General features: G+C 41.9%; 2 protein-coding genes across 3 annotated transcripts; one reads left to right on the forward strand and one right to left on the reverse strand.

Annotated features, from left to right (window-relative positions):
- The first annotated feature begins 6563 nt into the window (after window positions 1-6563).
- On the forward strand, window positions 6564-34500 carry RPP30 (ribonuclease P/MRP subunit p30). 2 transcript variants are annotated; one of them, XR_005723532.1, is made up of 11 exons: window positions 6564-6668; window positions 8170-8225; window positions 8760-8816; window positions 10097-10171; window positions 12976-13047; window positions 19081-19170; window positions 27971-28087; window positions 28643-28672; window positions 29083-29120; window positions 29461-29556; window positions 33728-34500. XR_005723532.1 is itself a non-coding variant. In XM_040254733.1 (11 exons), exons 1-11 carry the CDS (start codon window positions 6587-6589, stop codon window positions 33835-33837), a joined length of 807 nt encoding a protein of 268 aa, XP_040110667.1. In that variant the 5' UTR covers window positions 6564-6586; the 3' UTR covers window positions 33838-34500. The 2 variants fall into 2 exon arrangements, 1 of the variants encoding a protein (XP_040110667.1); XM_040254733.1 differs by having other exon boundaries at window positions 29477-29556.
- Window positions 34501-45390: 10890 nt separating this feature from the next.
- On the reverse strand, window positions 45391-54991 carry ANKRD1 (ankyrin repeat domain 1). The gene is made up of 9 exons (XM_040254735.1): window positions 54660-54991; window positions 53808-53987; window positions 52777-52914; window positions 52337-52444; window positions 50771-50869; window positions 49152-49250; window positions 48946-49044; window positions 48713-48811; window positions 45391-46235 (listed from the first exon to the last, which is right to left on the reverse strand). Exons 1-9 carry the CDS (start codon window positions 54684-54686, stop codon window positions 46125-46127), a joined length of 960 nt encoding a protein of 319 aa, XP_040110669.1. The 5' UTR covers window positions 54687-54991; the 3' UTR covers window positions 45391-46124.
- Window positions 54992-71450: the final 16459 nt, after the last annotated feature.

The following is a 71450-nucleotide window of genomic DNA, read 5'->3' on the forward strand; positions in this document are numbered from 1 at the left end:
TTGAACAATAGGACTGACGCTTCTAAGGGCTTCCCTGGTGGATCAGCGGTAAAGAATCCACCCGCAATGCAGGAGACATGGAAGACACGGGTTCAATCCCTGAATTGGGAAGATCTTTGGGAGACAGGAATGGCAACCCCCTCTAGTATTCTTGCTGGGAATATCTCCTGGATGGACAGAAGAGGCTGGTGGGGTATAATCTAAGGAGTCACAAAGAGCTGGACACGACTGGAGAGAATGAACACACACACAGTATGCTTTACCAGGGTCCCTAGGAAAAGTTGGGCAGGTGGTTCACTGAGCAAACTTACCACCCATGAGGTGAATAGGGGCAAATGTGAATCTGCCTGGAGGAAGGGCATCTTTTTCTGTTCCGCACAGGAGCACCAGCAAGTACTCCATCAATGGGAACAAGAGAGGGGGTTCTATCTGAGTTACTAGTGTACCCTACCAGTCTATCATATGCATGCTGCTGCTGCTGCTAAGTCGCTTCAGTCGTGTCCAACTCTGTGTGACCCCATAGAGTGCCCCACCAGCCTCCCTGTCCCTGGGATTCTCCAGGCAAGAACACTGGAGTGGGCTGCCATTTCCTTCTCCAATACATGAAAGTGAAAAGTGAAAGTGAAGTCGCTCAGTTGTGTCCAACTCTTGGCGACGCCATGGACTGCAGCCCACCAGGCTCCTCCATCCATGGGATTTTCCAGGCAAGAGTACTGGAGAGGGGTGCCATTGCATAGTTCAGTTAATTTCTGTATTTAGGTAATTGAATACATCCAGTAGTGCTACAGGGCATCCCTGATGGCTCAGTTGGTATAGAATCCACCTGCAGTGCAGGAGACCCTGGTTCGATTCCTGGGTCAGAAAGATCCACTGCTGAAGGGACAGGCTACCCACTCCAGTATTCTTGGGCTTCCCCTGTGGCTCAGCTGGTAAAGAAGCTGCCTGCAGTGCAGGAGACCTGGGTTCGATCCCTGGGTTGAGAAGATCCCCTGGAGAAGGGAAAAGCTACCCACTCCAGTATTCTGGCCTGGAGAATTCCTTGGACTATACAGTCCATGGGGTCTCAAAGAGTCGGACACGACTGAGTGACTTTCACCTTCATCAGTACTACAGTTGGGTTGATGTGGATATGAAGATAAACACAAAGCCATGGATTGCTTTATTAAATTTGCAACTTTTGACTCAGTACCACCTGCTTTATGCCAGTTCTGGATATACCTCAGACCTCTGTGTCTTGTTCCTTAATTTCATGGGTCAAAATTTAATTTAAGCATCACCTCCTCTAGTAAACTGTATGTCCTCTTCAAATCTCTCAAACCTCCCCCTCAGTCTGGAAGAGAAGACTCTGCCAGATGTTATGGACACACCTGTGCAAGTCATGTTGTAGTATTGCTTTCTTGCCTTGCCCAACCTCACCTTAAGCTGACAGAGGACGGGGGGGTGGGGGGTGGAGGAGTGTTTCTGAGCTCAGTCAGGAAGGGTGAGCCAAGTGAGAAGAGTACAAGGGCAAAGACCAACAGGGCATGCACTGACATTGAGGGGCCAGCCCAAGAAAGAGAGGTCTGCAGGGAGACCTAGATGGGCTGGAAGGTTGCTTTGGATGCTAAAGCCAGTTCTCTCTTCCACAGCGGCCTAAGGAAGAGGAAATAACTGAAGAGTCATCCTTTTTGAGTTCAGGACTCCTCCTTGATATAACAGGAATAACAATATCTGGCTGGTTGCGAGGATTAAATCAAACTGTAGCTAGGAAAAACGTAATCATATAGTACTACTATTTTCCAGTCTGAAGTTTCCAAGGTCTTCTATCCTTTTTGCTGTAGCTACACCAACCCACCTCACCCCAGGCCAAATTCTGGCCCCTCTTCTCTGCTCCCCTCCCAATTCTTCTTCCCATTCCTCCTCCCCTCTTCCACCTCCTTCCTCCCCTACCCTCTCCCTCCCTACTTCTTTCCTGTCTCTCCAGCCCTCCACTTTCCCTTTCCTTCTTCTTCTCTCCCCCCTCCCTTCCCATCCTCCAACTCTCCTTCTGCGTGCTTTGCCCAGGAGACAGTACACCAAACTTTGCCTGGGCGATAGTACACCAAAGCCCAGGATGAAGATGCTGGGATCCATATGTAAGTCTACCATGATTAACTAGGTTTTAGATGACTCAGACATAAAATGCAGATGTTACTAAAAAGCAGGACTTAACTCATAGCTGTTTTTAAAATTAAATAAGATATACAGGTAATTACTTAGCAAATAGGCTTGCCCTCAGTAAAGTGATCAACGACTGTCATCTGCTCATTTTCCTTCTTGCCCTTTTTTTCTTCCTTGTTATCTAAGCCCAGGGTGAAGATGAAGAACGAATTCTAAAGGGTACAGTTCACAGCAACAGCACCATGACTTTCAAAAAGAGAAGTTCTCTGTTGTCTAATGCTGGCATCAAATAACGAGTCATCTTTTTCACCTTCACCACACATTGGTCATATTTCTGACCAATCTAGATTTTGTGGTCGTAGTATTTTACCAAAACGTAAGTTCATGTGCCTGACACACAGTGAGGCCAAACAATACCAAAACGTCATAGTTTGAAACAGAGAAATTTTATTACAGGGCCATGCAAGCAGATGGGCGGCTCAAGCCTTAAAAACCCCAAATTCCCTGAAACCTTTCAGCAAAGCCCTTTTCTAGGAAAGGTGAAGGAGAGGTGTAGTTAGTCATTGCAAACTTCTTGGGTCAGATCCTTTGTTTTTGAAGTCAGGTCATGGCCAGGTAACGATGTTTCTGTAAATCTCCACCAAAGGAATGTTACTCTCTGTTCTGACAAGAAAGGGCAAGGTCTCAAGGCACAACTTTTTCCCTCTGAGGTCAAAGTCCCGGCTAAGAGGAGGTAGAGCTCAGCTGGCAGCTCCCTCAGAGCCAGCTCCCTGCCCAGCTGTCACTGCTGAGGGAGCCAGATGCCCAGGACCCAACTGGCCCTCAGGTTCCTCAGGTTACCTAAATGGGAGGGAAGAGAAGGTCGCACAGACCGCAATCCAGGCAGATGGTCAGTAACTGCTATCAGGTCGCCGAGATGCACTTGGGGGAGAGGTTCACTGCTGCCTTACAGCCTGGGCAAGGCCAGTGGGTGGCCATGATAAGGGTTCTGGAGTCCTACAGGACAGAACCCCCAGTCTGTTCACTGGGCTCCCCAGCTTACTCACTGGCCCGGGACCAGGTGAGCTGGAGGAGCCTGGGGAGAAGGCAGGGAATCCACCTCTTACCTGATTTTCCACCTGAAAACCACCACTCTGCCTGACTGGAGTTGGCTGAATGAGCCCACTAAGGGTCACTCCTTGATCGTTGGTTGCTGTGGGCGGAGCCCACTGCCATGCTGACCAATGGCTGAGCGGGACCCCTAATGGTCCTGTGGTAACCTTTCCCTGGTAAAAGGGTGCAGGGATAATGCCACACAGCAATGGCGGTGTGCCAAGGGCTGTACTCGGCTGCACTCTATTACAATAGTGTGATAGAGTATGACTGAGTGCAGCCCGTAGCACTCGGGCCGTTGCTGTGTGCCATTAACCCCCTACCCTGTTACCAGGGAAAGGTTACCAGAGGACCATTAGGGGTCCTGCTCAGCCATTGGTCAGCACTGCGGTGGGCCCCGCCCACAAGCAGCCGTCAGAGTGACCCTTAGTGAGCCCCTTCAGCCAACTCCAGTCAGGCAGAGTGGTGGCTGTCAGGCAGAGAGAAAGGTAAGAGGTGGATCCCAGCCGTTTTCCCAGGGCCCCCAAACTCACTTCCTGGCCCGAGGCCCGGTGAACCGGAGGGGCCCAGGAAACAGGCATGGGGCAGTGTCCTGGAGGGCTCCAGAGCCTGTCCCAAGGCCACCCACTGGCCAGACCCAGGCCTTAAGTGGCAGTGAACCTCTCTCCCACCCCAGCTCTGTGACCTAATAGCAGCCGTCTGCATAAGATCCAGTCTGGGGGACCTGGCCCCTGCCATTTGGGTGGCCTGAGGAGCCTGAGGGTCAAGTGAGTCCTGGGCACCTGGCTCCCTCAACGATGACAGCTGGACAGGATCTGGGAACCTGGCTCTGAAGACGCCTCCGGCTGAGCTCTGCTTCCTCTTAGCCAGGACCTGAACCTCAGAGGGTGAAAGCTGGGGGTTGGGACCTTGCCCTTTCTTGTCAGGACGGAGAATAACATTCATTTTGTGGAAGTCTACAGGAACATCATTACCTCACCATGACCTGACCTCAAGAACAAAGGATCTGACCCCAAGAAGTTTGCAACAGCTAACTACGCACCTCCCCTACCTTTCCTAGCAAAGGGCTTTGCTGAAAACTTTTGGGTTGCTGGTGGTTTTTAAGCATGAGGCACCCATCTCAGATGGCCCTTGATAAAGCCTCCTCTGTTCTAAACTCCAACATTTTGGTATTGTTTAGCCTCACTGTGTATCAGGCTCAGGGACTTGAGTTTCTGTAACAACTGGTGAAGATCCTGTAAAATTAACACCAGATATTCTGATGAAAAGCAAAGGGTTTGCTTTAGATGACTTCATTCTCTTTGCAGAAGTAAATTTTTATTCTTACTTGGGATATATCAGGAAAAGGCAATGGCACCCCACTCCAGTACTCTTGCCTGGAAAATCCCATGGACGGAGGAGCCTGGTAGGCTGCAGTCCATGGCGTTGCTAAGAATCCGACACGACTGAGCGACTCCATTTTCACTTTTCTCTTTCATGCATTGGAGAAGGAAATGGCAACCCACTCCAGTATTCTTACCTGGAGAATCCCAGGGATGGGGGAGCCTGGTGGGCTGCAGTCTATGGGGTCGCACAGAGTCGGACATGACTGAAGCGACTTAGCAGCAGCAGCAGGATATATCAAGTGTTGGGAAAGCAAAAGATTTCTTCTTCACCAAACTTAGCCGAAAGGAGAATTGCTTGCTGCTACATGCAATTCTAGGGACAGGATTGAAGGCAAAAGGAAAAGAGGGCAGCAGAGGATGAGATGGTTAGATAGCATCAGTCACTCAATGAACATGAATTTGAGTCTGCCTGCAGTGCAGGAGACTTGGGTTCCATCCTTGAGTCGGGAAGATCCCCTGGAGGAGGAAATGGCAACCCACTCCAGTATTCTTGCCTGGAGAATTCCATGGACAGAGGAGCCTGGTGGGCTACAGTCCATGGGGTCGCAAAGAGTCAGACAGGATTGAGCAATTTACACTTTCACTTTCAAGAGATAGTAAAGGACAGGGGATCCTGGTGTGCTGCAGTCCATGGTGTGGCAAAGAATCAGACATGACTTAGCGACTGAACAACGATAACATGGGGCAGATCCCTCTTAAAATTCCCTTCTGAGACCAAGGAAAAAAATCATGAGAGGAATACAAGTCAAGACGTGGCCTCAGGCTAGAGATTGTCTGTGTACTCTCTGTGATAAATTAGCACAGAAATTGATACTCTTTAGAAACTTTCACACCCATTAGGATACCCAAGTCCCTAGTTATTGGACTCTTCTTATTCAGTCGAGTACAGAGCAATTCATTTGTTAGATCAAACTTCTGAGGCCAGATTTGTCTATTGGTCATGCAGGAGGAAACAGGAATGGGTCCTAGAACAAATGGGTGGGTGGGTGGGGAGGGCAGTAACCAGGCCCTTCATCACAGATCCTTTTGAAAAAGCACTGATGTTAACTATTGTTGTTGTTGAGTTGTTAAGCCATGTCCAACTCTTTGTGACCCCATGGACTACAGCACGCCAGGCTTCTCTGTCCTCCAGTGTCTTCCAGCATTTGCTCAGATTCATGCCCATTGAATCGGTGATGCCATCCAACCACATGATGTCATCTGATGTCAACTACAGTTTCACAGTTTTATGTTCTCGGATCATTGATCAATATTTAAGAAGAGTTCACTTACACGAAGTTCAAAAATGTAGAAATATCAATTGTGTGGAATCTGATTGTACATTTCTTATTTCAATTACGCCCCTCTCTTGTCTAACCAGTTTTTGGCTAAACCAGTGATGAAGCTAACCTCTCATCCTAGAGAGAACCCTGCCATCTGTTGGCTGAGGATATTGAGTGTAAGGAAGTAGCGCTCTGTGAACCCCCAATTCAGACAGAGGAAAAAGACCTTTCCCCCTGGCAATCCGCTTTTAGGTCAGTTTCCCCATTTTCCGTTAAGTCCATTTTAAACAACGGAATGATCTTTAACGGGGAAAAAAAAGAACAAGTTCCCTACTACTTTTAAAGCATTTCCAGCCCTTAGCAAAAGGATTTGGTTCAAGTAGGCGCTCAATTAATGGTGTATGTGTCCATTTTAAAAGAATCGTTTTCTACATTATTTCCAAGGATGAAGAGTGGGAGGTGTGAACCGCCACCCCCCAACCCCAGGAGAAACCAGACATTCCCATTTGGAAGGAGACGAAGGACTGAAGCGAGGCTGCTAATCTCCACATGCTAACTTCTGCTGGTACTTGAAGGCGAGAAAGGAGCCGGAGACCCGCAGGCTACGGGAGGGCGGGGCGGACCGAGCCGGTGAACTGCAGTTCCCGGCATGCCCGAGGGGGCGGGGCCCAGAGGCCGCGCCGGCGCCGGGGCTCACGTGGCTCCAGCATGGCGGCGTTTGCCGACTTGGACCTGCGGGCGGGTTCCGACCTGAAGGCGCTGCGCGGGCTCGTGGAGAACGCTGCTCACCGTGAGTCTCCTGGGCTTCGCGGGCCGCCGTGCCTGCGCTGTCTCGCTGTCCCCAGGCTGTCGAGCCATGCTCTGGAGGGACCCGGCGGGCCTAGTTCTGGTGTCCTGGGGCCTCCGGCGTGTCCTTAGAAACTGATGCCCCTGCGGTGTTGCTCTGACCCGAGGCGCGGGAAACTCGAAAGCACTGGGGGGATGTTACCCAGTCCAGCTCCTTCTGTCTTGCGAATTGAGGAAACTGAGGCCCTGACATGGCGGGGGACCTGCATGGGCCCCACAGCTGATGGATAGAAGAAAACGGGGCTCCCAAGTGTACGCCTACACCAGTGCTTTTCACATCTCCCGTTCCTGCGTCTCTTGACGTTGTCCTGATGCTGTCAAATGCGGGAAACTGATGCAGAGAGGGGGAGTCCTGTGGGGGCCCTGAGAATGGGGAGGGGGACATGTGGTTCCGAGTGTTGGAATGTTATTTACATGGAGAGTAAGTGGGGGCGGAGGACTTACTAGGAGGGTGGGAGGAGAGCAGAATGGCTAGAATGTTACCCCTGTTTGAATCCAGGGGAAACAAAAGCCGTGAGAGGTTAAGACCTCATCTTAATTATTGAAGTCAATCACAACTGCTGTCTAAGTGGGCGTAGAAGGGTTTCAAAATAAAAGAGGTTTCTTCGGGGTCTGTTAAGTAATGGATGCTCCGTAAATATTTGAGAGGGGAAGAAAAGGACCTTGGACAAACTGATGAGGGGGGAGACCACTATTTTGGCCTTTATATGCGTTATCTTTTAATATTAATGTCCTGTCGTCACCGTTGGTGTTTAAATAGCTTAAAGATTGGAGTCATGATTTAAACATATTTTTGGAGTCCACATGTCCAGAGCAGTGCTGTGTTGAGGCTGATAAAGCCAGGCCCTGGCTTCAGAGAGTTCTCAGTCTCTTGGTGGGTAGCTCAAAGAAGAACGTGGACATTGGTGTGAATTAGTGGTCATCCTGTTTCACCTTAGCAAAAGAGTCTCTGAAGAAGTAGAAAGGGTAAAAAGCAAAAGAAAAAAACAACAGAAAAGTAAGAATGAAGTTGATAGTGAAAAAAGTATAAATTTGATGAGATGAAAATGAACATAGGGACACGAAAAAGAATAATGGTTGAAAGAAGATAGGCAAAGATAAAGGTCTTTGTTATCATGCTGATAATACATCACCAAAGTCAAACAAAGCCCTTTGTCTGTGCTAGGCACTGTTCTAAACCATCCAGCATGTGTTATCTCATTTAATTCTCATGACAGCTGTGAGATGAATCCTGATGTTATCACCATTTGGCAAATGAAGAACCTGAAACTTAAGGTTAAGTAACCTTCAAGTGGTAATGTTTAGGTTTGAGAACAGGCAAATCTGACTCCAGAATCTATACTCATAACCATTCTTCTGCCTTGTAGTCTTGACATGAATTGGTATGAGCTTATGTGTAAAAGAGGTTGTTGTATTTGACAAGAATGTTCAATTTTTCTTTTCAGTGGGCTATTCAGTTGTTGCCATCAATCATGTTGTTGAATTTAAGGAAAAGAAACAGGTAAAATAGGATTTCTGACATTAATAATAACCAGCATTTATAATTATTATGTATTGGTAATGTGGAAGCTACAGATGAGCACTCTTTGTGCATTATTTTATATGTTAATAGTTGAGCTGATACATATCTGTGTAAATGATAACTTTTTTGTGAAGTGCTGGGGTATGGTGTAAAGATTCTTAAAGTCTATCTGATGTTAAGTAACTTTTTAAAAAGTGCATTGTTGTTGTTTAAACTTTAATCACAATAGTTCATCTTTTTTATTTTACTGTCATGGACTCATTACTGATTGATTTCCCTTCCGAACATACTAGTAAATATGTGTATCTCTCCTTAGGCCAACAATTGTTCCTTACAGATTGTTTCATTCTAAAAAACTGTTGTTCATCCTTCCTTTCCATTGATGTTCTCAGCTCCTACTCGGCTTCAACTTTCTTTATTAAAAAACACACACATTGACATACATACAGCTTATTTAGTGTTTCTGCATGCTAGAAATTAGCTTTCTGAAAAATTATTCTTCATTTGTCGTAGGAAATTGAAAAACCGGTAGCTGTTTCTGAACTCTTTACAACTTTGCCAATTGTACAGGTAAGTGCTTTGTTTAAGAAACATAATACGTACTCATCCAGTTAGGCATTCCTAGTCATATGTATGGTTCTCTAACCTGCACTGCCGCTTCCTTTGTCTACCAGTCCTACCTTTCCATGAAGACTTAGTTTTTCCATGAAACATTATGTACGTCTCTTTTTCTCTAGCTATTCAGGTATACCTCAGAGATCCTGTGGGTCTGGTTCCAGACTACCACATTAAAGCAAGTCATGAATGTTTTGGTTTCCTGATTCATGTTAAGTTTATGCTTACCCTGTTCATTAAGTGTGCAGCAGCCTGGAGAATCCCAGGGATGGGGGAGCCTGGTGGGCTGCCGTCTATGGGATCGCACAGAGTCGGACAGGACTGAAGCGACTTAGGAGCAGCAGCAGCAGCATTATATCTAAAAAAAACACAATGTTTATCTGAATTTTAAAATATTTTACTGCTTAAAAATGCTCACCATTATCTGAGTCTTCAGTAAGTTATAATCTTTTTGCCAGTGGAGGGTCTTACATTGATGCTGAAGGCTGCTGACTGATCAGGGTGGTGGTTGCTAAAGGCTGGGGTGGCTGTGGCAATTTCTTAAAATAAGACGACGATGAATTTGCTGCATGAATTTGCTTCCTTTCAGTACAATTTCTCTGTAGCATGCAATGCTGTTTGATAGTATTTTACCCACAGTAAATCTTCTTTCAAAATTGGAGTGAGTCCTCTCATACCCTGCAATTGCTTTATTCACTAAAAGTTTGTGTAATATTCTCAATCCGTTGTTGTTATTTCAAGAGCTGATTAAGTTCAATGTCTTACATGTGTGTGGTTTTTGACACTGAAAACAATGATAATAGTATCATCAGAGATCAGGGAATTCCCTGGCAGGCTAATGATTAGGACTTAGGCAAAATCAGTAATCACAGATCCCCATAACAAATATGATAATAATGAAAAAATGTGAAATGTTGGGAGAATAACGAAAATGTGACACAGAGATGTGAGTGAGCAAATGCTGTTGGAAAATGACGCATTATAATAGACTCGCTCAGTACAAGGTTGTCACCAATCTTTAGTCTGTAAAAAAAAAAAAAAAAAGCAATATCAGTGAAGCACAGCAAAGCAAAACACAATAAAACAAAGTATACCTCTATTATAAATTCCTTGAGAGTTAAGGCTAGGGCTTTACTGATCTTCACTATTCCTTATTGTTAGTACCTTTTAGTGAGCACTTTCCGCTGGTAAGGAGGAAAATCAGTCATCTGTATTTTGTGCCTTTTTTATTACAGGGAAAATCAAAACCAATTAAAATTTTAACTAGACTAACAATTATCGTTTCGGATCCATCTCACTGTAATGTTTTGGTAAGTTACTTTTCTTGTCTCTTGGTCTTGTAAGTTGTATTGATTAATGTTCAACACTTGCTTTTCAACTCACCTCATTCTTACATCTTCCCCAGCCCCCAGTGTATGACACTTGACTGCTCTCCTTAGCTCAGAATTCACATGGTATAATAGAGTCTCTTCTATTCATGACACATGTATAAGGATTAAAGATTTAAAGAGTCTTCCAGCAACTGGTATTTATTGAATTTACACGACCCAGACATAGAGTACTGGTGATGTTGCTATGAATAATACAGATATAGTCCCTTGGAAAATGGGAAGAACATTTAAAAAGTGGGAGATAGAAAATAAGGAATATTCTGGGAGTGTGTAACAGGAGGCCAAGCTGAGGAAGCTGATGTTCAAACTGTGGCCAGTGAATGTTATTGGTGCCAGATAGGGAGAGGATATTCCCACAGACAGGATAAATTATGCAAGGTTCTGAATCCCCAAAAAACATGGTGCATGGTGGGAAATGAAATGCCAGTTGAGTTGAGCCTGATGAGCTGTCTAACCTAGGATGATGTTAGAAAGGTAGGTCTGGGTAAGCAATTAGAAGAAGCCTTTGAAGGTTTTAACTAAGGGAGTACAGTTATGAGATTTGCATTATAGAGACTAGATCAAAGGGGATAAAGGTAGGGGAGGGGAGGATTGACAGGATTTGATGTTGATTGGATCGAAGGTGGTGACTCCCTGCTTTGACCTGAGCAGCCAGATAGGTAGATGGTACCGTTTCCTGAGATGAAACATACAAAGAGAAATAGGTGTCAGATCGTCATGTTTGAGACACAGTAGGTTATCGTAAGAGTTCCAGTGAAAAGACAGTCACAGTCATGGCCAGCTCTTTGTCACCCCATGGACTGTAGCCCACCAGGTTCCTCTGTCCATGGAATTCTCCACGCAAGAATACTGGAGTGGATTGCTGTTTCCTTCTCCAGGGAATCTTTCCAACCCAGGGATCAAACCCAGGTCTCCTGCACTGCACGCAGACAGTTGACCAACTGAGCCAGCAGGGAAGCCACAGGAGTTCAAGTGGAGCTCGTCAGATGAGTAGTTGGAGAAAAGGACGTGGCCCTCGGAAGAGGGGCCCTGGTTCAAGATACTCACTTGGAAGTGGTCACCTTGTAGAGAGTATTGTACTCATGAGAATGGATGAGACTCCCCGGTCAAAGTATAATGTGGGAGGAGAAGGTCTGGGACAGCATCCTAAGGAACAGCTGTACTCGGTGGTGGAGGAGAGGGTGAGCCCGGATGGGAGACTGAGACGGGCCGTCTGAGGAGTCGGTGGACACTGAGGAACATGAGAAGGGTGAGCAACATCAGTGCCTGAGCACTCAGTCAAGCAGGGGAAGGGCTAAATCATGTCTTGGCCAGGCAGGTTCCCTAATGACATGGTGGTCGTTGGTTGCCTTACGAAAAGCCATTCCCATGGAAATGATTGGGCTATGAGAAAATATAGCCAGTGTCTGCTGCTAACTTTGCTTAAGAAACTTGACTCCATGGAGGAACAGAAGGCTTGGGAGGCTGGTGAGAACCTGCTGTCTAGATTTTGTTTGTTAAGTGGAGGCTTGGAAATAGCTGGTGCTGATGTGAAGAATCAGTGAGGGAGAGAGAAAGTGAGATCTCTGAGAACCTGAGCTGTTTCATCATTAGCTGGAATGGCCTCCTCTCTCATAGAAAAGGAGTGATCAGGGAAAGGCTGGACTCCTTTCTAACAATTAGCATTGCTAAAGAAATTGTGAAAAACCAAATTTGGGGTTTTTTTATAGCTGCAGGCTGCATTCTGGTTCTCTCAGCCTGGGGACACATAGAGTTGACTTTTTATGGTCACAGACTTTGATTTTTCTCTTGTTACCATGAACATCCTGGTGGCCCCTTTCAGTCCCTGTCCCAAGTGGGAGTGCCAAGCAGAGGAAGAGAGGACTGGATCCTGACTTTTCCTGAGACCTGGAACCTGCCCTATCTTGGCATGCATCTGCCCAGTGGGTTCACTTAGCTGCTCAAGCAGAGTACCTGCTGCATCTCTTCAACCATTCTGTTTCCTCCTTTAATTTTTATCATGCTTTTTCTTTTTACAGAATAAGGTAAAAAATTTTAAAGGTGCCAAAGGGAAAGAAGAAATAGCACATATTATCTCATCATTCAGTGATTGTATACTTGAATATGTATTTTTTCAGCCTTTTCACATGCATACCGATACAGTATCAGTTTGAGACTTTCTTTTATAAACAGTCTTTAACTGATAAATCTCTCTCCTTCTGTCGGAGGACTCTTGGTTATTTTCTTACACATCTAGCAGTTTAATTTGTATTTAACAGTATTCTCATTGTGAACCTAATCACATCATAGTCAGTCATGTATATTTCTCATCTCACCAAAAAATGATAAGCTCCACTGAAAGCAGATATATGCCTTAAGTGATTTTGTATCCCTAGTGCCCTATACATAGCAGGTGCTCAGTAAATTTCTGGCAAGCTCCTCCGCTAGCTTATAAGAGCAGGAGCTGTCTAATTTGATTTTTGTGTCTCAAACAAAATGTTTGATATACAGGTAAAGCATGACAATGTGGGAAGGAAGGAGAGATGATTGGTGAGATGGATGTTGATAACTAGGGTCTTAGGTGCTGAGAAGGTCTTTTCTGGCAACATACAAAGCAAAACAAAAATGTCAGTGGCGTAAGTATTACAAGATTGAAATATAAGTGCAGCCAGGACACTAGTCAGAATCCCATATGCGTTTGTTGTTGTTGTTACTGTACGGTAACATTCTTTTCATTTTACTAGAGAGCAACTTCTTCAAGAGTCCGGCTGTATGACATTGTTGCAGTTTTTCCAAAGACAGAAAAACTTTTTCATGTAAGTAACAGTAAAAGAAAATAGTACTCGTTATTTTACATAAGAAGTCTGATGTTGTACCTTTGTAGATGACCTGTTTCATCTCATCTGGAAACACTGAGGATTTTTCATTTATACGTGGAGTCCTGGAACTGCCCAAGAGTGTATTTGGGTGGCATATTTTGTTTTGTTCGTTCTGCTAGATATTTGATGGGCTGATATTAAGAGAGTCCATCAGGTTTTCCTCTTTTTGTTTGTTTTTATACTTATGGCTGTGCTGGGTCTTCTTTGCTGTGCAGACTTTTCTCTAATTGTGGGCGGGGGGCTGCTTTTCATTGTATTGCATGGGCTGCTCTTTTAGGTGGCTTCTCTTGTCGTGGAGCTCTAGGGCAAGAAAGCTTCAGTACTTGTGGCCCTCAGGTTTCGTTGCCCTGTAGCACGTGGGATCTTCCCATGTCAGGGATCAAACCTGTGTCTCCTGCGTTAGCAAGTGGATTCCTTACCACTTCCGTTTCTGTTCTTGCTAATTGCTGCTGCCTGTTACAGAAGAAAGGCACAAGATTCTACTGTGGCATAAAGATCCTTCTCTGCTTAGCTTCTCCTTTGTGTGCTCTGAGGTGTGGTCCATATGCTAGCATGATCATGGCCTTCTAGATAGCCTTCAGAATCAACTGTCTGCTGGTACTATTCCTTTTTGTTTAAGAGAACCTTTATGAATTTCTTTTGTCCTTTTCAAATGGCCATTTCTGTGACTTTTTAGGAGGCAAAGTTGTTTAATGTATATGCTCATTTTGTCAGCTTGAGACGGAACACACTGGGAGTTGTTAGTGATCACAGGAAGAAAGAAATCAACTGTAATAATAGTTTTTCAGGAATATGTTTTACTGTGTGAAGTGAGATATAGCTGCTTTTAGAAATTTTGAGATGTTGACTTTGTCTCAGTTCAAGAAAATAACCATCTACCAAAAGTGTATCCACCAAAGGGATATTATGCAGCTGGTCTTTGATGTTTTAATTTTACAGTATAATCGATTTTTAAGTAGTCTGTTCTAAAATTATAAGATTTCCCCTAAGTTTATTCCAGTAGATGGAGCTGTTGACTAAGGAGACTCATGTGTGATTAAATTTTTTTGAGGTATACTCACAATTTTCATTGTTTATATTAATGCAGGGAAACAGCACAAGTTAGCAATGAATTCCCCTTTTTTGGTGACTCCTTTCCTAAAATGCTCAGTTATAGTAATTCTCTAGAATTTCATTTCAGAAAAAAGGAAGTAGGATCGAATGGATCTTAGATATCAGAGACCCCTGTGAAACCTTTTAAAATCAGGCAGGCTCAGATCTCCACCATGGGAGATTCTGATTAGGTAGGGTTGAGCTTGGTATCTGTTTTTTTTTAAGTTCCACATGGGATTCTGATTCAGTGTGGAAACCCTTAAGAGAAACATGAATATGTCCAGATTTGTTAAGCAGCAACCCAGTTTTTTATTAAATATTTACAATTTGGTTAAAATGTAGACTAAAAGTTGGTAGTATACCTAATTTTTTTATTGTACTCTTATGTTTTGAATTGATTATGAAGAGCATACATTTCCATAGCCATTTACGTGATTAGAGAAAACAAGATCCCAGGGGGTAACTGGGATGGGTGCTTATTATTGTCCCCATTTTGTAGAAGAGAAAATTGAAACTCAGGCTAAATGATTTGCTCTAAACCTCAGGTAGCGTGTTATAGAACTAGGACTATGGTGTTACAATGCATTATAATTTGATACAGTGAATTTATCTTACTGTTTTCCTCAGATTATTCTCAAATTTTAGGTCAGAAGTATGAACACATAATTCATGATAGTGGGTGGAAGAGTCAGAAATATTCTGGAAGACGGATAAAAGCTATAAATAATTGGCAGAGCATTTATTTGGAATTGACTGTAGAAAAAAGTTTTTAAAATCAGAACATTTTTCCATATCTTACCCATTCTTTAAGATTCAGTTGAAGTTGGCACTCCTTGTTTTCTATAGAAAATCTATTTAAAAAGAGATTTTTCTTTCAATAGTAAAGCTTGAAATTGGGTCAAATGCAAGCAATTTGTTGCTTAACAGGTTATGTTTTATTAAGTGATTTTGTTTAGTAAGTTGATTATTTAGAATGTAGGCAAGTGTCTCTGTAGATAGGATATTCTAAAACTAAAGTCTCAGAAATAAATCATAAAAGTATTCCTAAACACATGTTAACAGTTAGTAGTATGAAATCTAACCACCTTAAATAGGGTTGTTTCCATGGGAATTAACATACTAGTTCCACTCAGAGTATCTGAAACATATCTCGTCGATAAACCCTTTTTCTCCATAGTTACCCCAGGAGATAAGGCAAAGATGAAAGGTTGTAAGCTGAGTCCATTGGCCAGGGCTTCTTGGAATGGGGGTGGCTATGGAATGTGGCAGAGAGAGTTACATAGAAGTTTCAGGAGCTTCTGAGTTAGTTATTCCCATTTAGGATTTTTTAAAAAATTTTATTGAAGTATAGTTGATTGTTGTGTTAATTTCTGCTGTGAAGCATAATTATTCAGTCACACATATTTGTTTTTCTTCATATTCTTTCCCATTGTTATTCTCATTTAGGACTGGACAGAATGTGGAGAATTCAGCCTGTTTAGTCAGTGGCCTCCAGTCTACTTTGAGTGTGTACTATATCAATTTGAAAAAATACTGGTCCTACATCCCCAATATGTGTGTGTTTATTTTCTTTTAAATTATTTGATGTGTATATTTATTTTCTTTTAAATTATTTGCATGCTCCATTATATCAGTGTGCTTTATGAAATAATATACACACACTGAACAAAATATTTTAGGAGAAGGAATTAAAAATAAGTGAAAATTGAAGTTCTCTTTTCTTCCTGCTTCCAAAATCCATCCCTTGCCCTTTGCAGAGCATCATTGTACTGACACCTGCGGCCACTGAAACGGCAGATCTTCCCAGGCTCCTTTGAAGGTGTGGTCTGGCTGCACTGGTGTCAGGTTTGGCAAGAAAATTTGTTAAAGCAGGTGATTAGATCCTGCTTACTGAACTGATTGCTGGATGTAGGGCCCGGCAATCTCCACTTGAAACAAATTCTTCAGGAGAGAGTTGTTTTTTTTAAACACGGGTTAGGTTGGGAGGATCCATTTATGGGCATCTCTTTGCACTGGCAAGCCTGGCTCTTCCTTGCATAAAACACCAAGATGTACCAATCTGACATCCATGAAGGATTTGGGGGAGACTGAACCTTCTCCCCCTTATTCTCTTTGTTCCATAAAATCTAAGATAAGTGTATGTGTGTATGTACCATTGGGGGAATACCTTCCCTAAATCCTCATAGGAGTCTTTGGCCAGAGGAAGATTAAGAACAGTTGATATGAATTCATATACAACCTGCCAAAACCACTATAATCAAATTCTTAATCACAAGTCTTTGGACATAATGTAATCATTTTTAATGATTTAGAAAGTATTTCATTATACTGTGAACATTAGCTCTTAGTTTATAGTTACCTAAGTGTATCAGTTGAACATTTGGATTAATAGCTAAATAACAAAAGAATTCGGTTTGAGACATTTTAAGTCTAAGGTGCCAAGTAGAGCTGTCCTTTGTAACTGAAACTTTATTATAATGCATATATTTAAACCAACATAAGGGATTTTTTTTTAATTAACCCTGGGGAAAAAAGAGCAATACATAATCAAGTAACCTAATTTAGCTTTACACTGGGGAAGAATGTTTTACAGGCTTTTAAGAAATGAATCAGCTTTTTTGAAATGAAAAATAATTTGTGCTTGTAATAATAAATTCAAAGAGTGCAAAGAGGTATACACTGAAAAGTACACCATCCTCCTACTTAAAACGCCTTGTCCCTTTTCTTTAGAGGCAACCACAGCCAGAAGTTCTTGGGTTTCTTTTCAGAAGTATTTTTACCCAGTCCTTCTTCATTCCCCTCTCCCTCTTTCCTGCCTTCCTTCCTGACACCTTGCTTTGTTCACCAGACAGTGTGTCTTGGCAGTGGTTCCATAATATCATTTGAGCGGCGCCTCACTGCATAGGAGTCAGCGTGTTTTATTGTGTAAAGCGACCCTGTTTGTTTAAGTAAAATTGAGGAATGTTTACTTGTGTCTAACCTTTTGTGATTGGTACTGCAGCAGATGGTCTTTCACTAATAATCCTGAAGCATTTGTAGGGTATAAAGCTATAGAATACACTTCTGGTCTCTATAGGATACCTTCCTGTAGGTGAAATGTGCTGATGTGTGCATGTAAAATCTTGATACCTATTGCTAAAATGCTTTTCAAGACTGGTTTTGAAAACCCTGTGAGTCCCTGTTTGTTTGTTCTTGTGTCACCTATATATTACTAAACTTGATGATCTTTGCCAATCTGATAGTGTAAAAATGGCAAGCTGAATTTGTGTTAGTTTTACCTGCTATTCAGAGCTTTTCTCATCCATTCTTAGCAAATTTTCAATGACTTTTATGAGTTAGACATCTGTAGCAGTTGGGATGGGACAGGTCCTTTATGAGCCGAGTGTCTGCCAGAGCAGCGTTACTTCCCAGGCTTACTAAGTTACTGTGACTATCTTAAAGCCAGGCAGCCTCCGATCACTCCCTGCTTCCTGGAACCCTGGAGTGGGGGTAGCAATGAGTGGAGCAGGGATTCTGAAGAAAAAGTATAAGATGTGACGTATCCTGTGATTGCCGAAGGTCGAGCCTACCCTACAGGGCATTGTCACCCCCTCTCGACCCATTTCTCTTGATCGTTGCCACTGATGTTAGATTGCCAGCACAGCCACCCTGGCAGCTTGAATTTGTTCATCAAGCCTGACTGTACCGGCATTGATAGTGAGGCTTATTTTTGGTCACAGTAGGGAAGAGCCAATTCTTTTTGCCTCTGTAACTCAAATAATGGCAAAATGAGAGCCGAATGTGCAGCTTCTGGCCTGCACTTTTAAGCTAGTAACCACTCCTCAGCTTTATTGTCCTTCCCTGTTCTTCCTTTTATCCTCATTTCCTTATACATTTATTTTGTCTTGCATGTGTTTTTTTATAAGCAGTTTCAGATCTCTTTTGGAAGTAAATGCAGAGTGTCAACAGTAATAGCCAAAATGAGAAGAAAGGAAAGAGAAATTAACAGTTGAAAAAAAATGCATTCAGGATCATTTGATTTGCAACAGTTCTCCTTTGACCATTTGTGGAGATGCTTTGTTTCTATTAGCATTCGAACAAAATGCTGTTGGTAGTGCCATGTAAGTGTTTCTTTGACCACTCAGTAGATTGATCGGACCCATAGGCCTTGGGACAGTTGCTGGCACAAAAATAAATAATTTCTGGAGAAAGTGGACTATGCATACATTCCTTTTAGCTTTGTTTTTTTTTTTTTTTTTGATATCAGAACAGTTTCCTTTTTCTGGAACAGTCTGAAGTTACCTTCCAGAAATTGAGCCTCTCTTAGCAACCTCTCCTTGTGTAGCTGACCACGGATTAGAGGGTCTCTGGACCATGTCTGTTGAGATGTTCTGTAGACATACCACCCTACCTCAGCTGGATTACAGCTAAACCATTCAAACCAAATGTGAATGGCTAACCATTGGTTTTGCAGAAGGATGGATGCACTTGAACAGAGAACCCTACAATGTCTATTGAGTGAGCCGTATCTATTTACATTTCTTTATATCATGTTTGACCCTGCTGCTGCTGCTGCTAAGTCGCTTCAGTCGTGTCCGACTCTGTGTGACCCCATAGACAGCAGCCCGCTGGGCTCCTCCATCCCTGGGATTCTCCAGGCAAGAACACTGGAGTGGGTTGCCATTTCCTTCTCCAGTGCATGAAAGTGAAGTCGCTCAGTTGTGTCCAACCCTTAGCAACCCCATGGACTGCAGCCCACCAGACTCCTCCGTCCATGGGACTTTCCAGGCAAGAGCACTGGAGCGGGGTGCCGGTGCCCTTCTCCAGTGTTTGGCCCTGCCGCATTCTCAACATGTGCCAGATTTGCTTTTGGTTTTACGTGTGTCTTCTTCTTGACAGGTCGCTTGTACACATTTAGATGTGGATTTAGTCTGCATAACTGTAACAGAGAAGCTACCATTTTACTTCAAGAGACCCCCTATCAATGTGGTAAGTGTCACACTTTGTTCTCTCTGTGAATCTCTAGGTGGGCGCTAACATGCTGGGAAAGGGGCAGAGGAAACTGCTGTTTTTAGAGGGGAAAAATCAAAGGCTAGTAATAAATAGACAACTTAAAGGATTTTATTGTGCAAGCTGACTAAAGGCAGAAAGAAAGCTTAATATAAAAAGTATAACTAGTAAATTACCAAAGTGTGTTTGAAAGGCCTTAGAAACTCAACTGTATGAAGGAAATTTCCTAAGCGGATAGCTAATAATAATGGACACTTAACAGTCTTCATGTTGCCTATTAAGGAGACAGAGAAGCCAAGAAAGGAGGAGGGAAAAAATAGGGTTCTCATGGCAGCAGCAGGCTGGAAAGGGGAGTGGGAGTGGCAGGGACAGGAGAGGGCGGGGAGTGGAAAGCACAGCAGGCACGGTCTGTGCCCAGGTAAAATCTGCACTGCGCTGGGCTGGCTCACACAGAAACCCAGCGTTACTTTTGTAATAACCAAAGAAGGTGACCCCGCCTTGTCCTCCTTCCTCTGCTGTAGAACCTTTCTCATTACCTTTCTACATAATTTCTCATTTTCTTCTACTCGTTATCTACCATCTGTCACACCTTTTTATAAGTCTTATTCTATCATGACAGTGAGATTGCTTCTCATCGGGAGCTATAAGGTTGGCACAGCTGTCAACTGTTTGCATTGGCGACCGGATCCTGGGAGGAGTCAGGATGCTATTTTAGAACAGAGTCTTCTGAAGCTGTTTCCCATTCTCAAAAAGTGCTGTTGAAGGAGAAAAAAAGGTTTAACAGTCTAGATTACATACCCAACCCTGTCAGAATTGGAAAATTAAAAATTTATGGATTTTTTTTCAGGGTAGGTAACTCCCCTATTCATTTGTCTCTGGAGAATCTTTTGTTTCCCTCTCTGCTGCTAAGGAGTTGGCTTGATGCTGAGAATAGGCAGAGACTGTAAAGAGGAGAAAATTGATCTGTATGATATGGAAAAATTGAATCTGGTGTAGAAAAAGTTTAAGATGGCTTATATTCTACCCCTGAATGTATGCTACTATAAAGCATTCAGGAGTAATATTTTGAAAAGTATTCAAAATTTTAAAGTTATATATTTAAAGAGAAAACTATTAAACAGCTCTTTGCTGATTAATAATGAGAATACTACTGAACATATATATAACAACATGCTCAAATCATTGTTTCCCCACGTTCTTGCCAGTACTTATAAATAAATGAGTAAATACTTTTAAAAAAAGACCCTAAATCCTCACATTTTAGAATTGGAGATCTGTGTTGTTTTAACAGCTCACTTGTCAAACATGGTCAAAGGAGAAGCTGTACAGCTCTTCAGACCCAGGGTTGGGACAGACCAGATTGATTTCCATTACATGAGACCTCCAATGTGCCCCAGCTACCATGTTGAAAGCTCAAACTAACAGAGTACCTGAGGTGAGGACAGTCTTACTGGCCTCACATGTTGTTCCTCCCCTGCGGGAGCAGGCTTTGTCTCCAGAAGTTTGCCAAGGCTTTTTACCAGCTTCAGTTTGCCCTTCCAGTTTACATGTAAATGGCACCCCCCATAAGTTGCTCTTAAACTTTCAACTTCTTTACTTTTCTCTTCACCCTGATGAACAAGGAAGGCCATTTTTTAGATGACTTTGCCTGAGTAAACCCACATACAATACTGTGTTCTTGGTTGGGAGGAGACAGTGACATGTGATGCTAAGGCCAAGTCCATGGAATGGACAGCAGTTCACGGCACTTTATTCTTCTCATCCCACAACAATGCTATGCTACCCAGTGGCAGTTTTGGGGATGTCTTTCTGTTGGTTTGTTATGAACATGCCCTACTGTTCAACCCAGATTGTAAGCTTCTAGGAAGCACCAACCGTGTCATGGTCTTTTCTTAGTTACCCCAATACCTTCTCTTTAATGAGTCCTCCCTAAAATTTTCAGCTGAATGAGTATACATCTAATTTCATATTGTCAAGGTGCAACTTAGGGAACACAGTCAAATCCTGCAAGCCATTAATCCTTAGCTGGTTGTCAGGGCTCGGCAGGCAGCCTCCACAGTGAGAGGAGTGGGGCACTGGGGCGTGAGGAGGAGACGCATCAGGACAGCCCACCTTCCAGTTCCATCTGTAAGTTCGGGAAGGTACTATTTTTTGATGGATATTTTTGGCCACATTCCCACATTTTTTAATGTAAGAATTCTGAAAAGTAAAAATTTGACAAGTGAGACGGATATGCAGTATTTAACACAGTGTCTGCTTTTTTTAAAATCCGGTGTGAACATTTTACATATGTTGTTTAATAAAAACTAGATGATGGAGTGGAGGGAAGGCTGTGCAGCCTTATTTTTAGTCTTTGTCTAGTGTATAAGTAGGCTGCGGTGTGAATTGGTCAGGAAGCAGAAGAGTCCCTGTTAATTTCATTCACCTCTTTCATTTAAGAGAAACTGGAATTAAAAGTTAAATTAACTAAAATTAAAAGCTAGAAGCATATTGATACAATAAAAGTTATCGAGTTTGTTGTACAGGGTAAATAGAGTAGTTGTATAGATGTGTGTATATTATTTATACCTGATAGTTATACCTATTATGGGTTTGGAACTGTATCCTTAAAGTATGGAAATATATTCCCCATGAAAATACAGAAGATGTAGTGAATGTGGGGAACTAGTCTTAAGTCCTGGTCCTTGCATGCTCTTTTGGCCCTTAGAATGAATTTGTCTTTGACCATGATTAGTTGTTGGCTTGGTTTATAAGGATCACAGTATTGGGTACAGATCTTAGTTTGAATGGAATAGTGAGGAAAAAAAAAGGAGCAGTAAGATACTTAATTCATTAGTCTTGACCTCTTGGCCATAAGGCATGTGAGAATTATCAGCTCAGAAAGCTGGGATTTTAGGTCAAAGGGTACAGATTTTCACTTAGAAAAAGAACTAATTCCTAGGCTCTAGTACACAGAATGGGCGGCCGTAGGTAATAGTCCAGTATTGCAACTTAAAAGTAGTTGAGAGAAGATCCTAAGCAGTCTCACCACAGGGGAAAAAAAAAAAAGTTAACTGCATCAGGTGATGGTTGTGTTAATTATCTTGATGTTGGTAATCATTCTACACTGTAGAGCAATGGTCCCCAGCCTTTTTGGCACCAAGAACTCTTTTCTTGGAAGACAATTTTTCCATGGACTCAGGGCTTGGGGGAAGAGATAGATGTTTTCACTTTCGCCCGCCGCTCATCTCCTGCTGTGTGACCGGGTTCCTAACAGGCCATGTACTGCTGCTGGTCCATGGCCTGGGGACCCCTGATGTAGAGTATATGTATATCAAATGATCACATTATATACTTTAAATATATGCATTATATTTTTCGATCATCCCTCAATACAGCTTTAAAAGAAGAAGTAAAAGAAGGTTGCAAATATGAAGCAGGGCCCAGGAGCTAAGACATACCAAAGCATTCCTTATATGTAATTTTTAGCAGCTTTCATCCTTCTTGGTATCTTCACCACATGCTTAGGGCACCATAATTTCAGTTATGTTAATTCCCTCTAGAATCTCCTACAAACCTCCTCTGAAGTCTAAGTAACTTATAATAGAATCATTTTATCTTGTTATAGTTGGGTTTCAAGAAAGTTGAATTCAGCTCCTTTTCTTGGATAACCAAATGACCTCTAATAGCATTTTAAGGTTTAAACTCTCTCACACTTGCTCTCAGCCCACAGCTTTAAGGTGGGGTAGATGTGAATTCTCTCCATTATGCAGGTGATGTAATTGAGACTCAGGTAGCTTGCATCTCACAACAGGTACACATCTCTCTCAAAGGTTAACTTGGGATTTGTACTCAAGCTTTGATTCTAAATCTGCTGTCATTTTCCTCTTGGGAAATGTTATTTAAAATTACAGCAGAGCTCTTTGTTAAGCACAGAGTAATTTCATATTTTAAAACATCTTTATGAATTCAGGTTTTGAGAAGAATTTTCTTTAAGCAACACCTATCTTCACCTTCATTTTGATTTTTTTTTTTTAAACAGTGTTTTGCTATTCAACAACAACCAAAAGTTTTTGAGCTGTTTTCAATGATTGTATGTTTTATGCTCTCTTTGTGAAGTTTTTCCTTCAGCATTTTCTCTAACCCTAATCCATTTATCTTCTTGGTCCAATTAGTCCCCACTGGAAGAAATCCAATAAGTAGTACCTGAAGCAACGAGGTTGTTCCAGGAATCTTTCCATATATCCTTGAGTTGGGTGTGACTGCTCTATAAACTTTATTCTTCATCACACATACTGTGAACCTAAACGTGTTAAGTACTTTATGGATCTAGTGCTTGGAGCAGTGCCAGCAAACTTGGCAGTATCAAAAAATGTCTGTGTGGCAAAAAGCAACACCACCCATCAGAGACAGAGTGGGAAGACTAATGACACACTGTGGAGATAGCTTCACTTACGTCATAGACAAATGCTAGTCTCTTTAACATATAAAGAGCTCCGAGAAGTTGATAGGGCTTCCCCGGTGGCTCAGACGGTAAAGAATCCGCCTGCAATGCAGGAGACCTGGGTTTGATCCCTGGGTTGGAAAGATCCCCTGGAGAAGGGCATGGCAACCCACTCCAGTATTCTTGCCTGGAGAAATCCCCATGAACAGAGCCTGGCGGACAACAGTCCATGGGGTTGCAAAGAGTCAGACATGACTGAGCGACTAAGCATGCGTGCTGAAGTTGATAAGCTTAAAACAGAGATGTTCAATCCAAAAAAATGGATTAAGAACATGAAAAGGACATTTCACAGGAAAGGAAATACAAATAGGCTGTTAACACATGAAAAGATGCTTAAATTCATCATGCTAAGAGAAATTCACATCAAAAATCACCTATCTGTTTGGCACAAACCCAGAAGTTTGATGATACACGGTTGTAAGGCTGTGGGAAAGCAAGAGTTCTTATACTTTGATTTTAACTTGTAAATGGAGCAGTCCATATGAGGGAGGGGATAATTTGGCAACAGCTATCAAAATTATACATGCTTTACCCTCTGACCTAGTGTATTAGTTGCTTGAGGTTATCATAACAAAGTACCACAAATGGGGTGGCTTAAACTAACAGAAATGCATCAACTCACAGTTCTGGAGACTGGAAGTCTGAGATCAAGACATTATGGGGTTATGCTCCCTCTGAGACCAGTAGGGGGATCTTGCTTTGTCTTTTCCTAGTTTTTGTGATTTGCTGGCAATCTTTGGTGGTTGCTGGCCTGCAGCTGCATACTCTGATTTCTGCCTCTGTCTTTATAGCATGTCTCTATGTCTTCACGTGGGCATCATCTTGAAGGACACTAGTCATACTGGAATAGGAGTCTGCCCTAGTCCAGTAAGACTTCATTTTAATTTACATCTGTAGTGACCCTGTTTCCAAATAAGGTTGCATCCTAAATACTGAGTATTAGGACCTCAACATAACCTTCATAAGAGACACAATTCAACCTGTAATACTCAGCAATCCCACCTTAGCATTTATTCTACAGATATATTGGAACAACACAAAACTATCAGAGGCTTGGTTAAGCATGCCATACCTCTGCAGTGGAGGACTGCAGCTCTAAAGCAGTGCTGAAGTGAGGAACTGACATGGAAAACCCTTCAAGTTAGAACCACAGTGTAGTAGGCTATCTTTGGGGTGAAAAAGAGGAAAACAGATGGTGTTCATATTTGCTTATATTTGTATAAAGAAACTCTGAGAAAAGACGTAAGAAATTAATAAGTGTGATTATGGGAGATGGGGGTGGGGCAGACAGGAGCAGAGATACAATTAAGACTTTTTGTTGCTTTCTTGTGTTACTTGATATGTGAATCATCTGAACAAATTACCTATCTCAAAGCATGATACACCGAGTATCCTCCTTTGCAATTCAGTAAAGAACTAATTTTTACGAAATAAACAGGGAATCTGTATATTGTCCCAGTAATCAACCCCCTATTTTCTTTCTCTCTTCTTTCTCTTAAGCTTTGCTTTAGTTTTTGGAATTTTACCACCACTATCTCTTTTCACACGTCACACACCTGCTCTTGGTTTGTAGCATCGTTATGACTTATTTCTCATTAGTAAAGAAATATCTGCTTATTTCAGAACCTTTGGTCAGAGATGCAAACAAAAGCTAATCAAGCAGGCACTGGCATTCTTTATGAAAAGGCTATTATGAACAATCAGTTGATGAGCTTAAGGCAATTTACATTAAAATGGTCTTGGAAGCAGGAACACAGGTAATGAGTCTATATTTCATCTATCTAAAATTTTTAAATAAAGTGTTATGAAAGAAGTGTTCACAGCCTTCAGTAGCACATTATCTTCAGTTTCTGAGTTTTCTTTCCATTTTAAAAGTGAATTTGATTAATGTACTAAGATCAGAATCAGAACTATTTTCTTAAAAAAATAATTAAGTGGATAATTGTGTCCATTTACCCTCTCCACGCCCAAAAAAGTTTTTATTTTGCTCTGGTCCCAAGGGGGTGGGAGACGGGGGAAGTAGCAAAAATACTTCGGGGCCTGGTCACCTAGTTCTGTGTGTCACCTGCATCTTTTATTTCTCCTCTTCTCCATCTTACTGACCTGTGTTTTAGTTCAGCAGCTAGAGGGATGAGGAAGTACATGTAAGTAAGCCTCTTTGGCTAATTAGTAGTTTTGGTTAGAGAAATAGCCAGGGGGGTAGCTGAGAATATGGTTGAAAGACATGATTTGGTTTATCTGTGAATTTCAATTTGCCAAGTTAACCCTGGTTTCTTTCATGATGGATAATCCATAGTGAACAGCATTATCATATGACCTTTTTCCCATAAGCTACTGTTTATTCCCTCAGAATATTAATGTATTAAATGCTTTTTATATAAAAGAACAGCTCTGTGTTACTGAGAAGTATCATGATACCAACTTCCAAATGTCCAAGCTAGACAGGGCGAATGGGGTATATCTTTGTGCCACAAAGAATAGCATAACAGAAATCATTCCCAGATATAATCAACACAAGACAAAGAATTGGGGGCAGGAAGAAGCTGTCTGAAAAAGAGAGAGGGGGAGGTTGCAGTGTGGAAAACAGTGTGTAAATGTAATTAAACTAGGATCAGATATATAGGGAAGCTAAAATAAAATCTGGGCACCTCAAAGGCAGCAAGAAAAGGAAAGGGAAGATTAGGGGATGGAAGAAAAGAAGTCTGTATTCAGAAGACAGATTTTTTGCATTACTTTTTGCACTCAGGAGTAGACCTCCAGCCGTCCTCGCTGGACAGGTCCCAACCCATCTGCCTCCTGGTCTTTGCCTGCCTTACTTACTTTGTTCCTTCAAAAGCCCACTGCAGCCATTGCGGCTCCAATCATCACCTCCATGAGAAAGTCCTTAGATGCTCTGTGTGGCTACTAAGATGATTCTGTCTCTGTTCTAAAGACCTGCATTGCTGGCCCTTCCCATCCTCTTCTAGCCTCCACTCCCACCACAGGGCTCTCCTCATTCTCTCCTCCCCAGCCTTTGACCTTCTCCACACGCCCCACCACTCCCTCCAACCCTAGAGCCTCTTCATATACCCCGCCCCCTCCACCCTGCCTTGTGCAAGTGCTTCACTCTTCTGCTGTTTCACTGATTAAGTCCTTCCTCACCTACACCTAGACTTCTCCTTGACATTTCTTAGCACAGTGGAAGTTTTTAATTTTTGTGTAATTATTTGATGGTCTCCCCCATTAAACTGGAAGTTTTTAGAAGAGAAGAACCATGTAAGCTTTTGCTCACCATTCCCTTGCACACCTGGCTTGAAACCCCTCTCTTGTAAATGGGTGAAGATGCAAATCACCCTTCAGGGAAGCAGAATAGTGTAGTGGTGGATTGTCCTGTTGCCACCTCTTCCAGGCTGAACTGTCAGTTGATGAGCTTAAGGCAGTTCGCATTAAAATCGTCTTGGAAGCAGGAGCTCAGGTAATCAGTCTGTATTTCATCTATCTAAAATTTTAAATAAGGCATTACCTGTGGATACCTGTGCATTCCACCCTATTAAGAACACCTTAAACAAGGAAGTTTCTTTTTCTCATGTAGAAGGCCAAGCTTGCAAGCTTGGCGATATTGTCAGGGATGCAGGCTGCTTTCACTGTTTTTGCTGGGCATTCATGAGCCCCACTTAAGATACTGACTCTGTTAATAAAGAAGATGGGGAGATCAGAGCGGGACAGTAGCTGTCTCTGCCATATTGCTTTCTAGGCATTGGGGGTGCTGAATAAATGCATAAGACTCTCTCAGCACGGTGCCTGGCACATAGCACTTCGTGGCTGTCTGTGTGTCTTCCTTCAGCATATGCGTACTAAATCACTTACCCTGGATGCCTTCTACTCCTGCTCTTAGGATGTTTTTGAGTTCTTCATTTTTTGTTTCTTCATTCTTGGATCAAATTACGTGGTTTACTACATTTGCAAACAGTCTACCCTGCATGTAGGGGACACATCTCCGATTTCCTTTTGAGAGTTCATGGGGTAGTAGCCCTTCTGCCACACCGCTGGGACGTTGCTCTCCTCGGCCTCTTGATGGCTCCTGTTTATATACAGTCAGCTTCCCCACAGCTCACATAAACTCTGTTGATCAAGTAGAGCCAGAGATCTTTTTTTCTCCCATGGATGGATGCCTTTTTTCAAAGCTGTACCTGGACATGCAGGAGTTAGGCAAGGAGGGACGGGGTGAGGAAGGAGGTGAGAGGGAAGTTAAGTGAAAATAAAGTAAGGCAGTGTGTGTTAGCCTTGACAGTTTTCTTTTCTTTTTTTCCTATGAAGGCAATTGACCGAGGACTGGGCTTTGAACTTCTCTATAGCCCTGCTATCAAAGACTCCACGATGAGAAGGTACACAATTTCCAACGCCCTCAATTTGATGCAGGTCTGCAAAGGAAAGGTATGGTTCCATAATTTTAGGATGTTTTTCAAATCTGATGTTTATTATTAATATACTGGGGTTATCCAGCTGATCCTTAGAGCAAAAAGTTCTCAAGGCCCAAGAACAAATTCTCCCATTTCAACAGGCTCTGCAGGTTTTAAGAGAAAGAAAAGTACCCTAGGGAAAAATAACACGAAGTGGGAAAGATGTGTTGAAAGTCTTTATCTTTCAGTAAAGAATTGGCCATTTACCTACTGTGAAAGAATAGTCTGGAGAGCAATTATTTGTCATCATTGAGTTGAATTAAGGTTACATGCCCTTTTCAGCTAGTTTTTTAAACTGATTCATCTTTCCTAAGATCTGTTACAGGGAAGGCCTGTTCTGTTTCTTATTTTAGGCTGCTTTTAGTTTGACATGAGGTCTTTCATCCATCACCTTAATTATGTACCTTATCTTAAGAAGAAGTTGGTGTTTATGTTAAAATTTGATTGCTGGTTATTTGTATTGTAAGACTCTTTTCAGTTTTTTCCCACATTTATCTAAGATTAATGTTGATTACTTTCTGTTTTGTAGAATGTAATTATATCTAGTGCTGCAGAAAGGGTAAGTCTGGCATTAAGTACTTTGTTTTCACTTTTCAAGTTTTAAAACTAAAAGATTTCTAGGGTAGAAATTAAAATAGTAACGTAATAAAAGGTTGTGTTTTCATTTTTAACTTCATTTGCTCATTGTAATTGCTGAAGAGCAATTTTATCCCTATTTATCCCCATTCTTTTGGGGCTTCAAATTTTGTTTATATAAATAGTCTTTCCTTTATATTGTTGTAAAATGCTTTTCAAAGATCTTTTATATTTTCAAAAATGTAAGAAATCCATCAAAATTATAACAACTTAAATTTATGCAGTTGACTTCCTTATTTTTAGACACTTAAGCATCCTATTTACTGCAGATGAAGTCACTGAGATGTTATGAATAACTTCTCTCATATCTATTTTTTGTTCATTTTATTTTAGCCTTTAGAAATAAGAGGCCCATACGATGTGGCAAACTTGTATCCTTTTCTGAATAAGAAGTCATTGCAATTTTCTTTTAGGGAATTTGGTATATTAAACTTTAACAAGAGTTTTAAAACTATAAGTTTATCAACTAAGAGCTTCAAAAACAAATTACATCAGGCTTAAAGTGCTTTATCCTTTTGTTTTCTGGATGAAGGATAAAGTAGAAAAGAAGGGGAAGAGTAAAAGTTTAGAGTTAAATGAGTCTTTTCTCAAATGCTTTTTCCATTTGGGCTAAGAACTGTAGAATTAGTGTCTCTCTTGGTGCCGGGGCAGCTGGCATTGTTGGTTATGTTTCTGTTGTTCTGGCGTCCTCGGCTGACTCTCGGCTGGAAGCTTTAACGACCCCCAGAGGGTTGCTGTTTGGGCTGTCTGAAAGCGATGCCAAGGCCGCAGTGTCCACCAGCTGCCGAGCGGTGCTTCTGCATGGAGGTGAGCACGTTTTTCCAACAGAATCACTGGGGTCGTGCTAAGAGCCAGTCACTTCTGTCCAACAGTTGAGCCATATCAACTTTTATTATCCTACCCCTCAAAGTTCCTTTAAAGTCATCTTTTCTGAACCCACTAGCCATGTGCATCAATGCTTTTCTTGCCCTTCACTTCAGGCTTTATGTTCTGTAGTTTGTGGAATGAATATACTTTGCCTTGAGTGTTGAATGCGTTCTTCAAGCTCTATATATGTATCCCTGCCTACGTTTTGATAGGCCTCTAGTTGCCCTTTCTTCTCCAGAGGGGTAAGCTTTCCCTGCTGAAAATCACTGATTGAGAGAAGTGAAAATTGAAAAATACATGTTAAGCCATTGATGAGGAACACAAAAGCATCAAATACATTTTTAAAGATCCAGCTAGCAAACTCAGATCACACCTTTGCACATTTATTACATCTTGTGGTTCTTTTCTCATTTTTTGTTTCCATGTTCAAGTATGCATAGACTCCATGTTTTTTTACTCACATTTCATTTACATATATCTACCTCCTTACCTTAATTCCACTACTTGAAGGCACTGAATTTTTTATTCATCAGATGATAAAAATTGAACTAGAAGTGTTTGATATGCCAGGACTTTGGAGAATGAAAAAGAGGCTTTTTAAAAGAAAAAAAAAATTTGTACTTTTGATCTGCTGCTTTTATCTTCATTCTCTTTGTAATTTTTAGTACTAGTGGTAATAGGAAGCAGTTTACTTGATTCCATCTACATGAGTGTTAAGCTTCAGAATTGGTTGCTACATAAAGACTAGGTTATTTAACAAAAGAATAGTTAAGTTATTGAGGGCTTGTATATTATGTCTGGATTTTAATGATCTGATTTCTGCTTGGGAGAACTGGTTGCTGTATTGACTTACCATGAATTAGATGATTTTGCTTTTGTTTTCAACAGTTTTGGTTTGAGATTCTTTTATTACATACATAACCTAATCCCACCATATAAGCTCTGGGAATGACCAAATTAGAACTTTTATCAAGATTTTCTGAAATTAGGAAATGGTTCAAACTGGTGGTTCTGCCATTATTTTTGTCTAAAGTGAATGTAAGGTACCATCAAGATTTTGGGTAACAATTAGTGGTCTAAAACAGACTAAGACAAAGAAGGGAAACTAATTTTAAAAATTTAATAGGGAAAATATGAAGATCTACTCTTGCCTTCAAGAACCTCAGCTATTCAACATAAGTTATATCTAAAGCTAGGCTTTTATGGAAGCTAAACTAAAAGAAGTCTTGTGGACTTTAATAGCATTCCCATTCATTCTAGTTGTGCCCCAGACAGTCCTAGTTTATGCTCATTTTCCCTGTAGAATTAATAGCACATCTACAGGATAAATTGTAATTACCATGGTTTTAGTTGACATTGCGGTCAATGAGACAGTAGCGTGGTGGGATACTAGGATTATTAATAGCCTAAGGTTCAGTTCAGTTCAGTCGCTCAGTTGTGTCCAACTCTTTGTGACCCCATGGACAGCAGCATGCCAGGCTTCCCTGTCCATCACCAACTCCCAGAGTTTACTCAAACTCATGTCATTGAGTCAGTGATGCCATCCAACCATCTCATCCTCTGTCATCCCCTTCTCCTCCTGCCTTCAATCTTTCCTGGCATCAGGGTCTTTTCCAGAGTCAGTTCTTTGCATCAGGTGGTCAGAGTATTAGAGCTTCAGCTTCAGCATCAGTCCTTCCAATGAGTATTGAGGACTAATTTCCTTGAGGATTGACTGGTTTGATCTCCTTGCTGTCCAAAGGACTCTCAAGAGTCCTCTCCAACACCACAGTTCCAAAGCATCAATTCTCCGGGACTCAGCACTCTTTATGATCCAACTCTCACATCCATACATGACTACTGAAAAACCATAGCTTTGACTAGACAGATCTTTGTTGGCAAAGTAATGTCTCTGCTTTTTAATATGCTGTCTAGGTTTGTCATAGCTTTTCTTCCAAGCATCTTTTTAATTTCATGACTGCAGTCACCATCTGCAGTGATTTTGGAGCCCAAGAAAATAAAATCTCTGACTGTTTCCATTATTTCCTGATGAAAGTAAAAGAAGAGAGTGAAAAAGCTGGCTTAAACTCAACATTCAAAAAAATGAAGATCATGGCATCCGGTCCCATCACTTCATGGCAAATAGATGGGGAAGCAGTGGAGACAGTGAGAGCCTAAGCTTACATGAAAAGAATTCCTCGACTCTGAGGCGAGAGGGTTCAGAGCCTCACTGTTATCCTCTGTACTCGTAAGACCCAGCTGGCACCTGCATCATCCTGAGTCCCCACTTAAGGACACCACGGCACAGTAGCACTACCAAAAGATGGTTAATTCTTGGAGGGTGTGAAAACCCTATCATGAGAGCAATTGTTGAAAACTGCAGGAGCAGACACCTAGGAAACAGGAGAGCTGAGACACACAGTAGTAGCTGGCCGTCCACACTGGAAGGCGTGCTATAAGGAATCAAAGTTAGATGAGTCCTGTGGGGTTCTAGCAACCAGTGAATGGCAATTTTAAGGTCAAGACAGAGAAAAGAGGTTCAGGGTCTACTTTAGTAACTATATAAAAATCATGTTTTTCAGTGGTTTATAATCTTGTTGGCTTAGATTAAGAAGTAAATGTTCATGTGATTAAAGGAATATTTCTGACATGGAACTAAAATAATTATGAAACTAATCCTTTTTGTTTTGTTACAAACATTTTTGTTAATTGCTTTTCACAGTTTAACTTTTATATTTTTTATTTGTTCTGCTGATTTTTAGACTTTTAACTCATAATCATAATGATAAAATAGACATCTGTAAGTGTAACATTTTTCTTGGTGAAATGCAGATTTTGGTCAATTTCTGTTTGTTTTGAGGTCCTCTGATTATGTTGGCATGGTAATGACCTTGAGAGAAGTTTTGTCCCTGTTTTTATAAATTAAAATGCTTTTAAATAACTAACAGAAATTTAGTAGACTTGGTAAATTAATCTTGATAAATTAGAAGGTAATATTTAACTTTTTAGAAATGACTTGACTTCTAGTACGTGAAATAAGTCTTAATTAAATATCTCTCTTGTCACCAGAGGGTCTCGCTTCCTCCCTCATCTTCCCCGTTACCTAAGGACTAAGTTTGAATCTCTCCATGGCACTGTGACCTTTCACAAACTGCCCCTCCAGCCTTGTTCCTCGCTGGCTTTTTCACACTCCTCCTTTACTCCAGTCATCTTGTCTCCTAAGTATTATTTTCTTATCTCTCTCTCCAAATCTTTGCAAAGGAAAACTTTCCTTTTTCTTTTCCTTCTTTTGTGATAGTGTTACTTTTATGATACCTTCCTGATGCATCCAGGCAGGGTTACTTCTTGTGGGATCTCCATTCCTATTATACTATTATATTTGCCCCTGATATGCTTTCAGTATGGGTAGATAGAACACTGTTTAGGCATCTCAGAATCCTCTGTAGATGACACAGTGCCTGGCCCTTTAGCAGAAGTTAGCTAGACTGAAGTTGAGCTCTGCTGCCAGCCTGACCTAAACATCTAATAATTTCCATTCTTCTTTGTCCATTGTCACCAACATAATAGAGGTCAGTAACCATGTGTATTATTCTTTATTCACTCAACAAGTATTTCTTAAACATTTGTTAAATAGCCAGGCATTGCTGTATGTTGGCCATACAATATGGTTGATTCTTCAGACAGACACTCATGATCTAGTAAGGGACACAGATAGTGAATGGTCTGGCCAGAAAATGAAGTGAGCACACACACCGCCGTGGATCAGGACGGCTGGCTGTTGTACCTGCTATCCTCACTCATCCGTCTCTACCACGCTTTACGCGTGTGCTGCCCCAACCTCTGAAACTTGGTTTCTGGCTACATGAGATGCCATTAGAGATGACTTGCCCTGTAATTTTACCCTTGAGGGTAGTCCCTTTGGAATGAACTAGATGTTAATAATATACTGATATTTGTATAAGCTAGGAGCAGGTAAAGGTGATAGCAATAAATGGCATCAGCACTCAGCAGTTCATATAGGTTTATCATTCACTCATGCTGTAAGTCACAGTAACATGGGGATGCTTGTTACACCACCTCTTTAAATCATATCTTAACTTTAAGTACCTCGGTTTCCTTGTTTGATTTATAGAAACTAGAAAAACTGCTTTTGGAATTATTTCCACGGTGAAGAAACCTCGGACATCAGAAGCAGATGATGATTCTCTTCCAGCCTGCAAAAAACCCAAGTGTGAGAGCTGAAAAGAACCCTCCACCTCAGTCAACACTCTGCCCTTTCAGAGTCCATCAGCCACTCTGAACAGAAACGGAACCCCCATATGATTCACTGTTTTCACTTGGAGCCAGATGTCACTAGGCTATAAAAACAATCTTATATTCAAGCCATTAAAATAACAAAACCTAGTAAAACTTAAAAAAAAAAAAAAAAGGCTGTCCCCTTAATGAATTTAGATATATTTTAGGAGAAAAAGACTAGTTTGTTTATCCTTTGCATTAAGTGATAATTGGCAGGTATACTTGAGTAAGATCTTTCAATATAAGAGACTCTTTAAAAATGTTTTTTGTTCATTTTGAAGTTCATGCTTTTCAGCTTCACTTGGTATATATGGCTTATTATTTTTTAGTTTTACTGCTCAAAAAGTGATTATTTTGAGGACTATTAAAACTTTTGCTAAGGGATTGACTTTTTAGTTGATCTTTTGTGTTAAGCCTCTCTTTCATTATGTTCATGAAGTCCAAGTCCTTTCTAAGAGCAATTGCTATAAAATTTGTGGAGGAAAGGGAAGGTGCTCATAAAATCACACGTGGCCTCTTCCTTTGCTGCTTCTTACCTCCCTGATGTCCTTAAAATAGGATTCCTCTGAGTTGGAAGCCCCTGAAAACCTAATACTGATTTTTATAAAACTATAGGGAAAAATCTCAAAGTACTAGACTCAACCAAATTTATAAATAATTTTTTTTAATAGTGGGATCATTATGTTAAATAGAAGTAGCCCTTTTTTAGAAGTATCTGCATTTATGCTTTATTGATACTAAGAAAATTGGAGAAAGCTTTACACCAAACTCACCTGTGAATTTTTTTTGGTTTTTTTGTTGTTGTTGTTTTCTTTTCCTTTAAAAAATGTTTTATTTATTCGTAAACATTTTTAAATTTTTATACAGTTTTTAAAGGTTACTTTCCATTTACAGTTGTTAAAAAAATACTGGCCATATTCCCTGTGTTTTACAATGCATCCTTGAGTCTATCTTACACCTCCTACTAGTTTGTACCTCCTACTCTCCCCCTCCGGTGTTGCCCCCTCCCCCTCACCCTCACCCCCTCTGCTGGTAACCCTCAGTGTGTTTTCCTTATCTGTGAGTCTCCTTCTTCTATGTTATGTTCTCTAGTTTGTTAAGAACACATATTCTTTAACTCTGGGGTACAGGGCAATAATACTTTTAATTTGTGTCATTCATGCTGAAATACCTATTGTATTATTTTCTTTTTTTTTAATTTTTATTATATATTTATTTTAATTGGAGGCTAATTACTTGACAATATTGTAGTGGTTTGCCATACATCAACATGAATCTGCCACGGGTGTACACATGTTCCCCATCCTGAACCCTCCTCCCTCCCCGTACCATCCCTCTGGGTCATCCCAGTGCACCAGCCCCAAGCATCCTGTATCCAGCATCCAATCTGGACTGGCAATTCGTTTCACATATGATATTATACATGTTTCAATGCCACTCTCCCAAACCACCCCACCCTCGCCCTCTCCCACAGAGTCCAAAAGACTGTTCAGTACATCTGTGTCTCTTTTGCTGTCTCACATACAGGGTTATCATTACCATCTTTCTAAATTGCATATATATGCGTTAGTATACTGTATTGGTGTTTTTCTTTCTGGCTTACTTCAGTCTGTATAATCGGCTCCAGTTCATCCACCTCATTAGAACTGATTCAAATGTATTCTTTTTAATGGCTGAGTAATATTCCATTGTGTATATGTACCACAGCTTTCTTATCCATTCATCTGCTGATGGACATCTAGGTTGCTTCCATGTCCTGGCTATTATAAACAGTGCTGCAATGAACATTGGGGTACACGTGTCTGTTTCAGTTCTGGTTTCCTCGGTGTGTATGCCCAGCAGTGGGATTGCTGGGTCATATGGCAGTTCTGTTTCCAGTTTTTTAAGGAGTCTCCACACTGTTCTCCATAGTGGCTGTACTAGTTTGCGTTCCCACCAACAGTGTAAGAGGGTTCCCTTTTCTCCACACCCTCTCCAGCATTTATTGCTTGTAGACTTTTGGATAGCAGCCATTCTGATTGGAGTGAAATGGTACCTCATTGTGGTTTTGATTTGCATTTCTCTGATAATGAGTGATGTTGAGCATCTTTTCATGTGTTTGTTAGCCATCTGGATGTCTTCTTTGGAGAAACGTCTGTTTACTTCTTTGGCTCAGTTTTTTGATTGGGTCGTTTATTTTTCTGGAATTGAGCTACAGGAGTTGCTCGTATATTTTTGAGAGTAATTCTTTGTCAGTTGCTTCATTTGCTATTATTTTCTCCCATTCTGAAGGCTGTCTTTTCACCTTGCTTAGAGTTTCCTTTGTTGTGCAGAAGCTTTTAAGTTTAATTGGGTCCCATTTGTTTATTTTTGCTTTTATTTCCAATATTCTGGGAGGTGGGTCATAGAGGATCCTGCTGTGATGTATGTCGGAGAGTGTTTTGCCTATGTTCTCCTCTAGGAATTTTATAGTTTCTGGTCTTAACGTTTAGATCTTTAATCCATTTTGAGTTTATTTTTGTGTATTCACCTGTGAATTTAGATGCTTACATAAAATATTGGCAAAACCGTGTATCCCATAACCAGGTGAGATTTATTCTAGAAATGTAAGTATGTTTCAGTTCTTTTCAGTGTACTATACTTTATCATGTTAATAGGTCAAATTTGATAAATCAGAATCATCTTAATAGATGCAAGTAAGACATTTAATAAAATATGAAATCTACTTCTAATTTAAAAAATAATAAGAGCCCTTAATAAAATACAAGTATAGGAATACTTCACACATACACACGTTTGTTTCTATTTATATATTGTATTAAGCATCATGATTCTAAAATAAAGCATTTTTTACTCCCATCTGAACGCAATATGATGGATTAGCCTGCTGCACTCCCTAAAACAGATGGCCACTGCTGCTGAACCCTAGAGCCTGCCCCTTCCTTGAGTGCCAGCTTGCTTCTTCCTTCACCCTGCTGCATTCACCAAGGGTTAGGTGTGTGTTTATTCACAAGTCTGTTTATGCCATTGCATTTATTTAGCATTATAAAATTATGTAAGTTAATTTAAAATTATGAAAACTGATGAACTAGGAGGAGCAAAAAAAAGGATTCCCAGGAAAATTAATGCTTTTGAAAAATTTTTAAAAGATAAGTCATTTAAAAGAACTGTCAAAGTAGGTGTGAGCAAGACAACTAGATTTGGAAGAGATCCAGTGGACATTTACCAGAGTCTTTTTTTTTCCTTCTTCTTTTCTAAATTGTTGTAACATTGTAAAGTTTTATGGGTATAACATTATAAATTCAATTTATGTACATTATCAGTTCAGTTCAGTCGCTCAGTCGTGTCGGACTCTTTGCGACCCCATGAATCGCAGCACGCCAGGCCTCCCTGTCCATCACCAACTCCCGGAGTTCACTCAGACTCACGTCCATCGAGTCCGTGATGCCATCCAGCCATCTCATCCTCTGTCGTCCCCTTCTCCTCCTGCCCCCAACCCCTCCCAGCATCAGACTCTTTTCCAATGAGTCAGCTCTTTGCATGAGGCGGCCAAAGTACTGGAGCTTCAGCTTCAGCATCATTCCCTCCAATGTACACTATATGTGCTACCAAAAGTTTCTACCCGTCACCATACAGTTGACCCCTTACCAATAAATTCCACATAAGAATGAAACCATTTAGTATTTGTCTTTCTCAGTCTGACTGAATTCCTTTAGGATCATATCCTCAAAGTCCATCTGTGGTGTCCCAAATGGCACGATTTCTTCTTCTTTTATGGCTAAGTAGTCTATTATATATACACACAGCACATCTTTATTCGTTCATTTGCTGATGGACATTTAAGTCGGTTCCATACCTTGGCTGTGTGAATAGCACTGTTGTGAACATATATCTTTACAAATTTGTGCTTTCGTATTCGTTGGATAAATTCCCAGAAGTGTAATAGCTGAGTCATGGTGGTTCTCTTCTTAATTTTTTGAGGAATCTCCATAGTGTATTCCTTATTTGCATTTCCACCAATAGTGTGTGAGGGGTCCCTTTTCTCCACATCCTCTGTATAACATTTGATATTTCTTGCCTTTTTGATAAGAGGCACATTTCCAAGAGGCAGTCAGGCATGACATAGGTATTAGCATTATCTTTCTGTATGTTGTCTCCTCAGGCAAGGGAAACAAATGCAAAAGTAAAAGGCTGCAAGCAAAAGAAACCCACCAGCAAAAAGAACAAAGAGCCAACAGGACCTACTGAATAGTACAGGGAACAATAATAAATATTGTGTAATAAACTAGAAAGGAGAGGAATCTGAAAAAGTATCACGTGTGTGTGTGTGTGTGTGTGTGTGTAAAAGAAAGTTTGTTAAAAAAAAAAAAAAGGCAACCTTTTGAATGGGAAGATATTAATGTAACAGATGAGGGGTTAATAGCCAAAATATATTTTAAAAAATTCATTTCACTCACCAACAAAACACTAAACCCGATTTAAAAATGGGCAGAGGATCTGAATATAGACATTTTTCCAGAGATGTACAGATGGCTAATAATTGACTCATGGAGAGATGTTCAATATCACTTATTCAAATCAAAGCTAAATGAAATACCACTTTTCTTCTTTAAAGAGAACGGAACTCAAAAACGAAGATCTCCCATCAGTGGAACCATACTTCAAAGAATAGGCTTTGATATGATGTGAAAGTAGCTCAGTTGTGTCCGAGTCTTTGCGACCCCATGGACTATACGGTCCATGGAATTCTCTAGGCTGGAATACTAGAGTGGATAGCCTTTCCCTTCTCCAGGGGATCTTCCCAACCCAGGGATTGAACCCAGGTCTCCCGCATTGCAGGCGGATTCTTCACCAGCTAAGCCACCAGGGAAGCCCATGAGTGCACAAAAGGTTGCACGTGAGTGTGCATTTACACATTTTAACTTGGAACTTTTCAGGGGATGTATGTTCAACTTATTTTTGGTGCACCTCCATAATCTACGTTTTCAACCGACTGTATATTAGCCCCATCTGTGCCAGATATAATATTGAGGACTCTCATGTTATATTGGAAAGGAAGTAAAGTTATGGCAGAATGTGAGTCTTGTTTGAAACATTTCAAGAAAAGCAACTGGATGAAGATGAGAAATGCAGGTGCTTCTTAGTTTGCATACATCTGTTACATATTTGCAGTTGTACCTGCTTTTTGTTTATGAATATGCATGTATCCTGTTCAAAATAGGGCATGATGGCTGGTCACCACTGAAGAGAAGCAAGCAGGGCTTTTTAAAGGTTGCTTTTGTTAGAACGTGAACTGGTTTAATTGTAACAAGATGACAGTACCTTTATTTTAGCAAGGTGGTCAGTTATGAAAGCCAATAATTTTAATTAATATTTTATAACAGTAACTTGTTATAAAATACCATTTTAAAAGATGGTCCTAATCACAGACATGTTACCAAGAAACGATGGAACTCAAGAAGAAAACTCTTAGAGGATGTGGGAAATTAAAGCCTGGAATACGTCAAGGGAGATGCGGTCAAATTCTTCCCCAGTTTATGAATTTAATAAAATCCAAAACAATGTATATATTATTGTTTGTGTTTACTTTTTGCTTTTAGGCTTCATATTTTGAAAGAAAAAAAATTGAGACTAGCTAGGGAATTTTGTAGAGAAACACTGGGAGGGACTTGGAATGGTGATTATTACAGAGTACAACAGAAATCTGGTAACTAAAACAGTGTATAATTGGTACAGAAATCCATGTAGATGAATAAAAGAACTGGGAGCCAGAACACTCCAGTTACAAGAAGTGACCGGATTGTTCAGATAGTGGTGTTGGAACAACTGGTTAGCAGGAGAGACAGGACAGCATAGTACAGTAAAGTGCAAAGACTGAAGACATGCTACCCAAACTGCTAGTACTTACTGCCCGTGACCTTCGGCAAATGATGTAACCACTCTGTGCCGGGGTCCAGCCCCGGTGGATCCAGGGAATTCGAAGGTGGGAACGGCGTCGGCGTCCTTGGAAAAATACATATTTAATTACAGAGTATAGAGAGATTAGAAACGGATAGTGAAGTAGGAAAATTAGTGGAGAAAAAGAGGCTGAATAACTTGGAATTCAGCCAGAGAAACGGGGAGCAAGAAAGAAGCGACATGGGGGTATCAGTCTTTCCGGAAACTGATCCGATTTCTTTATTTTGGGGTTTGCTTATATACCTTTTGTTACACATAGGGATGAATACAGAGTCACGTGGGGGTCAGCAGTCCTGACCTTTATCAAAATCAGGTGCTTCACATAAAAAGGTCTTAGTGGTTTTACATCTTCTGGCCATGAGACCTGCTGACATTTTATGATCCTTTCTTTCTGATAACCAAAAAACATTTCTTCCAAGGGTGTTTTTTCTTAAACCAGGCACCACCCTCCAAATAAAGTTACATTCCTATAGGGTGAGGGTGTAGTGAGTTACAATCAAGAAAGGAATTTATTTAACCCAAGGTTAACATGATTAATCTTAAAGGTTAATACTTATTTCTCCTATATGCTAGTTATATTCATTATAAGGGCAGGGAACATGGAGATTAAGCAGCAAACATCAGCCCAACAAATGAAAATCCTTTCATCAATGTTCCCCTTAAGATCTATTTAGTCTTAAGATAGTGATAAAGTTACATTTTTACATAGCAAGGACACTGATTTATAACAAAGTACAGTGATCTATTACAAAAGAGAAAATTCATTAACTCAAAAAGTCTAGTATTCCTAACCTTAAAACTACTATATTTCCTTTTCTATATTCCAAATACATTGATTAATATATTCCCAGGTGCCTAAGGATATGGAGGCCTGGTGGCAATCATTGACTCAACGATGAGAAAAGCCCTATGCTAATTAAGACTTTCAGAATACTCCAAAACTCTCTGTGCTGTTTATGGTCGAGAGGCAGTAAACAATCATGTGCGTAGTGACAGGAGTACGGATGTCAGCAGAGAGGTTTGACCTGAGACACCCTTGTCCCACCCAGGGGAGGGAATTAGCAGCTATTATTGACAAAACAATTGAAAAACCCTTCACCAATATAATTCCTAACCAACCCACTATACTAATAATTTCCAACTCCCCAAAAGAATTTGCCTTTAGTAAGTCTAAAACATCTCGTGCCTCTCAGATTGGGAGGCTGTAAACAATCACATGTGGCTGGACAAACCTATACAGGTGGGCTAGATAACCTTCAGAGGAGTCCGTAAGCTGAAACACTTGTCACGCCCAAGAATTTTTATTGCCTTGGAGCTGCACGTTTACTCCTTCTCCGAGAAAAACGGTTACAGGGGAGAGCATAAAACAGACTGTGGTTTTGGTGTAGATGCTCGGGAACAGGGGGTTTCCTGAGGCTTGATCACGCCTTTGCGTATGCCAAGCCTCCTTCCTCATGACCTTTGTCATGGGCGGAGTTCCTCACGCTGGCCCCCACAACTCTGCATCACTTCTCTTCTCCCAGTGGTGGTATTGCAAGGGTTGAGTAGATTGAAATTTGTAGAAGGCTCAGAGCAGAACCATGGGGTCGCTGAGTCGGACAGGACTGAGCCACTTCACTTTACTTTTCACTTTCATGCCTTGAAGAAGGAAATGGCAACCCACTCCAGTGTTCTTGCCTGGAGAATCCCAGGGACAGGGGAGCCTGGTGGGCTGCCATCTGTGGGGTCACACAGAGTCGGACACGACTGAAGCGACTTTGCAGCAGCAGAGCAGAACCTGTCATACAGAATATTCCTACTATGTATCAGCTGTAATTCTGTCATTTAGGGGAAAAAGTACACTCCCTATCTCATACCCAGGACACATCATAAATTCAAGTGGATTGAAGAGTTATTTTTTAAAAAATAAGATTGGATTGGAAAAAACCTAAACACAGTCACCAAAGCCAGAAAATAGGAAAGCTTAATCAGTTTGTCTCTATAAAAATGTAGTGTTAGAAAAGTACAAACAACTAGGAAGGTATATTTGCAATGCATGTTCCAGCGAGGTTTAGCATTCTTGGCTTTTTTTAAAGAGATTGCTTTTAAAAAACAAATATGCAGCATGACAAATACTGCTAGTGTCCATCCAGAATCTTTTTACCAGGTGATACCCCCTCCCCCACAGCTGCTGCAGATGTTAGGTATTGGAATTTATCCTCACCCTCCCCCAGAGAGTGCCCAGGGCTGGTTGTCTCAGAAATGCTTGGGAAGGTTTATCCCCACCCCTGGAGGTTGGCACATGCTGGATGCCTGATGCAGGGCATTACAGCCTGGCCTTCTGGTCTCTGTGGTGCAGTTTATGCTCCTGAGCTCCCCATGGAATGAGATTTAGAGGAGACTTCTGAAACCACCTCCGTGCCTCTTCTCCTGCCCTATCCTGTCTCCCTCAGTCCCTTATAGAGCATTCTCAAGAATCACACAAGAATCCTCATTTGAAGTGCCACTTCCAGGGAACCTGACTTAATAGAAAATTGAGCAAAGAAGACTGACCCAGAAAAGTGCTCAACAAACCTGAAGATGCTGAACGTTTTTTTAGTAATCGGGAAAATCATCAAAAATACATCTTTCCATTGCTGATTGGGTTGAAAAAATAAAAGATTATGAGTATTTCCTTGATTGTGGGGAAAGGCTAAGGGATAATTTGATACCAACCTTATAGATACTTCTATAAATGCATTTCTTCAGAAATGGTTAGGTGTAAAGGATGGGTAAGGATAGTCATTGCAACAGTGTCTAAAAATGGGAAAATGGAAACAACCTCAATGCCCAATAATGATAGGATTAGTTAGACAATCCATTGTACATTGAAACAAGACTATCATTTATAAAAATGTCTGGAATAAGTTGTTCAATTGACAATAAAGTTCTAAAGCTAAGTGTATGGTGCCCGTATGTAATGTGCACAGAAATAATCAGTGCCATGAAACTAGGGTTGTAGGGAATGTGTGTCTTCTTCATTAGTCATTTCCATAACCGGCTTATTAATGAGCATGTGTTGCTTGTTCAAGGGGAGAAGACATTTTTTCATTTAAGAGGTAAAGGTAGCATGATAGACGTTATGACACCGAGAAAAAAAGGTACAGCAGGAACACACAAGACGGAAAAGTCCAAGTAAGGATCAAGGATGGCTTCCTGGAGGACGAACAGCTGCCCCGAAAGGGAGGAAGAGGAGAAATTACGCAGTGAGGTGGCAAGAAGAGCCTTCCAGGGGGTTGGCACGGTATATGAGAGCAAAAGCTGGTGCCGAGGTTTTTTTTAGAAGCTGGAAATTCAGTTGAGTTGAAATTTACTGTTTAGCTAGGAAAGTAATGAGAAATGGGTGAGAATAAAGAGTTAACAGCAGCCAGGATTCAAGAGTTTTCGAAAACGTTAAGGCATTTTTATTTCATCCTGAGGGCAACGGGCAGTACTGAAAATTTTTGTAGAGAAGAATGACCAGATGTGCGTTTTAGAAAAATCACCCTGGCTGCAACTTGAAGAACACACTGGAGGAAAGTTAAGCTGAGGCATTTCGTAACCAGGGAGATGACAGTCTGAACTAGGAGTGGCCCCTAGGACGAGAGGAAGTGGACAGATAACAGAGCCCCTTAGGTAGTATTCTTGGTAAGCAGTCCTGTGGTCATTTGAAAGAGGGATGAGGCAAAGGGCAAGTCTACAACAACTTCTAAGACTCCACTGGCCAGTGGGACATTCCCTTCACTTATAACACAGGTGACAGACTGCAGGCAAAGAGCTGGCTCAGGTTGGAAGACGGCTTATAAATGTTGACCACCTGTGTGACAGGAACGAAGGTTGTTGCCTCAAGTGTTTATCTTCTCAAGTAGCAAAGGTCGCTGAGTTGCCCTTGTTTATAATGAAACTGACTCCGTCTTGATTCTCATGCCCCCTACTTCTGTACTAGTGCAAATCTTTATACATAGGAACACAAAAGTGTTTTAACCCCTTACTTCCTTCTCTCCTTTACCTTCCAGTTCTTGTGGGGAAGGGAACTTAAGGAAAACATTGAAAACTTGGCCACATAATAACACCCAAGTTGTGCTGTGGGAGACGTCAGTGTAGCAAGGGAGATGCTGCCTGTGTAGTAGCTGCTTTGCTTAGAAAATAATGGAAGGATCCTGAACCATAAGGATCTGATGGGTTAGAGCCAGCAGGATCCTCTAGGGAAGGCAGGGTGTGGCAGAAGGGTATTGAGAGGGAGGGATATAACAGAATGAAGCTCCTGAGGCCCCCAGGAGGTGGATGCTACAAATTGTTCAGAGACCAGATAGAAAAGGCACAGAAATACTTCACACCATCCTAATACTCCATGATCGGCTAACTGAAGGATCTTCTGGTTATGGATTGGGCCTGCACGCCCTCAAAGTGTTGGCGACATAGCTGAGAGGTCATAAGTATTATACCATCTAAAGTGGGTTTTGGTAGGGGTACCAGCGTAGATGTTTCACCCTGGCCTTCAAACATTTCCGCAAGTGACAAACCTCCCGCATAACCTTGCCCTTTTCTACATTCTCTCTGCTGCCTAGAACACCGTGCTTGAATAACTCCAGTTTATTCTTCAGACTCCTCTGGGAAAGTCCCCCCCACTCAAAGAAGCCTTTGTAGAAACTCCCTCCCCCGCCTCCCCATCGAATGATGGGCCTCCTCAGCTTAGACTCTCAGCACGCTGTGCTTGTTACTTCATTGTACTTACTGCAGATTGTTACCATGTATTTATTTCTGTGACCACTTCCTTAATATTGCTAGGAAGTCCTAAGAATAGGGGGCTTCCCATGTGGCTCCGTGGCAAAAATCCACTTGCTAATGCAGGAGATGAAGGTTCAATCCCTGGGTCAGGAAGATCCCCTAGAGAAGGAAATGGCAACCCACTCCAGTATTCTTGCCTGGGAAACCCATGGACAGAGGAGCCTGGCAGGTCACAGTCCATGGGTCACAAAGAGCTGGACACGATTTCGCGACCAGCACAATCCCAGGAAGGCAGGGCAGGGACGATCTGGTTTGCTCATCACAGGTCATAGCACCTGGCCTAGCATGTGACAAAACCACTCTCCTTGGAGGTCAACAATCACTGGCCAGGTGCATTTTTTCTTGGGCAGCTTTGACACTAGTAGCTGGTGTCCACAATAATCGCTAACCCTCAGATTAGTCAAACCCCACGGGGAACCTTTGAAGGAATCATTAACTGGTAGTAATCATTTTGCCCACCAGAGGTCCCTCTCTGCCCATCACTGGGGCCAAAAGAGCTTGAACTCCTGTGTATCTTCCTACTTTTCACAGCCATGCTGCTCATTGAAGACTGGTATACCGCCACTTCTGCATTGCCCAGGGGCTTGTCAGTAATGCAGACTCTCAGGCCCCACCCACACTGAGGGAATCAGAATCTGCATTTTAACAAGAGTCTCAGGTGATCGGTGTACACAGGAAATACTGCGAAGCACAGTTCTACAGAACATTCATAATCTGAAAACCTTGGAAGACAAAACCCCATCTAAATGGCCTTTCCACCAGACCTAAAGAAGGAAGGAGGTTTAGAATCTGCTTTTATTATGAATATAAAATATACATACAACATAATACACATTTACACATTTACAGTTTGCAGTTAGTTTCACTTTTTTGAGCACATTTGGTTCTGCACGGCCCAGTGGCCCATGTTCCTTCCACTTACACTCAAGACATTCTCTTCACTTTGGTACATACTTGGTGAGAAATACCAGGTCCAGGCATCAAATGGCCAGCTTTACTGTCTTCCCAGAATCACTTTCATTCTGTTTCCCCTTCTGCTGCTACAGGCTTTCCATGGCCTCAAACTTCAGCATTAAAAATGCGGGAGAAAAGAGGGCTGCAGTAATCCCCTTTGTCTTTCAAAAGTCACCTTGAAACATCTCACCTGAGCGAGGTGATACATCATAGGCATTGCTGGTTAACATAGTTTAAGAACTACCTACAGGGAGGCTCTGACGTGTCACATACAAACTAAGCTTGTTCACCAAATGAATGATCACAAAGGATCTGAGTATCGGTGGTATCGCAGTAAATAAATAAATAAGTTAACTGGAATAAATACAAATAAATAGAGTGAGTTTCACTAAGGAAGATGTCAATGCCTACGTCCCTGTGCTCCAAACCTCATAAGGTGCCACTTTACAACGGGTTGATAAACAGAAGCTGGATTTCTCTATGAGTCGCTCTTTGGGGCAACGGCTTCCACGCGCTGGTCAAACAGCAGCCAATGGAAGCGTCTGTCATCGCTTTTCTCAGAATGTGGCTATGCGAGAGGCTTTGTAGGAGTTCTCTTTGAGGCTGTTGAATATTGCTTTGGTTCCATTCTGCCAGTGTAAAACTAGATCCATCGGAGTCTTCCCAGCCTAATCGAAACAGAGGAGGGAATTTGACTTCCAGGTTGAAGGCATGTATAAGTTCATCTCCTGTGTGTGTGTGTGTATTTAATGAGGTAATGGATAGGTATATGTTACTGAGGTGTTTTATGTTTCCCACTATGATTTGCAGTTTATTTTCAAACCAGTCCTTTACTGTTTCTCACAGGAATGCTTTTGGCATTTCACATTAGCAGATCAGCAGTGTTTGGTTTTTTTTGCCCCGCTGTGGGACTATCCCAGGTGTTGGTAAAAATCCCTAGTCCCTTGACACTAAATAGCAGGCCTAAGCCAAATCACTGTGAAATTCAAAAGATGCCTCTGTACTTATACAGTGTACTGCAGAATGGGCATGGAGAGGTAGCAGTATCCACCTGGTCAAAAACCAGTTCCTATCAGTTTGGAAAATGATTCCTGACTGATAAAAACTGGTGGGATATGAGCTGCTGCAACACCTTGGCTTAATTACACAGGAACCACTCCAGGGAGTAGGTTTTTCACAGCTGCTCAACACTGGGCTCTCCCAGGAAATTTATTTTTCTTGGAGATGATATCAATGATTTTTGAGACCAAAATTTTTTTTACTTTATGTCTCAAGATACTTACAAAAATTAAAATTATGTCACCTCTCAATTCTTGCCTTTCAATTTGAGAAGTCCTAAAATTTTCCATCTCTATTCAGAAGTCTCTCTTTATCCCAGAGATTGCAAACTGGCAGCTTTGAGATGCAAATCAGTCTAGAGACCTGTTTTGGCCCAAACAAAGCTTAGATTTTTTAAAAAACTGGAATTAATTGGCAACAATTGGAAATTAGGATATTTCCCAATTGAATCTCTGATCTCTCTGAAAAAAAACTGGAAGGCTTGGCAGCATGATATCCGTGGTTTCATGGAGCAGGAAGGGACTGGATTAGGGAAGGACTGCTACCTTATGTGCACAGAGCCTGCAGCCACCATAAAGTCATTTATGTGATGTGCCTGGGCCCTAGGCGGATTTGAGTTAATGTCCCTGCACCCTTAATTTTGGACCTTCTCACCCTGTAGCATGTGCCGTGGGGAACACTTATCAGCAGACGTGAAGACGGAGTTTGGGACAATGATACAATGATTCAGTAGTGTGTTGTTTACAATTCCCTTCAAGACGGTGTCCAGTAACCTAGCAGTCTTTTTTGGAAATATCCATCCATCGGGTCAATGACATTTATAGTTCTAGAACCTTTATGCTGGGGTCTTACTGAAAATGCAGAGCTCTGAGACCTATTTGTATATTTAGGGCTATTTTTCCATGAATTCCTTAAACTCCTTTGTACTGAAATTTATCTCATGATTCCCTGGCTATTTACACAGTCTCTCCAAATCTATATGCTTTTGATCTCCGCCTGAAAAAAATTATATTTTCTGCAGCTTTGGGGGTTTTGTTGAATCTACTCTTTCTGATGGTTTAAATTATTTGATAAGATCAATCCCATATTAAGGATGAAGGGACCCTACTGTTAACACTTTCCCAACCCAAGCAGTCTCTATTTACTGCATTTATTTTGTTCCTGTCACCAAGACAGTTTTGTTTTTTCTGGTTTTTTTTTTTCTTTGGAATGATGAAGTATTCCTCTCAGTCTTATAGTAACACAGTAAGAGGAGGAAATGATTCACAGTAAAGATGACTGGGTTTTTTTTTTCCCTTTCTTTGTAAAGTGATTCTCCAAAAGCCTCTTTCAAATTACTTCTTCAGTACTTTACACCCATTCCTCCCAGTGGTATTTTTAAAGCTTGTATTAGATGATGCTTGACTAGGAATTGGGACCATGAGGAAAATCTGGTTACATTCCCTGGCTTACAGATGAAGCTAAATTAACATGTACTTGTAAAAGGGATTTATACAAGCATTTTCTGGGCCTAAATATAAGAAACTATTTTGAGGGATGTGCAACTAAACCAAAGAGGAGAATGAATAGAAATTAGCTCAAAAATAAAGGCAAACGCATGGCTACCTCTGTAAGAAAGTGGTAGCATTCATGCTGTTGTCAGAGGGGAAGGACTGTTCACAATCACTCGGATTCAGTGTTGAATCATTTGAGTTCCTTGACCCTTGGCTGCACTGACCACTGTGGAATTTTCAAAAGCTTCAGGAATGGTGGGTGTCTTTATTCCTGACTATTCCGGCCTAGCTCAGCCAGGGATGGCCAAGGCAGACACTGCTTGTGTCTGGGAAGGTGGGTGGTTTGACCATCTTTTATTTTCAATGCCAAATTCTAAAAGAATTCCTAAATGCTGTGTTAGGCATTCCCCATCTCTGAGTAGGTGACCTGAGTTCTTGCCAAGGTCAGCAATATACTTATGGGAAGGAACGGGGCATTTAAATCATCAAAAGACCCCCGGAATGCTACCATTGTAAGGCTACTTTCAAGTACCTGAGCCATACTTCTGTTCATTAGAAAGCCGGCAACCAAGGCCCCTTGCCCGAGTACTTACACAGTTCTTGACGTTGAGGTCGGCGCCATAGGTAATCAGAAGTCGGATCATCTTGTACCGATTCAGCCTCACGGCATCATGCAAGGGAGTATCTCCTTCCTAGAGAACAGAGTGAACAGGCTAAAGGTGGGCCTGAGGCCAGGAAGTGGGTCCCGAAAGGGTGCCCAGCAGGGTAGTGATCCCAAATAAATGAGTGAAGGTTTTAGGAGGCCAAACTCTGCCGGCCTACTCACCCGGTCTTTGGCGTTGAGGTCTGCCTCGCAGGCGATGAGATGCTCTGCGCACTCATAGTGGCCAGTCCTCACCGCGACATGCAGCGCGGTGCTGAGCAACTACGAAATGGAAGAGCCCGCTGGGTCCCTGGGCGTGAGGACAAAGGGTGTCCCAGGCCCCAACGCAGGTGTGAAGGGGAGGACGGGAACGGGGGTAGGAGAAATACCTTATCGCGCGCACTGATTTTGGCGCCTTTGTTCAGCAACAGTTTTAAGACATCCAGGCTTCCTCCGCGGCTTGCCCAGTGGATTGCTGTGGATTCAAGCTGTACGAGGAAGGTAAAAGGACATGACTCAGTGGAAGAGGAACCCGGTCAGAGGAATTAGTTCTTGGTTTCTAAGACCCAGGAATACCATGTTCGCTAGCCATCTGTGATGGCACTGGGCTGTCCTGGTCTAGGTTGCCAGTTCTAACTATTGTGGTTCAAATCTCTTGCCAAATGTTTTGGCAAAAATGTGCGAACGTGAGTGTATGCTCTCCTGTGTATGCATCTGTGTGCATGTTTGCATCATTAGGAGGTTCTCAATAAACCTAATCTTTTTAAGAGAGGATAAGAACTAAAATGTACTGAGAATTTCGTGGTGCCCACATGGTGCCACATACTTCAGACGCATGGATGCTCCCAGCAACATTGTGAAGTGGGCGTTCCTGTGCTCATTTTGCAAATGAGAAAAAGGAGCCTCCAAACTATTCAAATTTTTTGCCCGAGGAAACACAGCTAGTAAGTGGCGGAAGAGTTATTCCAACCCACCGTGTGCCTGGAACGTTTTAAACACTTTTGCCAGATAAACTCAAAAGTTCTAGACAAATGTACGGATTTTAAAATTCTGGCAGAAAAGAAGTAGTCCCTTCCAAAAGATATTCATCTGGGTCTGACGCCTCTTCCTGTGTCCCTATTGTCTTTTCCTCGTCTCTTCCCCGCTCTCTGCTGCCGTTTGCACTAGCACACCGTGCCGTCCTCGGTTGTGGTTACTGCACTTAATCACACTGGAAATTTGGTATATCCCTGGCCTTCCAAATATCATGCTCATGAATTTTTGTGTCTTTCCACGCAAGCTTTATATTTTGTTTCTTTACTCGTTTTTCTGTGTGTGTATCTTCTGGGTTCAGTTTTAGCCAAATCCTTTGGACTTTTCCAGTCCCTTTTCCACTCTGCTTGAAAAGTCAAATTGAGCTGTATTTAAATAAATAAAGCATTTTTCCCCCCAGCTAAATCTTCATTTCATAGGATATGCTATATACTGGTCTGCATAGAAATCACAGTGGTTGAATTACTGAGATCTGAATAGCAAACTTCCCATAGATGCAATTCATTTTGTGTGCAGTCTAGCCCCAAATCTCACTGATGCAATCAGCATCTATCAAATAAGGTGTGCAGCTAGAGAATTCTGAGATGTTGCTGGCAGCCAAGGCTCAGGAGCAGGTGGCCATGTATGATGGAAGGATGGGGATGCTGAAAGGCAAGTGTTGACTATATTATTTCTCAGTAAGGCTACTGACTTGATAACGACCCAGGTCTTAGATGAGGATATTGAATTCTGTCCAACAGCTCTCACTTCCTTCTTTTCCCTTAAATACTCCTCTCCTTTTCGGTATGTATGGAAAATACTTTCCACATGACCTAGTCCCATCTCCCAACTTCCCTTTGTATGAAGAAATAAGCTTCTGCCCAGTTCTCTCAGATCAATCTTCAATACAATTGGCCCCATTTTTCATTGTAGATTTTCTCAAGCTTCACATAGTCTACTTACTTTGGCTCATTTCCAAACAAAGAGATATATTTACCATATCACGGAATTCGATCTGGGCTCCAGCTTCTATTAACTTCTCCACAATTGCCAAATGTCCTTCCAAGCATGCTCTGTGAAGAGCTGTCCGTTTATACTGTCAGAATAGAGATTTTAAAAAGAGTGAGAGAGAGCAATGCATATAAAAATGAGTATAAATCCTTTCTAAGAAATAGGAAGCTGGGGATTCTGATGACCTAGCTGATAGAAACTTGAGTTCTTCTTTATGAGTTAGAAATGTCAAATTTACTAAAATTATCGACTGGAACAATTATTCTGCAACTGAGATTTGCATCTCCTGCAATACACGTTTCTAAGTGATTAGAGGTCTTCATCGAGGCACGTAGACCTAAAGATTCAAAACCACCCTTTCTTGTGTTTTGTGCCCTCATGATTTCTGTAGTATCTGCCATGCAGTTCAGGCCATTTCCTTCCTTTGGGACTGCTGTTAGGTTGAATATCAAAAAGTATTCATTTTTAAGATAACGGAAGACATTTTTCTTTTAGCTTCAGAAATGATTCCCCATTCCAGTTCATAGGGGAAAGGAGTCAAAGAAGGATTAGTGATGTCTGATAAATTGGCTTCAAATAATGGATTAATGGCTTCCCAGGTGGCGTCCCTGGTGGCTCAGAGGGTAAAGAATCTGCCTGCAGTGCAGCAGACCCAGGCTTGATCTCTGGGCCGAGAAGATCCGCTGGAGAAGGGAATGGAAACCCACTCCAGTATTCTTGTCTGGAGAATGCCATGGACAGAGGAACTGGCGGGCTACAGTCCATGGGGTCACAAAGAGTCAGACAGAACTGAGCGACTAACACTTTCACTTCAGGTGGTTCAGTGGTAAAGAATCTGCCTGCCAATGCCGGAGACACAGGAGGCAGCAGATACCATCTCTGCGTCAGGAAGGGCCCCTGGAGGAGAAAATGGCAAGCCACTCCAGTATTCTCGTCTGAAAAACCCCATGAACAGAGGAGCCTGGCAGACTACAGTCTGTGCAGTCGCAGAGTCGGAGACTACTGAGCTCACTCGCAGATGGATTAATAGGCTATTTGTGCTGGAACACTATCAGGCATTATTCCATCCCAATGCCCTCTCTTTTTAGATAAGGAAACGGAGGTCCAGAAAATACAGATTGGCTGCCAAGAATCAAATAAGTGAGTACTGATAGAACCGATGCATGAACTCCGGACCAGAGATTCCCTGTGTAGAGCTGATATATTTGGGTCCAGTCAAAGCTAATGCTAACAATATATTTCTCTAGTCATGAGTGGTTGGTCCTGCCATACTGAAAGTCTGTCCCAAAGATCTCAAAATTAAAGGCAAACTGAAAAAGCAGTGGGAAGAAAATGAGAGTGCAAAAAAATAAAGCAGTGCATAGCGCTGACCCAGCATTCTCTTTTTCTGGCCCACTGCACTCCTCTTTTATGCTACTGGCATCTGTGGCAACAGCTGGGGAGACGGTTTCAGGTGGATTGATTTCTGGCACCAGACGAGCAAGGCTGCAGTAAAGCATAAGAAACACAGAATTAACAAGCTGGATTTTGCAGTGCTTTGTATAAGCCTTACCTCATCACAGACATCTGGATTGTTCTTGTCTGACAAGAATTTTTCTATTACTGGCAGTTTATTCTCCAGGGCAGCTTTCAGAAACCTAGGCACATCCACAGGTTCTGTCTAAAGTTTAAAAAAAAAAAAACAGCATGAGAGTTACCATGGGCTTTCCAACAAAAAACCCTCCACAGATAGTTATCTCCTTGTAGCCTAAGGCCGAGGGTTTCCCTGGGGGCTCAGACAATAAAGAATCTGCCTGCAATACAAGAGACCCAGGTTCAATATCTGGGTTGGGAAGATTCCCCTGAAGAAGGAAATGGCTACCCACTCCAGTATTCTTGCCCAGAGAATTCCATGGACAGAGGAGCCTGACGGGCAGACCATGGGGTTGCAGTCAGACATGGCTAAGCGACCAACTCCCCCCCGACAACACAAGGAAACCAAGCAGTGCTTACCACGATTTCAGGCTCAGGTTCCTTCACAACTGGAACTTTTGTTTTCCTGTATTTTTTCCTTTTCTTCAGTTGAATGATTATTTCAAGATCGTCCAAATTTTCCAGTTTTGATCTTTGTTCTAGTTTTTTCTTCTTGAGCTAAAAAAGAAATCCATGTTTCAAAATATGGCGAGTTCTACTGACAAGCATTCTGGTTGTGTCAAAACAAAATCTGCAAGGTCTGAGCTCAGTATGTGAACAGTTTGAGCAAAAAAGATTAAAAAATATATTTATAATAAATCTTTGACTTGGACTTAGTGATTTCTTATTCAAGTATTTAGGGGTCAAATTTTTCAGCTAATTGCCTTTATCTTCACTTCCCTTGCTTGTAGCGCCAGCTTCTTGTTGAAGATAGAATCTAGTCTCTAAGTGATGATTTTGTAATTATTTCCATAAACAGACCCCAGATTTCTGTAGAATTTTTTTTATCATGCTCATGAATTTTTTTAATTGAAAAGACTTTACTAATAAGTTTCAAACTCTTAAATTTCAATGCCAGTGTCTTTTAGGTGACTCATTGAGTGGGGCTCATGAAACAGACTGTCTGGGGACTACATCTGTGGTTCGTAAGTAATGAAAATTCACCCAGCAACACATTTTGTCAACACAGAAAGTTGCCACAGTCAAACAATGATCCATGAACCACAAACCACATTACTGAGAAAAAGAAGGCTCCCTTCCTTGGGGTTAATTAGACAATATAAGACGTCAGAAATTCACTGGACACTTTTCTCTTTCCAAGTCTCTCAGTCAAAACACAGTCGTAGACCATTCGGTGATTGATTCGGAATCCAGAGGTCATAGTCTTGCCAAAGAATTATTTTCTACAACCTGTTCCATAGAAGCTGCTTCTTTATAAGTTAGAAATTGATAAAGAAATACCTTTGGAATGGTTGCCTTTATTTGGTTTCTCTCTCGTCTCCCTCCTATCTGGCACCTTTGTCTACGCCATCCCCAACCTCCCACTAGTGAATTTCACAGAAGGCCCTTACCTCTGCCTCTCGCTGTTTCTCAGTTTCCCATTGTTGCTCCCCCAGGCTGACAAAGTGGGCCGGAAGCGTTTTTAGGTCTTCTTGCTTCTCTAGAGTGACAGCAGCTTCATATTCTCCATCTCTGAAGTCCTCAGGAAGGAACTCCCCAGCATCCCCACTGCCATTCTTCTTCCCTGTAACCTACAAGGGAAGAAGGTGGCAGGGTCAGAATAGCAGAGTCCGTCCTGGGGTCCTTCTCCATAAAGGATGCTGCGGGAGGTCCCCTGGCCCTTCCTCCCTGCTGACAGTGGCCTCAGAGCAATGCACTCTCAGAGCTCAGGCTGTGATGCACTGGCCCCATGTTCCAGGAATACCTTCAGATACTTGTTCTCTTCTATTGGTTAAATCAAGGTTTAGGTTAGGCTGATATCTTTAAATCTGCTTTTAACCCACTTAATCACATTTCTCCTAAGAAAATCCCAACCTCTTCCCCCCCACCTCCCCACCGATGATTTTAAAATTCTTTCATTTTCAGTACTTTTGTTGATCCCTTGCCTTCCTATGGTTTCCAGATATATATTGTTGCAATAGAACTTCTCCCCTAAGGCATTTTGATTACTGTACATGATTCCACACTTCAGTGATAAAACCAAAGGAGAAGATAATAAATAGGGAATATGTAGAAAATTCATTACTGCCAGCTCCTTTTTTTCTAATTTTACTTATTTCATCACATAAATCAACCATTTTCCATATATGACATTTTTCAGAATACCTGTGCATTATGCCTGGAAGAAAAGAGCATTTCAATTTTCAAATAAAAGTCAAGGCTGCACCATTTTTCACTGCATAAAAATAATGTGCTTTACATACCAGCTCTTCTACCTTCAGAACCATCATGTTGCCCCGAAGTTCGTCAGTCAGTTTTCCTCCTGAGGAATGAACCCTTGAGTTGCCCTGGGGAGCCCATCTGCTCCAATGAGCTTATATAGCTAGAGCTGGGTGAGATAATCTTCCAACCTGGGAACCCAAGTAACACCCCTGCCCACCCCCCTCCCGCCTGGAGCCAACTCAGAGGCAGGTGAATTTTTCATTTCAGACTCAGTGTCTGGGAAGCAGGAGCGGGGGGATGACAAGTAACCCCACTGAATATGTGAATCAGGAAGAAATGTGAGAGGGCCATTCCTTTGGCAGTGACCACACCGCTCAGCAATGCAAGTCATCCTATTTATCGGGGAGCCAGAGGACAGCTGTCTGTTGACATTGCGCCACACTGCCGCTCCTTTTCCTTCTTTGTCAGCTTTCATATGACTAACCCTATCAAGAAAATGTAAATGGCCTGCGTATCACACCGCCAGTAATATCTTTCTGATAACCAGACTTATCAACACGTCACTTGGGGGAAGTGTTGCTTTAGGACATCCTATTCCCATGGTAAACAGCCCAAGAGGAAAGGACCCAGGTCCTAATGGCCCTTGTCTATATCTGTTTGGAATCCTCTGGAGTGATGTCGAGGGCTAAAAAGGCCCCATGACATGCCACCTTACCATCATTATAAGAAATTGAAAGCATTCAGTAATACACTTGTATTTTATGGTGTCACAGCCCATAATTAGCACATGACATGCTTACTGTCTTCTAAAACAGCATACTTACTGGAACAATTTTTATTCAAAAAAGTTTCAAAATGTCCTGAGCTAGTTTATATGAGGCCGATTGTTAGTAACAGTATGACCTTGATCAGGTCATTGAGCCGCAGTTCTCAGTTGCTATGGAGAAAACACACCTGCAGGAGCTGGTGAGAACTGCAGGTCTCTGGGCCCCACTCCAGGGCATTCTGTGTCAATTTATGGCTGAGTCCTAGGAGTCTGTGTTTTTCAAAGCACTCGGGTAATTCTGATGAAGGTTTGAGACAGGTTGCCAGAGGAACAAAGGGTTTGGGTTGAAGTGAAAAAAGACCTCTGTTCCTGGTTTCTCATCTCTGAAGTGTTAAATTATGTAAAACTGTTTTCGTCTCTTTACGATCCAAGGAGAAACTAGAATTACTATCTCCAAAGCCATCTTAAAACTTTCTTTTTTTTTTTTTCAGTAAAAGAAAGGAGGGGAGAGTGAGAGAAACGGAGTGTGAGTGGAGAAGTGTGTCCATTAGATGTTATGTTGACCTTCTGTGTCTATCGCTCCCTCAAACATACCCCATTCAGCACACATGGCTGCTGATCTCTTCTTTCCCCTGATCAGCCTGGGGGTGGTTTTGCTGAAATTTTCAGAATGACACATTGACACCCGCCACCTGCGTCCCCACCAAAGTGCTGACGAAGAGGGACCCTCCCAATTACCCGGGTATCTGTTCTAGTCTCCTATCCTAAAAGGGGTTTTACTAAAATGAAATTTCCCGGTGTTTTCTTTGAGGTGGAGACAGCTATGACCATTTTCACTGGTTTCTTTAAATAAGAAGTAGCCATTAAACTTTTCCTACCATTTCTTATCTTAGTCTCTTTGTTCCAGGCCTGACCCAAACTGAGGGGAGCCTTAGGAGATCTCCTTGAGGGAAGGGTCACGGGTTGTTGAAGCGTCTTGGATATTGAATCCCAGAGCTGTTAATGCCCTCGAAGTTCAAGCAAGGCCAATGCTTTCATTCTACAGAGAGGGCATGGAGGCACAGAAACGTGTCAAGTCACTGGCTGCAGACACACAGCTGGTTGCTGAATGCTAGGTTGAAGAGTTTGGATTCCATCCATCAGAAGCAGAGAATCATTGAGGCCAAAGCACATTTTCCAGAGTAGTTCAGACCTAGACCCACTCAGGGCCCAACCAAGACCTATTAAAAGGTCCTTCCATGTTTCAGTTCAGTTCAGTTCAGTCACTCAGTCGTGTCTGACTCTTTGCGACCCCATGAATCGCAGCACGCCAGGCCTCCCTGTCCATCACCTTGTTTGAGGTTGTGATCAAGTCAAGTGTACAAATTTCAGAACTTACTCCACTAGGGGAACTTTTATGGAAAGGAAGCTCTTTAAAAGCAAGTAACAGAAAACTCTCCTCCAGTTGTGAAGTTACCAACTCCTGGAGTTCACTCAGACTCATGTCCATCGAGTCAGTGATGCCATCCAGCCATCTCATCCTCTGTCGTTCCCTTCTCCTCCTGCCCCCAATCCCTCCCAGCATCAGAGTCTTTTCCAATGAGTCAACTCTTCGCATGAGCTGGCCAAAGTACTGGAGTTTCAGCTTTAGCATCATTCCTTCCAAAGAAATCCCAGTGTTTAGGACACCTCAAAAAAAAAAAAAAAAACAAGTGAAAGTGGGTGCGGTGGTACACCAAGCTTATTTCTTCATCTGGTCATTCAATAATCCCCTCAAACCTGGCTGGTTTTATGCAGGAGAGTCCAATAGGTCTAAAGAAAACTGCAGAGGATGATGTTTGAGGAAGGCTTGACCGGGCATCATCAGGTGAGTAAATTCTGCCTGCCTCTCCACTTACCACTTCCAGCATTGATCCCATTGGTCATCGTAAAACATGAGAGGATTTTGCTTTTCAAAAGAGATTCTAGATACACTTAGCTCCCTAACAACGGATCAGGTGAAATTGTATTTTCAATCATTCCTATTCATCAAAATTGAGAACCAAACTTCGCAACTGGAGGAGAGTTTTCTGTTACTTGCTTTTAAGGATCTTCCTTTCCATAAAAGTTCCCCTAGTGGAGTAAGTTCTGAAATTTGTACATTTGACTTGATCACAACCTCAAACAAGGCATAACCTTTCCTTATCAAGATGAATTAAGACAAATTGGTTCTAGAATGATTGAGCAACCCAGTGTCAACCACCTATGGCCAGAATGAGCAGGGAAATGGTCCCTGAGATTGGCCAGAGTCGTCTCAAGAGGCTTTTCTCCTTCCTCTCAGGATCTGTGCATTTCAATGAGACCAGAATTATAATCTTATTTACAGGTAAGGAAGTGAGGGGCAGCGAAGTGGAGTCTAAAGCATTTATTACTGTCACCCAGGGTTTGAGAGATGTGCCCCAGCACCACCAGGGTTCATGTGCCGTAGCTCAGCTCCAAGGACAATTTTGTCATTCCAAATTTTAGGACATTTTACACTTATCTACTCAGACTTTTTATTTTTACTATGTTTTCTTGACTATGTAAGTAACATATAAATATGTTGTTAAAATTAAAACGATGCAGAGAGAAGGTTGCTTAATTGCAATCTTGCTGAGTGCTGATTTGGCACTTGATGTGTTTCTCTTGATCATGTGTCTTAAAGATTATCTTCTACCAGCACGGATGAGTCTGTCTCATTATCTCCAACCACCACGTGAATTTCTGTGTGTGGACATACCCTTGCTTATTTAACCACTCTCCTATTTGTGGACATTTAGGCTGTTTTCCAAAATGGTCTCTTATTTGCTACAATCCAAGGTATTTTATAGCACCCAAAGGGTTACTAACACGCCTTGCCCTCGGAACAACCCACCTTGATACAAAGAGGAAGGGCTCTGAGGACTGTCGCCAGACTCTGCCTGGAAGCCACTTGTTCTGCTGCTGCACTTGTAACTGCTCATTTTGCCATCCCCCCTAATTGCCTTCCCAGTCCCAGCTGCTCCTCACCTCTCTTGGCTCTGAGAAATGGCTGACTTGGCACAACTAGGAATCCAAGTATCCCTCCAGCCAAGCCTAGGTTCAGTTACACCCTCAAAAATACCAGAGGGAGGTCATAGAATTGAAGCAAACAAGGTTCAAGGTTCCTTCCCTTCCCTGCCAGCCAGGGATGGAATCACCTGTATTCGAAAAGCCACACGTGCTGGGAACATTTTGAGCAGTACTGAGAACATTTTGAACAGAAGGCATCTGCCTTCCTCTCCTCTCAAAGGATAGACTCAAGACCAAGGTCCTCCTGTATCCAGGGCTCTGAATAAAAATTGCATGCACACTGTTGTAAGCAACCCAGTTTCAAGCTGCCTTTTTGCAAATATCAGCAGTTTCCTTTGGTAGAGATGGGTGAAGGCTGTAGGTCTCTTCCCCATACCTTATAGCAGCAGGTGCCTTGCTGTAAATTATGTCTCTAGCCAAATTCCCGGAGAAGGCAATGGCAACCCACTCCAGTACTCTTGCCTGGCAAATCCCATGGACGGAGGAGCCTGGTAGGCTGAAGTCCATGGGGTCGCTAAGAGTCAGACACGACTGAGCAACTTCACTTTCACTTTTCACTTGCATGCATTGGAGAAGGAAATGGCAACCCACTCCAGTGTTCTTGCCTGGAGAATCCCAGGGACAGCAGAGCCTGGTGGGCTGCCATCTCTGGGGTTGCACAGAGTCGGACATGACTGAAGCGACTTAGCAGCAGCAGCAGCAGCCAAATTCTGCCCCACTCATGGATTTGTGTCAGCCAACAGGTATACACAGCCAGACTGTTCTGTAAACTTTCTGAAATTGGCCCCTACCATTTACACTGTAAGACAGTGCCTGGCAAATGAAGTCATTCTAGCAGTAGACTTTAGCTAACTTGCTAGCCTAATCAGCTGACAGAACCTTCCATGTATGACCCCAGACAAGATCTGACCAATTCCTAGTACTGGGTAGATGAGTCTGGGACTCCTCAGAGCATACATGGCAAAGTGCCTGACACATAGTGAGGCTAAGTATTTAGCTAACACCTGGTAGGAGTCTTATAGTCTTTCCTAGCCAAATCACATATCTCAAATCTCCTTTCAATGACAAATAATTAGGAACATTTTAATGCTAAATAACAAATAATCTTCTAACACTAATTAGGGGTAAAGATAAAGTGCTTAGGTAATCTCCTCTGGAGTGTGAGCATCTTATTAGCATTTTTCGAATGCTGACCAACCATAACAAGTGTAATTTCCCAGTTAGGGCATATCACAAGTGCCCTTTCCTAGGGTGGTGGTTCTAAGGCTGGGTGCATCTTAGAATCATCTGAAAATCTTTTAAAAGATGCTGATGCCCTGGTCTCAACCCGGGTGAATGAAATCTGAATATAAACTTTAATATCCAGGTACTGTCTTGAAAAAAAACCAACAAACAAAACCTTTCCAGTTGATTCTAATTTCCACCCAGCATTGAGATTACCACTCCAGGGTACAGATTTAAATAAATACATACATAAATATATACATGTATATCCTTGAAGATAGAGGCAGTAAAGCCATCTTTATCCCAGTGTCAGAATTCTGATTGTGAAAGATTTCACCTTTATTAAGACTGTGGGAAACACACATAAAACTTACCATCAATATTTATTTGGCCCCACTATGTGTCAGGAGAAGGCAATGGCACCCCACTCCAGTACTCTTGCCTAGAAAATCCCATGGACAGAGGAGCCTGGTAGGCTGCAGTCCATGGGGTCGCAGAGTCGGACACGACTGAGTGACTTCAATTTCACTTTCACTTTCCACTTCCATGCATTGGAGGAGGAAATGGCAGCCGACTCCAGTGTTCTCGCCTGGAGAATCCCAGGGACGGGGGAGCCTGGTGGGCTGCCGTCTATGGGGTCGCACAGAGTAGGACACAACTGAAGCAACTTAGCAGCAGCAGCAGCACTATGTGTCAGGCATTTTTTAGAGCTAGAGATATACCAATGCTTTCAAGAGTCAAACTCTCCTGCCCTTGGGGAGTTTTCAGTTTTACTGAGTTTTTTTTAAGGAAAACCGCAGGCAACATAGTATGCTGCTTCTGCCACAAAACCAAGGAGGGCAGCCTTTGTATATATAAATGTATAAAGTTGTGAAAGATGAAGGATGTGGGGTGAGAAATTAGGGAACCTGGCTTTTAATCCGGCCTCTGCCCTGGGACTAGTTGAGCAAATCCTCTCAACTCCTCAAATTACCAAAGGAGAGCTTTGAACAAAATGATTTCTGGGCCCCTAAAGTTTTACTGAGATCTCAAAATCACTGAATTAATAGATAGAAATAAACAGCCCTCATGACTGCAGCACCACTCGCGGACCACGGAGTGAATTCTCCAAAGCCTCTAACACAGGTGCTGTGCTGTGCTCAGTCGTGCAGTCGTGTCCAACTCTTATGACCTCATAGACTGTAACCTGCCAGGCTCCTCTCTCCATGGGATTCTCCAGGCAAGAATACTGGAGTGGGTTGCCATTTCCTTCTCCAGGGGATTTTCCCAACCTGGGAACTGAACCCAGGTCTCCTGCATTGCAGGCAGATTCTTCTTCTTCTTCTTCTTTTTTACTGAATTTTACTGCTTTACAGAATTTTGTTGTTTTCTGTCAAACCTCAATATGAATCAGCCATAGATATACATATATCACCTCCCTTTTGAACTCCGTCCCATCTCCCTCCCCAGCCCGCTCATCCAGGTTGATACAGAGCCCCTCTTTGTGTTTCTTGAGCCCCACAGCAAATTCCCGTTGGCTATCTGTTTTACATACGGTAATGTAAGTTTCCATGTTACTCTTTCCATACATCTCACCCTCTCCTCCTCTCTCCCCATGTCCATAAATCTATTCTCTATGTCTGTTTCTCCATTGCTGCCCTGTAAATAAATTCTTCAGTACCATTCTTCTAGATTCTGTATATATGTGTTAGAATACGATACTTATCTTTTTCTTTTTGACTCATTTCACTCTGTATAATAGGTTCTAGGTTCAGCCACCTCATCAGAACTGACTCAGATGTGTTCCTTTTTATGGCTGAGTAATTTTCCATTGTACCACAACTTCTTTATCCATTCATCTGTCAATGGACATCTAGGTCGCTTCCATGTTCTAGCTATTGTAAATAGTGCTGCAATGAGCAATGGGATACATGTGTCTTTTTCAAGTTTGGTTTCCTCAGGGTATGTGCCTAGGAGTGAGAATGCTGGGTCATATGGCAGTTTTATTCCTAGTTTTTTAAGGAACCTCCACACCGTCTTCCATAGTGGCTGTATCAATTTACATTCCCACCATCAGTGCAAGAGCATTCCCTTTTCTCCACACCTTCTCCAGCATTTACTGTTTGTAGATTTTTTGATGATGGTGATTCTGACAAGTGTGATGTGATATCTCATTGTGGTTTTGATTTGTATTTCTCTAATAATGAGTGATGTTGAGTATCTTTTCATATGTTTGTTAGCCATCTGCATGTCTTCTTTGGAGAAACGTCTGTTTAGGTCTTTTTCCCACTTTTTGATTGGGTTGTTTGTTTTTTTGGCATTGAGTTGTATGAGCTGCTTGCATATTTTGGAAATTAATCCTTTGTCAGTTGTTTCATTTGCCAACATTTTCTCATGTTCTGAGGGTTCTTTTCACCTTGCTTATAGTTTCCTTTGCTGTGCATAATCTTTTAAGTTTAATCAGGTCCCACTTGCTTACTTTTGTTTTTATTTCCTTTACTCTAGGAGGTGGGTCATAGAGGACCTTGCTTTGATTTATGTCATTGAGTGTTCTGCCTATGTTTTCCTCTAAGAGTTTTATAGTTTTTGGTCTTACATTTAAGTCTTTAATCCATTTTCAGTTTATCCTTGTGTATGGTGTTAGGAAGTGTTTTAATTTCATTCTTTTACATGTAGCTGTCCAGTTTTCCTAGCACCATTTATTGAAGAGACTGTCCTTATCCCACTGTATATTCTTGCCTCCTTTGTCAAAAATAAGGTGCCTGTAGGTGCATGGGTTAATTTCTGGGCTTTCTATTTTGTTCCATTGGTCTATGTTTCTGTTTTTGTGCCAGCGCCATACTGTCTTGATTACTGTAGCTTTGTAGTATAATCTGAAGTCAGGAAGGTTGATTCCTTCAGCTCCATTCTTCTTTCTCAAGACTGCTTTGGCTATTCTGGGTATTTCCATAAGAACTGTGAAATTCGTTTTGCTTGAATTTCATTTAGTTTCAATTGTGAAATTTTTTGTTCTAGTTCTGTGAAAAATGCCATTGGTAATTTGGTAGGGATCGCATTGAATCTGTAGATTGCATTTGGTAGAATAGTCATTTTCACAATATTGATTCTTCCTACCCACAAACATGGAATATCTCTCCATCTGTTTATGCCATCTTTCATTTCTTTCATCAGTGTCTTATAATTTTCTGTGTATAGTTCTTTTGTCTCCTTGGGTAAGTTTATTCCTAGATATTTAATTCTTTTTATTTCAATGGTGAATGGGATTGATTCTTTAATTTCTCTTTCTGATTTTTCATTGCTAGTATATAGAAATACAAGTGATTTCTGTGTATTGATTTTGTATCCTGCAAGTTTGCTAAATTTGCTGATTAGCTCCAGTAATTTTCTGATACTATCTTTAGGGTTTTCTATGTACAGTATCATGTCATCTGCAAACAGTGAGAGCTTTACTTCTTCTTTTCCAATCTGGATTCCTTTTATTTCTTTTTCTTCTATGATAGCTGTAGCTAGGACTTCCAGAACTATGTTGAATAATAGTGGTGAAAGTGGACACCCTTGTCTTATTCCTGATCTTAGGGGGAATGCTTTCAGGTTTTCACCATTGAGAATAATGTTTGCTGTAGGCTTATCATATATGGCCTCCACTATGTTGAGGTTGGTTCTTTCTATGCCCATTTTCTGAAGAGTTTTAATCATAAATGGGTACTGAATTTTGTCAAAGGCTTTTTCTACACCTATTGAGATTATCATATGGTTTTTATCATTCGGTTTGTTAATATGGTGTATCACATTGATTTTCATATATTGAAGAATCCTTGCATTCCTGGAATAAACTCAACTTGATCATGGTGTATGAGCTTTGTAATGTGTTGCTGAATTCTGTTAGCTAAAATTTTGTTGAGGATTTTTTCATCTATGTTCATTAGTGATATTGGGCTGTGGTTTTCTTTTTTGTGTGTTGTCTTTGTCTGGTTTTGGTATCAGGGTGATGGTGGCCTCGTAGAATGAATTTGGAAGTATTCTTTCCTCTGCAATTTTTTGAAAGAGTTTTAGAAGGATAGGCATTAGCTCCTCTCTAAATGTTTGATAGAATTCTTCTGTGAAGCCATCTGGTCCTGAGCTTTTGATTTGGGGGAGATTTTTGATCACAGCTTCAATTTCTGTGCTTGTAATTGGGTTGTTCATAATTCCTCTTTCTTCCTGGTTCAGTTGCAGGCAGATTCTTTATCAACTGTGCAACAAGGGAGGCCCATAAAGTGAAAGTTGCTCAGTCGTGTCTGATGGACTATACAAATTGTGACCTGATGAACTACAGAAATTCTCCAGGCCAGAATACTGGAGTAGGTAGCCTTTCCCTTCTCCAGGGGATCTTCCTGACCCAGAGATCGAGTCTTGGTCTCCTTCATTGCAGGTAGAGTCTTTACTGTCTGAGCCACTATATCTACCTCTAGATATGTAAGACAGAGCCTTTAACAATCAGCATTGTGAGATGGTGATAAGGATGAGTGGACTGCCTATTACCACACAGAGGAGAATGGGTGTGTGGGAGAATCAGCTATTGTGAATGCATAATGTTTTCCCCTTCTGTCCCTAAACTTCCTGAAAAGCTAAACTGACTTCATGAGATGAAATTGTTCTGAATGGACAGTGGGATGATGAAGAGTTTGCACTGAAATGGTTTTTGAAAAAGAAGTCTGATTGTCATAGTAACACTCTGAAAAGATTTTGATGCAACTTTAGAATTACTTCACATCCAATTACATAGGACATTCACTTGGGATAGGACATTCACTTGGGATGAGAGATAAGTGCTTCTGTCACTGCAAACATAGAAAGAAAATCCATTTAACCTTTTTAGCCAATTTATTAAAGCAAAGGAGAATTATTTTTTAAATGTGATTTCTGACTTCAAGTAAGGAGTGTTGGAAGAAAATTTTTCTTGGTGTAGTTTGGAGTTTCCTAATAAAGGAGAAAATGCTGCAAGACATCTTAAGTTTGGGTTCTTTAGGAAGAAGAGAACTTGAGGACCAGGGAAAACGCCAAGCAGTCATTGAGTTCATTCTCTGACCATCAGGAAGGGCCAGGTTCAAGCAGGTAGGATCCTTCTACTTTAAAGACTGAGGCCTCCCTTTGTAAACATCCCAGTGCTTAAACTCTCATTTTACCATAGTTTTTTTTTTTTTTTATGGTTTACCTAAATCTTGGCAGTTCAGTCTGTTTGTTTCACTCTAGCTTCAGAAAAGATCATCACCACCAAAAACGTTGATTGAGCCCTTTTTACAATGAGTTTTGTTAGATGAAGAGGAGAAAAAGATAAAAGGTAAGGTTTTTGCCCCTAAAATCTTACAAGAACAATCCCCTCTTTTGCTCAAAACCCTTCTCATAAATAGGTATTGTTAATCTCTTCAGAACATCGAATTTTGGAGCATACAAAGGGTTTCAGTACCTCTAGCCCAGTTCCCTAATTAAATACAATGGAGCAAGTGACACTAGAAGAGATTAAATGGTTCAACCCAAGTCACACAGAACTGGGATTCCAATCCAGATCTCCCTGCTTCCACACCAGTACTCCATCTCTAACTTAAAAGTATCTTGGTTATTTTTCTTCACAAAGATACCCTGGCTGACATTTAGTGCTGTATTCCCTTCAGAGTAAATGCCCACACATGTATCATTTCGTATTTTGTGTCCTCCTATACAACAGACTGGGAGTACATCAAGACTGTATATTGTCACCCTGCTTATTTAACTTCTATGCAGAGTACATCATGAGAAACGCTGGGCTGGAGGAAGCACAAGCTGGAATCAAGATTGCTGGGAGAAATATCAATAACCTCAGATGTGCAGATGACACCACCCTTATGGCAGAAAGTGAAGAACTAAAAAGCCTCTTGATGAAAGTGAAAGAGGAGAGTGAAAAAGTTGGCTTAAAGCTCAACATTCAGAAAACTAAGATCATGGCATCTGGTCCCATCACTTCATGGGAAATAGATGGGGAAACAGTGGAAACAGTGTCAGACTTTATTTTGGGGAGCTCCAAAATCACTGTAGATGGTGATTGCAGCCATGAAATTAAAAGATGCTTACTCCTTGGAAGGAAAGTTATGACCAACCTAGATAGCATATTGAAAAGCAGAGACATTACTTTGCCAACAAAGGTCCATCTAGTCAAGGCGATGGTTTTTCCTGTGGTCATGTATAGATGTGAAAGTTGGACTGTGAAGAAAGCTGAGCGCCAGAGAATTGATGCTTTTGAACAGTGGTGTTGGAGAAGACTCTTGAGAGTCCCTTGGACTGCAAGGAGATCCAACAGTCCATTCTAAAGGAGATCAGTCCTGGGTGTTCTTTGGAAGGACTAATGCTAAAGCTGAACCTCCAATACTTTGGCCACTCATGCAAAGAATTGACTCATTGGAAAAGACTGATGCTGGGAGGGTTTGGGGGCAGGAGGAGAAGGGGACGACAGAGGATGAGATGGCTGGATGGCATCACCGACTCGATGAACATGAGTTTGGGTGAACTCTGGGAGTTGGTGATGGGCAGGGAGGCCTGGGGTGCTGCGATTCATGAATGAGTGACTGAACTGAACCGAAAAAAATCTACATTTGGGCTGTATTTTAGACATGATATTTGATTTAATGATAGTTTTCTTGTGTGTAATAATGACTTTGAAATAATGTAGGAGAATGTCTTTATTCTGAATTATTTAGGGGTGAGGTGTTATTGTACTGCTCTCAAATGGTTCAGCTAAAAAAACAGTGTGTGTGTTTGTGTGTTGAGAGAGAAAAGTGGAAAGAAAAAGAAAGAGCATAGCTTTAAAAGGTCAGCGGTTGAATCTATGTGAAGAGTATACAGGTACTCATTGTACTATTTCCATGTTTCTGTCCCTTTAAAATTTTTAAAACAAATAAATCAATCCTCTTAGTAAAATAGGAACCTTAGGACATAAACTCCATGAAGCAAGGGATGTATGTTTGTCTGTTTCTCCCACTGGGGTACCAAAAGCCCTTAGAGCAGCCCCTGGCACATAGTAGGCATTCAGTAAACAATGTTTAATGAAAAACAAACAGGAAAGGTGGCCCCAGCTTGGGCTCAGAGGGCTGGATGGAGCCCAGGGGGCAGACGTGGCTACCCAGGGGTGCCCTGCCTGTCAGCACGGTTCTGAGCTCCCTGGGGAAGCTCCAGCACCAGCCTGGTGCTGCCAGCTGGGCAGAAGGTTGGGGGAAAGAAAAGTCACTCAGCCAGAATGGCTTTCCCATGACCTGCTTTCCCACTGTTTGCACCGATCCAACTGGAAACAGCAAGGAAGGGGACGTTTCTGATGAGAGCATTAAGATGTCGGCCCCCGTCGACACACGGGGGTTCGGAGTCTCCCCAAGGACTCAGGAGAAAACCTCCTGGACTGCAAACTCCAACAGACACATACAATGCGAAAATCGAAAGTCTTACAGCAAGGCCACAGCTGGCTGCTTCCCTTCTTTTTATCTCCCGTAATGCCAGCCAAACAATGCATCGCTTTTCAAAGATGAGTTTCCTAAGATTCTATCAGTTAATGACTTACTACTTCATTTCCAAACTCTAGGATCAAGGAAACATATATATTAAGAAATGATACAATATGAATTTTAAAAGTGCCCTGGAAGCAATTGGAGGAGTTGGTGGTGAGGCACTCGGGTGTGTGACACAGTTGCTCAGTGAAAGGCCCGCCAGTGAATGTGTCTCTATCCTCCTCTTTCTTTTTCTCTTTTTCTTTCCTTCTTCTATCCGATTTCTTTTGCTGTCTTTCTTTCTTGCTTCCCTTCCTTCCTATCTTTTTCTCTCTCTCTCAAAAAAAAAGAAATCACGTGAAGCTCAAGGCTGACCCCGCCGCCACGCCTGCCCCCCACCTCCCATGAGCAGAGCCATTTCCCTCCCAATAGTGACCGTTGGAGAAAGAGTTTCAGACCCTTTACCTCAGAAAACCCCCACCCTCTCCCCAGGCCTGTCATCTCTTTCCTGTGTAGACCTGCAAGGGAGGCGACCTTACCTATCCTGCTTAGAAGGAGCCTGGCAGTGCTTTCTGAACTGATTCACGTAAGAAAGGGAAGCGCCTGTTTGGAAGAACGTACCCTCCTGCTGCCAACACAAGCAGATCTTTAGAGAGAAGGGAAACTGCAACCCCTCCAAGATCTTTGCTCTCCTCCGGAGCCCAGGCGCTCAGGTTTCACAAAGGAATTTATAGAGCAGACTGACGCCTCTGGGGTTGGAATGGGCTCAGAACCAAGTGGAGAGCAAGAAGAGGGACAGGCACCCCTGTCTGCTTTGTGTGGGCTGGAATTGTTTACCAGGGGATGAAAACGTCCTCTCACTGAAAAGGAATGTTTGGCAAGGAAATGACCTCTGGAGGCTCAACCCAGTGGCTCCCTGGGGAGGCAGTCTGGGTGAGTAAGAGATCAGAACCCCCAACCTGGACAAAGCTCATCAGGCTGGGCGAGGAGGGGGCTGGGATCACGGGAGCTTTGTGATGTTTAAAGCAACTCCTGCCTTCAAAGGACAGCTGTCCTCTTGATGAATTATGTTTTGCAAAAGAAGGAAGAGGAAAAAAAAAACTTGAGTGGTGTGAAAGCATATTGAAAAATAAAAGAAATGTTTCCTAATGTACCATTAAACTCAGAGCTATCCTCGGTCCTTTCAAAACCATGTTTGGGGGTCCCGAGATGGCGTGGGGTGAGTTGCTCTGGCTGCTGACATTCCTACTCGGGTGAAATGGAGAGAGAGATGACATTCTTCCTTATTTGGCAGCTCTGGAAGTCAGATTCCCTCATCATCTCTCTTCCTATAAGACCCTGGCCCTGGTCAGTAGAAGCCCAAACCATTCAGCAGGCCCCACCCTTGGCGCTTGCTTATCTCAGAGTCTTCACTGTGGAATTCCCAGGCCCACCCCAGTGCTCCGGATGCGCTTCAATCCATGGCCTGCCACTTGGCTCCTCTTGTGATGACAAGCAGATAACATAGCTCACATGCCTTCTCCTTTTCTTGCATACCAACCAGACCCCAGCTCTGAAAAGGAAACACACCACAAACCAAGAGAGATGGAGTTTTTATTTTTATATAGACATTGTTAAGACTCTGCAGTAAGCCTAGAATTGTGGAAAACACTCTCTCCTGTTGCTTCACTAAATCTTCTCCACATCCCAGGATTTTTACAGATGAAGAAATTAGTGGATACAGAGGTTAATTAAATATCCACAGTCACATAACAGACGTGTGTGTGTATGTGTGTTGGGGGTGAGGGGCAAATTCAAACCCGAGGCTGACTCTAAGTCCAAACCACTTTTATTGTAGTTAAATCCCATCACAACTAAGCATGACCCCAATGGCAATCACTTTCAAGAAGATTTACCAAGTTCAGACATCATTAACTTTAAGACAAGTTTTCTTTCTTCAAGGCATGCTAGCAAAAGCGGCACTTTCATTATTCATCAACATCACCATGGTTCCAGCCACAACTTAAATGCAATTTACAAAGGCTCCATATCTGAGAAACAACAAGAAGCAGAGAAAATATTTGCTAAGCACATTAGTAAATGAATAGGTGTAAACATGAAATGAAGTGGCAGAAATATGCCCGAATCAATAAATATGAAGGAGTTAAATGCCTCTTTTAAAAGAGAGTTGCTCTTACATGGGGTAGAACAATATGGACCAAGCTGTTTTGTGAAAGCTTCCCTGACGGCTCAGTGGTAAGGCATCTACCTGCAGTGCAGGAGACGCAGGAGATATGGGTTCGATCCCTGGGTCGGGTAGATCCTCTGGAGGAGGAAATGGCCACCCACTCCAGTATTCTTGCCAGGAAGTTCCCATGGACAGAGGAGCGTGGCAGGATACAGTTCACAGGATCGCACAGAGTTGGACGCAACTGGGCACGGATGTACACGTCTGCTGTTTTCTAAGAGACACATTTATACCAGGATGACACTGAGAGGATGAAAATAAAGAGGTGGACAAGGGGATACCGTGTAAATGCAACCAAAATATGCAGAAGGGGCAATGTTAGTATCAGACAAAATAAATTCAAAGCAAAAAAGCACTAAATGAGACTGAAAAGGATGAAAAACACCATCCAGCGAGAATTCCTACCAATAATTAATTTTTATACAGTCAACAATATAGCAGCAAAATTTCTAAAGACCGAATCTGTGTACTCAGGCCTGCTAAGAATGGGTACACTCAGTAAAAAGTATTGTCTGGGTCCGATAGGAACTTGCTGTCTCTTCCAGTGTGTAATTTGTGTGCAGTGTATTTAAAGCAAGGAGCTTAAGCTCAGATTTCTAGATTGGAAAGACTCGAAGTATTTCAGGCAGAGTTTATTTACCCTGTATGAGTATTTTACGTCAGGGAAGCATTATAACAAATAGACCATGAAAATCGCACCACATCCTAAGGAAAAACAAAAAGCCACAGAAGGTTCTTGGAGTGTCTCTTCAGGAAATCCTCAAGCACTCAAAGCCCTTGCCAGTTAGGGTAATGTGTTCATAAATTTCCCCTAACAAATTCATTCCAGCATCAGAAAATGACAAATCAATCAAACTTTAAAGGATTGATGGCTAAACTCTTCCAGGACCATAGGCATGAATCCAGGGAAGGAATTTATGCCAGAAAATTGAACCCCTTCCTGCCAGAAATGGAAATAAAGACAGAAACCTAGTTACTTCAACTCACATCTACCACGCTTTAGTGAAGAGAGTGAGGGTGCAGCTGAGAGCTTCTCAAAGGTGAGAAGAAAGTAAGGAAAAGCAAGGAACTAAAGTGTTCAGTTCTTGAACAAACCTCATCTTGTCAGCAGGCCTTGGGTCACTGGAGGAAAGGGACCCACTGACCCCTAGTAAGGGGGAAGATTGTCTGTGGAGTAAGCACCTGGGTTCTAAATGAAGTCTTCTGAGGGGCGCACAATTTGAGTTGATCATAAAGGAAACTGAGAGCTAGTAAGTACAAATCTAGAATATTCAGTCTGGTAAGCCTAAATTAGACAATGAATAAATTGGAAGCACTTGAAGGAAAATGAATGTAGGTGAGATCACAAGTCTTTTGTGTTCTATGCCAAACCCCATAAATACTTCTGGGGATGTAGAATGGAGACCCTACTAGGTCATTGACCAACATGACTTTTTGGTCTGAATGGATTGAACACACACACACACACACACGTGTAATTAATTGCATATGTGCATGTCTATATGTGTGTGTAACTGTAGGTGGGTAGATATTAATTTCTATCTCTCCCTCTCCATTCCTTGCATGGTCTTTTCTCTTTCCCCTCCTCTGTCTGATCTAACTCTCTGCCTCTGTTTGCATTCCCTGTGTGTCGGTCAGTACATATTTTTCTCTGCATGTGTCTCCATGGAGCTCAGTGTATTGCTCTCAGTCACAGGCTGTTTGCCCTTCTCTCTTGCTCTCTCTGTCTCCCTCCTCTTTCTTACTTTTGCCTTTTGCCCTGCTGCTGTGATGCATTTTCTACGAATGGTGTGAGCATTCAGGATGAACAAATATGGTAACAGGTTTCAATCAGAGTTGAGGTCATGGTAGCCAGGCAATGCTTAACCCTGCACAGTGCTCAGGAAACTCAGGATGCTCACAAACACCTCACACCTCATATCCAGGCTTCTGAGATCAGGAGGAGAGAGAGATATAGCCAGTCCCTGGTTTATAAAAGGCATCGGAGGCTCTTTGTTGGCAGCTACCACTTGTCATAATTCAGTCAATTTTCCATCCCAAAGCAATTTACATTCATGTCTCTGTGAGGATTACTTTGCTCTGCCCTTACTGGAGGGGAAGC

This window comes from Oryx dammah, unplaced genomic scaffold (genome assembly GCF_014754425.2).
Source record: "Oryx dammah isolate SB20612 unplaced genomic scaffold, SCBI_Odam_1.1 HiC_scaffold_14, whole genome shotgun sequence".
Classification (NCBI taxonomy): domain Eukaryota; kingdom Metazoa; phylum Chordata; class Mammalia; order Artiodactyla; family Bovidae; genus Oryx; species Oryx dammah.

Excerpts from the sequence above, each read along its gene's own strand:
- RPP30 (XM_040254733.1), top strand. The coding sequence starts at position 6,587 with ATGGCGGCGTTTGCCGACTTGGACCTGCGGGCGGGTTCCGACCTGAAG. Across the intron at positions 6,669-8,169 it reads CGTGGAGAACGCTGCTCACC|TGGGCTATTCAGTTGTTGCC; the intron begins GTGAGTCTCCTG and ends TTTTCTTTTCAG. Across the intron at positions 8,226-8,759 it reads AATTTAAGGAAAAGAAACAG|GAAATTGAAAAACCGGTAGC; the intron begins GTAAAATAGGAT and ends CATTTGTCGTAG.
- ANKRD1 (XM_040254735.1), bottom strand. The coding sequence starts at position 54,686 with ATGATGGTTCTGAAGGTAGAAGAGCTG. Across the intron at positions 52,445-52,776 it reads AACCTGAGCCTGAAATCGTG|ACAGAACCTGTGGATGTGCC; the intron begins GTAAGCACTGCT and ends TTTAAACTTTAG. Across the intron at positions 46,236-48,712 it reads ACCTCAACGTCAAGAACTGT|GCTGGGAAGACTCCGATGGA; the intron begins GTAAGTACTCGG and ends TGTTTCGATTAG.